We start from the raw sequence: 72,089 nt of genomic DNA, 5'->3' as shown, positions 1-72,089 counted from the left end.
GGAAAGACAGAAGTTGGGTTTAGATACCCATGGTGGCAGCAGCAGTATTCCCCATAGTCATCCTGCAAAAGAGCATGATTCCAGGAATCTGCACAAGATAGTTCCCCCTTATACGGAGGGGGATGACATTAACAAGTGGTTTGCTGCACTTGAGAGGGCCTGTGTTGTACAGGATGTCCCTCAAAGGCAGTGGGCTGCTATCCTATGGCTATCATTTAGTGGAAAAGGTAGGGATAGGCTCCTTACTGTGAAAGAAAATGATGCTAATAATTTCCAAGTTCTTAAGAATACACTCCTGGATGGTTATGGCTTAACCACTGAACAGTACAGGATAAAGTTCAGAGAGACCAAAAAGGAGTCTTCACAAGACTGGGTTGATTTCATTGACCATTCAGTGAAGGCCTTGGAGGGGTGGTTACATGGCAGTAAAGTTACTGATTATGAAAGCCTGTATAACGCAATCCTGAGAGAGCATATACTTAATAATTGTGTGTCTGATTTGTTGCACCAGTACCTGGTAGACTCTGATCTGACCTCGCCCCAAGAATTGGGAAAGAAGGCAGACAAATGGGTCAGAACAAGGGTGAACAGAAAAGTTCATACAGGGGGTGACAAAGATGGCAATAAGAAGAAAGATGGTGTAAAATCTCAAGATAAGCATGGGGATAAGGGTAAAACCAAAGATCCCACTTCAAATCTTAAACACTCTTCAGAGGGTGGGGATAAAACAAATTCTTCCTCTTCTTCCCAACCTGCACACATTAAAAAGCCTTGGTGCTTTGTGTGTAAAAATAGAGGCCATAGGCCAGGGGATAAGTCCTGTCCAGGTAAACCCCCTGAGCCTACCACCACTAATACATCAAGCTCTAGTGCCCCTAGCAGTAGTGGTACTAGTGGTGGGACTGCTGGCAACAGTCAAGCAAAGGGTGTAGTTGGGTTCACTTATGGGTCCATAGTAGAAACTGGGGTAGTCAGTCCCAAGACAGTTTCTGTCACACCTAGTGGCACTGGCCTTGCCACACTGGCTGCTTGTCCCCTTACAATGGATAAGTATAGGCAGACAGTTTCAATAAATGGTGTTGAGGCCTTGGCCTACAGGGACACAGGTGCCAGTTTCACTTTGGTGACTGAAAACCTAGTGCCTCCTGAACAACACATCATTGGACAACAGTATAAAATTATTGATGTCCATAACTCCACTAAGTTTCTTCCCTTAGCTATAATTCAGTTTAGTTGGGGTGGAGTTACTGGCCCTAAGCAGGTGGTGGTATCACCTATCTTACCTGTAGACTGTCTCTTAGGTAATGACCTAGAGGCCTCAGGTTGGGCTGATGTAGAGTTTTATGCCCATGCAGCCATGCTGGGCATCCCTGAGGAATTGTTCCCTCTCATTTCAAGTGAAATGAAAAAGCAAAGGAGAGAAGACCTGAAAACTCAGGATCCCTCTCCATCAACAGGTAAAAAGGGTATCACAGTATCCCCTAACCACCCTACCATTCAGGATACTATTCCTATGGTGGGAGAAACCTCTCCTGGGGTGGCACCTGTTCCAAGGGAATCATCAGCTGGCAAAGCTGGACTCCCTGAGGTGGAAGTACCTCTCTGTGGGATAACTAACATTGGTGAGAAAAACAGCACCATTTTAGTTAACATGGAGCATCCCTCCAACCCTCCCAGAGAAACTTTAGTGCAGAAACCCTGCACTACCTCACAACACTTAGGACAGCATCCCTGCCCTAGTGTGGAGCTCATAGGACAGCATCCCTGCCCTGCTCCAACTCAAGAGAAACAGCATCCCTGTTCTCTCTTCCAGCCAGATGGACAAAGTTTTTGCCCAGCTATGGCTTTTCTGAGACAGCATCCCTGTCTGGCATTTCCATCACTACAAATAGGTTCAGTGGACAATTCCCACTGCTCTAAACTAAAACTTACTGATAGAAACTCTGAAAATACATCTTCACATTGTTGCTTAGCTAAAAAACTTCAAACAGGGTGGTTTACATCCCCACAGGGAAGTAACCATATAGTGGATGATAAAGGGAGTAACCAGTCTATTGCAGAGCTACTCTCTACTTATCACCACTTAGACAATAAAGTCTCAACTGGCCAAGGTTAGCCTTATTGTCCTTCGTTTGGGGGGGGGGTTGTGTGAGAAGGTAGCCTCTTTCTAGCCTTGTTACCCCCACTTTTGGCCTGTTTGTGAGTGTATGTCAGGGTGTTTGTCACTGTTTTCACTGTCTCACTGGGATCCAGATAGCCAGGCCTCAGTGCTCATAGTGAAAACACTATGTTTTCAGTATGGTTGTTATGTGTCACTGGGATCCTGCTGGTCAGGACCCCAGTGCTCTTAGGTTTGTGGCCTATATGTATGTGTCACTGGGACCCTGTCACACAGGGCCCCAGTGCTCATAGGTGTGCATGTATATGTTCCCTGTGTAGTGCCTAACTGTCTCACTGAGGCTCTGCTAATCAGAACCTCAGTGGTTATGCTCTCTCATTTCTTTCCAAATTGTCACTGACAGGCTAGTGACCATTTTTACCAATTTACATTGGCTTACTGGAACACCCTCATAATTCTCTAGTATATGGTACTGAGGTACCCAGGGTATTGGGGTTCCAGGAGATCCCTATGGGCTGCAGCATTTCTTTTGCCACCCATAGGGAGCTCTGACAATTCTTACACAGGCCTGCCACTGCAGCCTGAGTGAAATAACGTCCACATTATTTCACAGCCATTTTACACTGCACTTAAGTAACTTATAAGTCACCTATATGTCTAACCTTTACCTGGTAAAGGTTAGGTGCAAAGTTACTTAGTGTGAGGGCACCCTGGCACTAGCCAAGGTGCCCCCACATTGTTCAGAGCCAATTCCCTGAACTTTGCGAGTGCGGGGACACCATTACACGCGTGCACTACATATAGGTCACTACCTATATGTAGCTTCACAATGGTAACTCCGAATATGGCCATGTAACATGTCTATGATCATGGAATTGCCCCCTCTATGCCATCCTGGCATAGTTGGCACAATCCCATGATCCCAGTGGTCTGTAGCACAGACCCTGGTACTGCCAAACTGCCCTTCCTGGGGTTTCACTGCAGCTGCTGCTGCCAACCCCTCAGACAGGCAGCTGCCCTCCTGGGGTCCAGCCAGGCCTGGCCCAGGATAGCAGAACAAAGAACTTCCTCTGAGAGAGGGTGTGACACCCTCTCCCTTTGGAAAATGGTGTGAAGGCAGGGGAGGAGTAGCCTCCCCCAGCCTCTGGAAATGCTTTGTTGGGCACAGATGTGCCCAATTCTGCATAAGCCAGTCTACACCGGTTCAGGGACCCCTTAGCCCCTGCTCTGGCGCGAAACTGGACAAAGGAAAGGGGAGTGACCACTCCCCTGACCTGCACCTCCACTGGGAGGTGTCCAGAGCTCCTCCAGTGTGCTCCTGACCTCTGCCATTTTGGAAACAGAGGTGCTGCTGGCACACTGGACTGCTCTGAGTGGCCAGTGCCACCAGGTGACGTCAGAGACTCCTTCTGATAGGCTCCTTCAGGTGTTAGTAGCCTATCCTCTCTCCTAGGTAGCCAAACCCTCTTTTCGTGCTATTTAGGGTCTCTGTGGAAACATAACGAATGCATGAGCTCAGCCGATTTCCTCTGCATCTCTCTCTTCACCTTCTGATAAGGAATCGACTGCTGACCGCGCTGGAAGCCTGCAAACCTGCAACATAGTAGCAAAGACGACTACTGCAACTCTGTAACGCTGATCCTGCTGCCTTCTCGACTGTTTTCCTGCTTGTGCATGCTGTGGGGGTAGTCTGCCTCCTCTCTGCACCAGAAGCTCCGAAGAAATCTCCCGTGGGTCGACGGAATCTTCCCCCTGCAACCGCAGGCACCAAAAAGCTGCATTACCGGTCCCTTGGGTCTCCTCTCAGCACGACGAGCGAGGTCCCTCGAATCCAGGCTGCAGTGTGAAGGCCTGTGTAAGAATTGTCAGAGCTCCCTATGGGTGGCAAAAGAAATGCTGCAGCCCATAGGGATCTCCTGGAACCCCAATACCCTGGGTACCTCAGTACCATATACTAGGGAATTATAAGGGTGTTCCAGTAAGCCAATGTAAATTGGTCACTAGCCTGTTAGTGACAATTTGGAAAGAAATGAGAGAGCATAACCACTGAGGTTCTGATTAGCCGAGCCTCAGTGAGACAGTCACTACACAGGTAACACATTCAGGCACACTTATGAGCACTGGGGCCCTGGGTTACCAGGGTCCCAGTGACACATACAACTAAAACAACATATATACAGTGAAAAATGGGGGTAACATGCCAGGCAAGATGGTACTTTCCTACACAACCCCCCCCAAACGAAGGACAATAAGACTAGCCATGACCTGATGAGTCTTCATTGTCTAAGTGGAAATATCTGGAGAGTCCATCTGCATTGGAGTGGCTACTCCCAGGTCTATGTTCCACTGTATAGTCCATTCCCTGTAGGGATATGGACCACCTCAACAATTTAGGATTTTCACCTTTCATTTGTTTTAGCCAAAGTAGAGGTTTGTGGTCTGTGTGAACAATGAAATGAGTGCCAAACAGGTATGGCCTCAACTTCTTCAGTGCCCAGACCACAGCAAAGGCCTCCCTCTCAATGGCAGACCAACGCTTTTCTCTAGGGGTCAACCTCCTACTAATAAAAGCAACAGGTTGATCCTGGCCCTCAGAATTAAGTTGTGATAGGACTGCCCCTACTCCTAATTCAGATGCATCAGTTTGGACATAGAATTTTTTAGAGTAACAAGGGCTTTTCAGGACAGGTGCAGAGCACATGGCCTGCTTCAGCTCCTCAAAAGCTTTCTGACAGTTTGCTGTCCATAATACCTTTTTAGGCATTTTCTTGGATGTGAGGTCATTAAGAGGGGCTGCAATGGAGCCATAGTTCTTAATGAACCTCCTGTAATACCCAGTGAGGCCTAGGAAGGCTCTCACTTGAGTCTGAGTGGTAGGGGGAATCCAATCAATAATTGTTTGGATTTTCCCCTAAAGTGGTGCAATCTGTTCCCCACCAACAAGGTGTCCCAGATAAACCACCTTACCCTGCCCTATCTGGCACTTTGAAGCCTTGATAGTGAGGCCTGCCTTTTGCAGAGCCTCCAAAACTTTCCATAGGTGGACCAGGTGATCATCCCAGCTGGAGCTAAAGACAGCTATATCGTCCAAATATGCTGCACTGAAAGCTTCCAGCCCTTGCAGGACTGTGTTCACCAACCTCTGAAAAGTGGCAGGTGCATTTTTCAAACCAAAAGGCATTACAGTAAACTGGTAATGTCCTCCAATGGTAGAAAATGCAGTCTTAGGTTTAGCATCTTCTGACAATTTGATCTGACAATACCCTGCAGTCAAATCAAAAGTGCTTAGATACTTGGCAGATGCCAGTGTATCTATGAGCTCATCTGCCCTGGGTATAGGGTGAGCATCAGTTTTGGTTACCAAGTTGAGACCTCTATAGTCTACACAAAACCGCATTTCCTTCTTTCCATCTTTGGAATGGGGTTTTGGTACCAGTACCACAGGAGAAGCCCATGGACTGTCAGAGTGCTCAACCACTCCTAGTTCTAACATTTTCTGGACCTCTTGCTTTATGCAGTCCCTGACATGGTCAGGCTGCCTATAGATCTTACTTTTGACAGGTAAACTGTCTCCAGTATCTATAGTGTGCTCACACCAAGAAGTGGTACCTGGCACAGTAAAGAAGAGTTCAGAGAATTGATCTAGGAGATTTATGCAATTATCTTTCTGCTCAGCAGTAAGACAATCAGCCAAAACTACACCTTCCACAAGAGCATCTTGTTCTGTGGAAGAGAAGAGATCAGGTAGAGGATCACTGTCTTCTTCCTGTCCCTCATCAGTTGCCATGAGCAGGGTGAGATCAGCCCTGTCATAGTAGGGTTTCAGGCGGTTGACATGGAGCACCCTAAGGGGACTCCTGGCAGTGCCTAAGTCAACTAAATAGGTGACTTCTCCCTTCTTTTCAACAATTGTGTGGGGACCACTCCATTTGTCTTGGAGTGCTCTTGGGGCCACAGGCTCCAAGACCCACACTTTCTGCCCTAGTTGGTACTGAACCAAAACAGCCTTCTGATCATGCCATTGCTTCTGGAGCTCTTGGCCGGCCTGAAGGTTTTTACTGGCCTTTTTCATGTACTCAGCCATCCTTGATCTGAGGCCAAGTACATAATCCACAATATCCTGCTTAGGAGCTTTTAAAGGTTGTTCCCAACCCTCCTTTACAAGTGTGAGTGGACCCCTAACAGGGTGTCCAAAAAGAAGTTCAAAGGGGCTGAAGCCCACTCCTTTCTGGGGTACCTCCCTGTAGGCAAAAAGGAGGCATGGTAGAAGGATATCCCATCTCCTGCGGAGTTTTTCAGGGAGACCCATAATCATGCCTTTGAGAGTTTTATTAAATCTCTCCACCAGTCCATTTGTTTGTGGATGATAGGGTGTTGTGAACTTGTACGTTACACCACACTCCTTCCACATGGCCTTTAAGTATGCAGACATGAAATTGCTTCCCCTGTCTGATACCACTTCCTTTGGGAAGCCCACCCTGGAAAATATTCCCAGGAGGGCCTTTGCCACTGCAGGTGCTGTAGTGGTCCTTAAAGGAATAGCTTCAGGATATCTTGTGGCATGGTCCACTACCACCAAGATAAATCTATTGCCTGAAGCAGTAGGAGGGTCAAGGGGGCCAACTATGTCAACCCCTACCCTTTCAAAGGGAACCCCAACCACAGGCAGTGGAATAAGGGGTGCCTTTGGGGTGCCACCTGTCTTGCCACTGGCTTGACAGGTTTCACAGGACTTACAAAATTCCTTTGTGTCCTCAGACATCCTAGGCCAATGAAACAATGGAACCAATCTGTCCCAAGTTTTCATTTGACCTAGATGGCCAGCTAGGGGAATGTCATGTGCCAGGGTTAGGAGGAACTTTCTGTACTCCTGAGGAATCACTAATCTCCTGGCAGCTCCAGGTTTAGGATCCCTATTCTCAGTGTACAAGAGGTTGTCCTCCCAGTAAACTCTGTGAGAGTCACTGACATCCCCATTAGCCTGTTTGACAGCTTGCTGTCTGAGACCCTCTAATGTGGGACAGGTTTGCTGTGCCACACTCAGCTCCTCTCTGGCAGGCCCCCCTTCACCCAAAAGCTCAGCAGTGTCTGCTTCCAGCTCCTCTGGTGTAGGTTCTGCACAGGGAGGGAATTCTTCTTCCTCAGAAGTTGAATCCACTGTAGAGGGAGGGATAGTAGGAAGTGGTTTGCTTCTACTAGCCCTAGCTTTAGGGAGCACTTGGTCCATTGTTCCAGGATCCAAGCTTCCCTGTCCTTTTTGCTTTTTGGCCTGAGCCCTTGTCAAAGCAAAAATATGCCCTGGGATGCCCAGCATTGCTGCATGGGCCTCCAACTCCACATCTGACCAAGCTGATGTCTCCAAATCATTCCCTAATAGACAGTCTACAGGTAAATCTGAAGCTACCACAACTTTCTTTGGACCAGTAACCCCCCCCCCAGTTGAGATTAACAACAGCCATGGGGTGGCTAAGTGTGTTGTTGTGAGCATCGGTTACTTGGTACTGGTGACCAAGTAGGTGTTGTTCAGGGTGGACCAGTTTCTCTATGACCATAGTCACACTGGCACCAGTGTCCCTGTAGGCCTGAACCTCAACACCATTTATTTGGGGTAGCTGCTTGTACTTATCCATATTAAGGGGACAAGCAACTAAGGTGGCTAAATCAATAGCCCCCTCAGAGACTAACACAGCCTCTGTGGCCTCCCTAACAAGGCCAACCCCAACTAAGTTACCAATAGTGAGCCCAGCTACTCCCTTGGATTGGCTATTAGTAGGTTTGCTCCCACCACCACTGCTATTAGTAGGGACACTAGGTGTAGCAGTAGGGGTTGTAGTGGTAGGAGGCTTGGTGCCTTTCTTTGGACAACTGGGATCTGTTGTCCAATGGCCTTTTATTTTACATAAATAGCACCATGGTTTCTTTTCCTTGTTCTGATTAAAAGAGGATTTGGGCCCACCACCCCCACCAGAGTGTTTTTGTGGGCCTGATGAAGACTCATTTTTAGATTTGTCCCCACCCTTGTCAGAAGACTTACCATCCTTCTTTTTGTTGCCATCTTTGTCACCCCCTGTATGAACTTTTCTGTTCACTCTTGTTCTGACCCATTTGTCTGCCTTCTTTCCCAATTCTTGGGGAGAGGTCAGATCAGAGTCCACCAAGTACTGGTGCAACAAATCAGACACACAATTATTAAGAATATGCTCTCTCAGGATCAAGTTATACAGGCTTTCAAAGTCAGTAACCTTACTGCCATGTAACCACCCCTCCAAGGACTTCACTGAATGGTCAATGAAATCAAACCAGTCTTGTGAAGACTCCTTTTTGGTCTCTCTGAACTTTATCCTGTACTGTTCAGTGGTTAAGCCATAACCATCCAGGAGTGCATTCTTAAGAACTTGGAAATTATTAGCATCATTTTCTTTCACAGTAAGGATCCTATCCCTACCCTTTCCACTAAATGATAGCCATAGGATAGCAGCCCACTGCCTTTGAGGGACATCCTGTACAACACAGGCCCTATCAAGTGCAGCAAACCACTTGTTAATGTCATCCCCCTCCTTGTAAGGGGGAACTATCTTGTGCAGATTCCTGGAATCATGCTCTTTTACAGGATGACTATGGGGAATACTGCTGCTTCCACCATGGGTTTCTAAACCCAGTTTCTGTCTCTCCTTCTCTACTTCTAAAGTCTTTCTATCCAAATCCAGCTGTTGCTTCTTGAGCTTTAGTCTGGTTTGTTCCACTCTCAATCTATTGAGCTCCCTTTCTAACAATCTGTCATCAGGGTGGGTGGGAGGGACATGGCGAGAGAATGGACAGAAGGAGACCTGTCCCTTACAGAAGCCACCCTAACAGCTTGGCTAACAGAAACATCACTACCAGTATGGTGAGAATAAATGCTTTTGCTATGATGTGAGACAACACTATTTATATGGTGTGGCTCATCATCATTACCAACTATGCTAGACTGTCTAGTAATGGGCAGGCTAGGAAGTTTCTTTCCTGAATCTTTTCCTGGGGGAGTCCCTGGATCTGATTGAGGACCATTAGCTACTTTTTCTACAGATTGGGCACTTATGGCCTTATCCTGTACTCTAAGCATGTTAATTAACAGTTCTAAGGAAGGATTCTTCCCTACACTCAAACCTCTCTCTATGCAGAGACTCCTTGCTCCTTTCCAGCTAAGGTGATCATATGCAAGTTTGGACAGATCAACATTTTGGCCTGTGCCAGACATTTTTAGAGAGAGTTAAAGTGATAGTAAAAGAAAAAAAGTTTGTCAGAGCTTTTAGAAAGACAGAGAAAAAACCTTTTTAGAACTTTTTAGAAAGTTAGAAGTACTTTTCAGCACTTAGAAAAGAGTGAAAAGAGGAAATGCAAAACTTTTTGGCTATGTGTATATACACTGACCTTGTTTTGTATATTTTTCTCTTATGAAAAGTACAATGACAAGAGTGGTAAGTAGTCTCAAAGCACTTATCCCACCGCTGCACAACCAATGTAGGAGGCTGGACTGGCTTGTAGTGAGTACCAAGGGGTACTTGCACCTTGCACCAGGCCCAGTTATCCCTTATTAGTGTATAGGGTGTCTAGCAGCTTAGGCTGATAGATAATGGTAGCTTAGCAGAGCAGCTTAGGCTGAACTAGGAGACGTGTGAAGCTACTACAGTACCACTTAGTGTCATATGCACAATATCATAAGAAAACACAATACACAGTTATACTAAAAATAAAGGTACTTTGTTTTTATGACAATATGCCAAAGTATCTTAGAGTGTACCCCCAGTGAGAGGATAGGAAATATACACAAGATATATATACACAATAGCAAAAATATGCAGTATAGTCTTAGAAAACAGTGCAAACAATGTATAGTTACAATAGGATACAATGGGGAAACATAGGGATAGGGGCAACACAAACCATATACTCCAAAAGTGGAATGCGAACCACGAATGGACCCCAAACCTATGTGACCTTGTAGAGGGTCGCTGGGACTATTAGATAATAGTGAGAGTTAGCAAAATAACCCTCCCCAAGACCCTGGAAAGTGAGTGCAAAGTGCACTAAAGTTCCCCTAAGGACAAAGAAGTCGTGTTAGAGGAATAATGCAGGAAAGACACAAACCAACAGTGCAACAACTGTGGATTTCCAATCTAGGGTACCTGTGGAACAAGGGGACCAAGTCCAAAAGTCACAAGCAAGTCGGAGATGGGCAGATGCCCAGGAAATGCCAGCTGCGGGTGCAAAGAAGCTTCTACAGGACAGAAGAAGCTGAGGTTTCTGCAGGAACGAAAAGGTCTAGAGACTTCCCCTTTGGTGGACGGATCCCTATTGCCGTGGAAAGTCGTGCAGAAGTATTTTCCTGCCGAAAGAACGCCAACAAGCCTTGCTAGCTGCAAATCATGCGGTTAGCGTTTTTGGACGCTGCTGAGGCCCAGGAGGGACCAGGAGGTCGCAAATTGGACCAGCAGAGAGAGGGGACGTCGAGCAAGACAAAGAGCCCTCTCTGAAGCCGGTAGCACCCGGAGAAGTGCCAGAAACAGGCACTACGAGGATGCGTGAAATGGTGCTCGCCGAAGTTGCACAAAGGAGTCCCACGTCGCCGGAGACCAACTTAGAAAGTCGTGCAATGCAGGTTAGAGTGCCGTGGATCCAGGCTTGGCTGGGCACAAAGGATTTCCGCCGGAAGTGCACAGGGGCCGGAGTAGCTGCAAAGTCACGGTTCCCAGCAATGCAGCCCAGCGAGGTGAGGCACGGACTTACCTCCACCAAACTTGGACTGAAGAGTCACTGGACTGTTGGGGTCACTTGGACAGAGTTGCTGGATTCGAGGGACCTCGCTCGTCGTGCTGAGAGGAGACCCAAGGGACCGGTAATGCAGCTTTTTGGTGCCTGCGGTTGCAGGGGGAAGATTCCGTCGACCCACGGGAGATTTCTTCGGAGCTTCTGGTGCAGAGAGGAGGCAGACTACCCCCACAGCATGCACAAGCAGGAAAACAGTCGAGAAGGCGGCAGGATCAGCGTTACAGAGTTGCAGTAGTCGTCTTTGCTACTATGTTGCAGGTTTGCAGGCTTCCAGCGCGGTCAGCAGTCGATTCCTTATCAGAAGGTGAAGAGAGAGATGCAGAGGAACTCGGCTGAGCTCATGCATTCGTTATCTAAAGTTTCCCCAGAGACAGAGACCCTAAATAGCCAGAAAAGAGAGTTTGGCTACCTAGGAGAGAGGATAGGCTACTAACACCTGAAGGAGCCTATCAGAAGGAGTCTCTGACGTCACCTGGTGGCACTGGCCACTCAGAGCAGTCCAGTGTGCCAGCAGCACCTCTGTTTCCAAGATGGCAGAGGTCTGGAGCACACTGGAGGAGCTCTGGACACCTCCCAGGGGAGGTGCAGGTCAGGGGAGTGGTCACTCCCCTTTCCTTTGTCCAGTTTCGCACCAGAGCAGGGCTAAGGGGTCCCCTGAACTGGTGTAGACTGGCTTATGCAGAATTGGGCACATCTGTGCCCAACAAAGCATTTCCAGAGGCTGGGGGAGGCTACTCCTCCCCTGCCTTCACACCATTTTCCAAAGGGAGAGGGTGTAACACCCTCTCTCAGAGGAAGTTCTTTGTTCTGCCATCCTGGGCCAGGCCTGGCTGGACCCCAGGAGGGCAGATGCCTGTCTGAGGGGTTGGCAGCAGCAGCAGCTGCAGTGAAACCCCAGGAAGGGCAGTTTGGCAGTACCAGGGTCTGGGCTACAGACCACTGGGATCATGGGATTGTGCCAACTATGCCAGGATGGCATAGAGGGGGCAATTCCATGATCATAGACATGTTACATGGCCATATTCGGAGTTACCATTGTGAAGCTACATATAGGTAGTGACCTATATGTAGTGCACGCGTGTAATGGTGTCCCTGCACTCACAAAGTTCAGGGAATTGGTTCTGAACAATGTGGGTGCACCTTGGCTAGTGCCAGGGTGCCCTCACACTGAGTAACTTTGCACCTAACCTTTACCAGGTAAAGGTTAGACATATAGGTGACTTATAAGTTACTTAAGTGCAGTGTAAAATGGCTGTGAAATAACGTGGACGTTATTTCACTCAGGCTGCAGTGGCAGGCCTTTGTAAGAACTGTCAGAGCTCCCTATGGGTGGCAAAAGAAATGCTGCAGCCCATAGGGATCTCCTGGAACCCCAATACCCTGGGTACCTCAGTACCATATACTAGGGAATTATAAGGGTGTTCCAGTAAGCCAATGTAAATTGGTAAAAATGGTCACTAGCCTGTTAGTGACAATTTGGAAAGAAATGAGAGAGCATAACCACTGAGGTTCTGATTAGCCGAGCCTCAGTGAGACAGTTAGTCACTACACAGGTAACACATTCAGGCACACTTATGAGCACTGGGGCCCTGGGTTACCAGGGTCCCAGTGACACATACAACTAAAACAACGTATATACAGTGAAAAATGGGGGTAACATGCCAGGCAAGATGGTACTTTCCTACACTCTGTCTCTGGGAAAACTGTAGATAACGAATGCAAGAGCTCATCAGAGTTCCTCTGCATCTCTCTCTTCACCTTCTGCCAAGGAATCGACTGCTGACCGCGCTGAAAGCCTGCAAAACTGCAACAAAGTAGCTAAGACGACTACTGCAACTCTGTAACGCTGATCCTGCCGCCTTCTCGACTGTTTTCCTGGTGGTGCATGCTGTGGGGGTAGACTGCATTGTTGGAAACCGCGTCTTTTGCAACTACTCCAGCTTCCGTGCACTTCCGGCGGAAATCCTTTGTGCACAGCCAAGCCTGGGTCCACAGCACTCTAACCTGCATTGCACGACTTTCTAAGTTGGTCCCCGGCGACGTGGGACTTCTTTGTGTAACTTCGGGTGAGCACCGTTTCACGCATCCTCATAGTGCCTGTTTCTGGCACTTCTCCGGGTGCTACCTGCTGCTGAGAGGGCTCCTTGTCTTGCTCTATGTCCCTTCTCTTCCCTGACGCAATTTGCAACATCCTGGTCCCTCCTGGGCCACAGCAGCATCCAAAATTGCTTACCGCACGATTTGCAGCTAGCAAGGCTTTTTGGCAGTCTTTCGGCGGGAAAACACTTCTGCACAACTCTCCACGGCGAGTGGGATCTGTCCTCCAAAGGGGAAGTCTCTAGCCCTTTTCGTTCCTGCAGAATCCTCAGCTTCTTCTGTCCAGTAGAAGCTTCTTTGCACCCACAGCTGGCATTTCCTGGGCATCTGCCCATCTCCGACTTGCTTGTGACTTTTGGACTTGGTCCCCTTGTTCCACAGGTACCCTCGACTGGAAATCCATCGTTGTTGCATTGCTGGTTTGTGTCTTTCCTGCAGTATTCCCCTATCACGACTTCTATGTCCTTTGGGGAACTTTAGTGCACTTTGCACTCACTTTGCAGGGTCTTGGGGTGGGCTATTTTTCTAACCCTCACTATTTTCTAATAGTCCCAGCGACCCTCTACAAGGTCACATAGGTTTGGGGTCCATTCGTGGTTCGCATTCCACTTTTGGAGTATATGGTTTGTGTTGCCCCTATCCCTATGTGTCCCCATTGCATCCTATTGTAACTATACATTGTTTGCACTGTTTTCTAAGACTATACTGCATATTTTTGGTATTGTTGTACATATAACTTGTGTATATTTGCTATCCTCATACTGAGGGTACACTCTGAGATACTTTGGCATATTGTCATAAAAATAAAGTACCTTTTTAGTATATCTGTGTATTGTGTTCTTTTATGATATTGTGCAAGTGACACTAGTGGTACTGTAGGAGCTTCACTCGTCTCCTAGTTCAGCCTAAGCTGCTCTGCTAAGCTACCATTATCTATCAGCCTATACTGCTAGACACCCTATACACTAATAAGGGATAACTGGGCCTGGTGCAAGGTGCAAGTACCCCTTGGTACTCACTACAAGCCAGTCCAGCCTCCTACACCCTCCCACTGTTTGAAGACAAGCCTACAAATGAATCCTAGGTTCTCTTGCTTAATCCTTGCCCTGCAGTACAGAACGGTAAAGCTATAAAAAATCTTATTTTATTACAAGAGAGCCCTCTCATGCATTATTTTCTTGCCTTCACTCAGATAGCAGCCAAGATGCAACAAACTACACTTCCAGCAAAACACTGGGAAACTAGCACAAAATGACATGGTAATGCATGACAACCAATGAAAAACCACCCATCCCATCACCACTCCTGACTGGGACAGCAAGCTTAGGCTGAGCTAGGAGACATGCAAAGCTCCTGCAATACCACTATAATCACACAGTACTTATACACAATCAAAGACAATACTCTGTAATACCAAAATAAAGGTACTTTACTTTAGTGACAAAGGCCCAAAAAAATCTTAGAGGCAATACTCCTTCTGGAGGTAATTATTATACACAATATGTACAGTAGAGACCAAAATCAGGTAAATAAATAGTCACAAAATGGCGCAAACAGTAGAAAATACAATAGAAGGCAATAGGCCTAGGGGCAACACAAACCATATACTAAGAAAGTGGATGCAAATCACAAATTCCCCCCTAGGCAAGTGTAGTGTGTAGAGGGGTGCTGGGAGTGTAAGGAAACACTAAAAGTAAGTAAAGTACCCCACCCCAGAGCCCAGGAAAGTAGGAGTAAAGTACTGCAAGTTTCATCATGTCACACTACAAGTCATGATTAGAGTTATTGCAATAACCAAGCAAGACTTCAAGCAACAAACATTGGATTCCTGGACCTAAAGACTTGTGAAGAGAGGAGACCAAGTCCAGAAGTCGCAGAAGATTACAGGAAGGACAGGAGCCACTGTCAACATAGAAGATGGAGCAAAAGAGGATTATCCAGTTGGAAGACGTCTGCAGAAGAGCACCAAAGAAGATGGCTGCGGGTTCCTACATGATGCAGGAGATGTCCCACATAGTGAAGTTGGATGCAGGCAGTTTGCGTTGCTGAATTCATCCAACAAGCCTTTGTTACGGCAAGGTCGCGGTTTGCAACAAAATGGCGCTGCCTGGACCCAGGAGGCACCTGGGGGCCTCAAATCAGACTGAGGAGTCAGAGGAGACTTCCAACACTAGAGAGAGCCCACAGATGACCAGGCAGCACCCACAGGAAAACCAGGACACGGGGACAAAGAAGATGCTAAATGCAGTTGGTACTGCACAACAAAAGAAGGTCTCACCTCACCAGAGAACAACTTAGCGAGTTGAGCGTTGCAGGATGGAGTACTGGGGATCTGGGCCACACTGTGCACAATGGATTCTTGCAAATAGTGCAAAGAGGCCTCAGGAGCTACAGATGATGCAATGCACAGGGGTACTGTCACAAACCGGGAAGGCAAGCTCTGACCTCCGCCAAATTTGGACAGCTGGGCCTTGGGACAGTCTGGGTCAAAGGGGTCTACCACCTGTGTTCCAGGGAGCAAGCTCGTTGTCAGGAGAGGATTCCAAGAGAAGCGGTCGTCGTCTTGGAAGGTGCCTGCTGGAGCAGGGAAGTGACTCTGTCACTCCACCAGTGATTTCTTCGGTCCTTCTGGTGCAGGGTGAAGACAGGGAGTCCTCAGAGCATGCACACCATGGAAACTGTTGCAGTTGCTGGCTGGAGCTGAAGTTGCAGAGTCACAGTAGACATCTTGAATACTTTGTTGCAGTTACAGCGGTTCCTTGAGCAGTCAGCGGTTGGTCTATCGGTCAAAGGATGAAGCAGGAGTTGCAGAGGATTCCTGGTGGAAACTTGCAAGCCAAATCTGAAGAGGAACCCGCAGGAGAGACCCTAATTTGCCCTGAGAGAGGGATTGGCTACCTAACTAGGTATGCACCTATCAGGAGGGGTCTCTGATGTCACCTGCTGGCACTGGCCACTCAGAGGTCTCCAGAGTGACACTCTGGAGGAGCTCTGGGTACCACCCCTGGGGTGGTGATGGACAGAGGAGCGGTCACTCCCCTTTCCTTTGTCCAGTTTCCCGCCAGGGCAGGAAATGGGAGTCCCTGAAACGGTGTAAACTATCTTATGCAAGGAGGGCACCATCTGTGCCCTTCAAAGCATTTCCAGAGACTTTGGGAGGCTACCCCTCCCAAGCCTGTAACACCTATTTCCAAAGGGAGAGGGTGTAACACCCTCCTCCCAAAGAAAATGCTTTGTTATGCTCAGACCCCCGGAGGGCAGAACCCTGTCTGTGAGGTGACAGTAGCTGTAGCTGCAGTGCAAGTCTCAGAGAGCTGGTTTGGCAGTACCCGGGGTCCATGGTGGAGCCCCCAGGGTGTATGGGATTGCACCCCCAATACCAGATTTGGAATGAGGGGACAATTCCATGATCTTAGACACCTTACATGGCCATATTCGGAGTTACCATTGTGAAGCTATATATAGGTATTGACCTATATGTAGTACACATGTGCAATGGTGTCCCCACACTCACGAACTCTTGGGAATTAGCCCTAAACAACGTGGGGTCACCTTTGCTAGTGCAAGGGTGGCTCACACTTAGTAACTTTGCACCTAGCCTTCAGTAAATGAAGGATAGACACATAGGTGAATTATAAGTTACTTAAGTGCAGTGAAAATGGCTGTGAAATAGTGTGTGCACTATTTCACGCAGGCTGCTGTGGCAGGCCTGTGGAAGGGTTTGTCTGAGCTCCTTATGGGTGGCAAAAAAAATGCTGCAGCTTATAGGGATCTCCTGGAACCCCAATGCCCTGGGTACCTAGGTACCATATACTAGGGACTTATAAGGGGGTCCAGTGTGCCAATTGAAATTGGTAAATTAAGTCACTAGCCTATAGTGACAAATTTAAAGGCAGAGAGAGCATAAACACTGAGGTTCTGGTTAGCAGAGCCTCAGTGACACAGTCAAGCACACTGACAACACATTAGACCACAAACTATGAGCACTGGGGTCCTGTCTAGCAGGATCCCAGTGAGACGGTAAAGACACACTGACAGACACTCACAAACAGGCCAAAAGTGGGGGTAACAAGGCTAGAAAGAGGCTACTTTTTCTAAAGAAGCCAGAAAAATAAACCTCCAAGGACCATATTTCAAGGCCCATGGTACAGGACTGCTCAGCAAGTACCTTGCTGCACTGCCCGGAGCCATCAGGAAAGGGCTGAAATGCACCTATCTACAAAATACTGTGCATTTCTGTCCTCTACACCTGCACTGGTGCACAAATTGCTGCCATGCACCAATGCAGGCACCCTTGAATCATGGTCCAGCGGTGCCTTCGTTGTGGGGCGGTGAATGTTTTTGTGCAGGAAGGTACAACTCAGGAGATGCGGTTTCCTCCTTCTTTGTGTGCTGCAGAATGCAGCACATATAGAAAGAGTGAAAAATGGAGAGAAATAAGGATATTTCTTCCATTTTTTGTCACTATTACACCAGCCCTGGGGAGGCGTAGACTTGTGACGCATTCCCAAGTTTACAAAACCCTGTAAATCTGGGAATGCTTCAAAATCCATAGATGTTGCGTGGGAACACCCATGCAACCCCCATGGAAACACCACCTTGACACAAAGTAAGATGACGCAGCGACTTGCAGTGCGTTGCCTTACTCCATATCTACAAGGCCAAAGTGGCTTTGCATGTGTTATATAGATGTAGATATGGGTGTGCAGACTGCACTGCCGGTGCGTCACCAAAAGTAATGCACTAGCGGCACAGGCCACATGTAAATATGGGACTAAAAGTTCCCACCGAGGAGTTAAATATAAAACACTCCCAATAAAGGTGTAACCAAAGTGCCCACAAAAATCACAAATTGAGCAAAAACTGCATTACAACCAGCAGACATACACATTTAAATTATACATTTAAAACTAAATAGTCCACTCAGTTTAAGAGCTGCTTGTTGAAAGTCCCACCACAAAGCAGCAGTGTGCCACTGATAGCAGTATCAGGTAACAGTGACTAACAAAGGAAGTCAGACTGTAAGGAACCCGTACTTTGTGCCTTAGAAATGGCCAGCTTCATTTCCAGGTTGTGGGGGGTGGGTGCTGGGTTTAAATCATATTGTCCTTCACAAGATCCCGAGAATCAACAGGACAGCAAGAGCTTTACAGGCCTATTGTTTAATGGACAATCCATTCTGTTTTTACTTTCCCAATGTTTTTTAACATAACAAGGGTTGTATTTAATGAATGGAATGCCCACCTCCCCATAAAAAAACTGAACATGGTGCAACATGCTTATCCCTTTTAAATGGCGTGGCATGTTTTCTTTAGGACAAAAGGGCATTTCAGTTATTTTCCACGTTTCATTGTGAGCATCTTCAAGTTTGGGTTCAAATGCGACAGAAGCAAGATGGCGGCCTCTTGGAAGATCTATTCATTTTTGTTTGCTTTGTTAATCCGCCATGCTAGTTTCTGGTCAAAGCAATCAGGAAAATTAAATTTTGCTTTTTTTAAACAAAAAACTACCTGATCTTGGCAAATTAGTGTGACATAGCAAAATGTGACTTACACATTGTTGGAACTGGGGTCTCTAGTTGGCAGAGGTATAACCCTTTGTCCAAGTAGGGATCATAATCCTAGTCAGGGTAAATCACACACAATCCAAATTATCCTGTGCCCACCCTCTGTAAGCTTGGTAATGAGCAGTTAGGCTTAACTTAGAAGGCAATGTTTAAAGTATTTGTGCAATGAATCATACAGTAACACAGTGAAAACACCACAAAAATACACCACATAGGTTTACAAAAATATAAGATATTTATCTGGTTAAATTAAGGTAAAAATTATACAGATTCAATAAGCACAAGTTGAGATGTCAATTTTGCAAGATTAAAAAAGAGTCAGACGAGGCATCGTTTCTTTCCACTTTGCAAGGGGCTTTGAGTCAATTTCCAGCACGCAGGCTTGATTCCTCACTGCGATGTAGGTGTCTTTTGACACCCAGGAACGATGCGGGGAAAATTCTGGTAGTGCGGGACGAAGTTACAGGCGTTGCATCGATACGGTGGGCAATGCGTAAAAGTTTCTGCCGCACGCCAGGCGCTGCTCCGATTCTTCACTCAGGAAGTCGGGCTGCATCATTCGGATTCGGCTGTGCATTTATCTGGTAGGGCCGTGTGTCGGATTTCTGGTCGCAATGCAGGCACTGCGGCAATCTTCTCTCGGGAAGTTGGGCTGCATCATTCCGGTTCAGCTGTGCGGCGATTTTCTTGACGCCAGGACGGCTGGGCGGTGTTTCCAGCAGGCTGTGCGCCAATTTTCAGTGCACAAGGAGTATCTTTGAAGAGATGACGTTTTTTTGGCCCTGAGACTTCAGAAACTGGAGGCAAGCTCAATCCAAGCCCTTGGAGAGCACTTCTCAGCAAAGTCAGAGGCCAGCAAGGCAGCAAGGCAGCAGGGCAACAGCAAGGCAGCAGTCCTTCACAGCAAAGTAGTCCAGGTGAGTCCTTTGGGCAGCTAGGCAGTTCCTCTTGACAGGTTGCAGGTTCAGGTCTAGAAGTGTCTGAGTTGGTGGGGTTAGAGTCCCCATTTATATACCCCAAAATGCTTTTGAAGTGGGGGAGGCTTCAAAGAGGGGTTTTGAAGTGCACAAGTTCTCCTTTCAGTATAATCCTGTTTGCCAGTGTCCCAGTAGGGGGTTTGGCAGTCCTTTGTGTGACGGCAGGCCATTAGCATTTGAAATGTAAGTGTCAGGCCCCTCCAACCTCCCAGCCCAGGAAGACCCATTCAGTATGCAGATGAGTGCAGGTGTGACTGAGTATCCTGTGTTTGTGGTTGTCTGAGGAAATGCACAAGAGAGCTGTCAACCAACCCAGCCCAGACGTGGATTGGAGACAGGCTGTAAGGCACAGATGGATTTTGAGTGAAGAGAAATGCTCACTTTCCAAAAGTGTCATTTCTAGAATAGTAATATTAATCTAACCTCACCAATAAGCAGGATTTTATATTACCATTCTGGCCATACTAAATATGACCTGCTTAACCCCTTCTGATCAGAATCTACCACTCAAACAGTATATGAGGGTGGCCCTAATGCTATCCTAAGAAAGAACAGGCCTCACAGTAGTGGAAAATTAATTTAGGAGTTTTCCACTACCAGGACACGTACACCACACATGTACATGCCCTGCCTTTCACCTACAAAGCACCCTGCCCTATGGCTTACCTACGACCTACCTTAGAGGTGACTTATATGTAGAAAAAGGGGAGTTTAAGGTTTGGCAGGTACTTTTAAATGCCAAGTCGAAGTTGCAGTGAAAGTGCACACACAGGCCTTGCAATGGCAAGCCTGGGACATGGTGAAGGGGCTACCTCTGTAGGTGGCACAATCAGTGCTGCAGGCCCACTGGTAGAATTTAATTTACAGGCCCTGGGCACATGTGGTGTACTTTACCAGAGACTTATCGGCAAACTAAATGTGCCAATTGTGTATGAGCCAATGTTACCATGTTTTAAGGAGAGAGCACATGCACTTTAGCATTGGTTAGCAGTGGTAAAGTATGCAGAGTCCTAAAAAAACAGCAAAAACAGTGTCAGGAAAGTGAAGGGAGGCAGGCAAAAGGTTGGGGGATGACCACTCTAAGGCTGTCAGGTCTAACACACATGTGCACTGGACAGCTATTTTTTTTAATACTTTTCTAATAAACATTTTGATAAAATTTCAACTAACGTACAAAAGGCACAAAAAGGCCAAGCCAGTGCCGTTAATCATTAAATGCCAGATTTGACATTTTGGGGGTCATTTTGAGACTCATTGACACCACTTGACTGCCAGTGCGATGAAGTCCCCGCCGGACCGATTATGATTTTCCTGCTGGGCCAGCGGGCAGAAACAGTGAAACAGGGTCTTTACATTGACGCCCGCTCCGGCGGATGCAGCAGCACCCATCGCGCATTTCACTGCCCGTAATTTCGGCACAACTGAGCTGTGCATGGGGTCCCCTGCACTGTCCATAGCAAGTGCATGGGCAGTGCAGGGGTGCCCAGGGGGGCACCGAGTCACCAATTCTACCAGTCTTTTCCTGCCGGTGCAAAGGTGGAAGGGGAATCATAATCCCCAGGCTGCATGCAGGACCACCCTGGAGGATTACAAATACTGAGACCGCCAGGCTGCTGGGGCGGTGGCGGCGTTTCGAACATGGCAGCTCCGCCATGTTCATAATATGGCAGGCGGACCGCCAGGACCACAGCGGTCCGCCCACCACCGTGAGTCTAGCGGTCCCAGGACCGCCAGACTCATAATGAGGGCCACAGTGACTAAGTGTGCACTACTGTTTCAGTGTAGACCATTGCGTAACCACATACCACTTGGGTTTTTGCTCTTTCTCTTTTTGGGACTTCCTCTGCTTCCATTTTTTGTGATTTTTTTAACTTCTCATTGGGAACTCTCCGGACTGCTTTGGAACTTTGCACTTTTAAGTATTTGCCAACATATACCAATCTGGGGATGCACCACCTGTGGTTATAAAGGCTGTTTTGGAGTTAGAGAAACTGGAGGAGTACACAGTGACTCAACTGAAGCAGTTTTCTAAGGATCTTGTCTGCCCAATCAAGAGCTCCTCCAGGAAGGAGGAGCTGCAACAGGCACTGAGGGCCTGGGCGGCAGCCAAGGAGGCTCGGGGTCACACAGAAGAGGAGGATGAGGGTGAGGAGGTGCAGAGTAATTCAGGTGGTGTAGTGGATGTACCTGTTCTGCCTGGTAGGAGGGTCTCCAGGACAGGAGGCCATGTATCATCTAAGGGTCTGACTCCTGAGAAGTTGCAGGACAGACAGGCAGAGAATTTGCACCTGTTCGAGTTAGGAAAGCTTGAGCTGCAGAGGAAAATGGAAGAGAGGAGGCTGGCTATTTCAGAGAAAAATATGCTCTCCGCTCATGAGTTTAGTTTAAGGGAGCTGGATCAGAGGAGCCAGTCTAGCAAAGATGGTGGCAGCAAAACCTCAGTGCACCCTGAGAAGAGGGTACTGTAGGAGGCTGGCCTGGCTTATAGTGGGTACCTTGTGGTACTTACACCTTATGCCAGGTCCAGTTATCCCTTATTAGTAGAATAGAGGTGTTTCTAGCAGCTTAGGCTGATAGAAGGTAGCTATGGCAAAGCAGCTTAGGCTGAACTAGGAGACATGCAAAGCTCCTACCATACCACTTATATCATATAGCACAATATCATAAGAAAACACAATACTCAGAGTTACTAAAAATAAAGGTACTTTATTTTAGTGACAATATGCCAAAAGTATCTCAGAGGATATACTCCCTTAGGAGGTAAGTAATATACACAAAATATACACACACAGCCAAAATCAGGTAAGTAAACAGTTGGAAAAGTAGTGCAAAAACTGTAGAACACAATGGAACGCAATAGGGAAAAATAGGCCTAGGGGCAACACAAACCATATACTCAAAAAGTGGCATGAGAACCACAAATGGACCCCAGGCCTAGTGTAGTGCATAGAGGGTCGCTGGAGTTTAAGAAAACACTAAGGGTGTCCAAGATACCCCACCCCAAGACCCTGAAAAGTAGGAGTAAAGTTACGCTACTACCCCAGAAAGACAGTAAAGTCGAGATAGGGGATTCTGCAAGGACAACAACTGACTGCAAAGCACTGAAGACGGATTTCTGGACCTGAGCACCTGTAAAGGAAAAGAACCAGTCCCAAGAGTCACGCAAGTGTCCGGGGGGGGGGGGGCAGGAGCCCACTAAACCCCGGATGAATGTGTAAAAGGGCTGCCTCCGGGTGGAAGAAGCTGAAGATTTTGCAACAACGGAAGGTGCCAGGAACTTCTCCTTCACTCAGAAGATGTCCCAGGGCGTGCTGGAAGATGCAGAGTTGTTTGCACGCAGAAAAACTAAAACAAGCCTTGCTAGCTGCAAGAGTATCGGTTGAAGGTTTTTTGGGTGCTGCCAGGGCCCAAGAAGGACCAGGAGTCACCCCTTGGAGGAGGAGACAGAGGGAGCACTCAGCAACAAAGAGAGCCCACGTAGAAGCAGGCAGCACCCGCAGAAGCACCTGAACAGGCGTTCAGAAAATCTGAGCACAACGGTCGACTCAGCAAAACAAAAGGGAGTCCCACAAAGTCGGAGTCCAACTCAGTGAGTTGGGCAATGCAGGATAGAGTGCTGGAGAGCTGTGGTAGGTTGTACACGAAGGAAGTCTTGCAAAAGTGCACAAAAGCCCTAGCAGCTGCAGTTCACACAGTACAAAGGATTACAGTCTGGCGTGGGGAAGCAAGGACTTACCTCCACCAAATTTGGACAGAAGGGCCATTGGACTGTCGGGGACACTTGGACGCAGCTCCTGTGTTCCAGGGACCATGCTCGTGAGGATGAGAGGGGACCCAGAGGACCAGTGATACAGAAGTTTGGTGCCTGCCTTGCCAGGGGGAAGATTCTGTCGACCCACAGGAGATTTCTTCTTGGCTTCTAGTGCATGGTGAAGGCAGACACCACTAGGAAACAGTTGAGAAAGCCGGCAGGATGAGGCGCTACACTGTTGCTGGTAGTCTTCTTGCTACTTTGTTGCGGTTTTGCAGGCGTCCTGGTGCAGTCAGCGGTCAATCCTTGGCAGAAGTCGAAGAGGGAAGTACAGAGGAATTCTGGTGAGCTCTTGCATTCGTTATCTGGGACACACTGGAGGAGCTCTGGGTACCTCCCCTGGGAGGTGCTGGTCAGGGGAGTGGTCACTCCCCTTTCCTTTGTCCATTTTCACGCCAGACCAGGGCTGGGGGGGATCTCTGAACCGGTGTAGACTGGCTTATGCAAGGATGGCACCATCTGTGCCCTTCAAAGCATTTCCAGAGGCCAGGAGAGGCTACTCCTCCCCACACCTACTTCCAAAGGGAGAGGGTGTAACACCCTATCTCAGAGGACATCCTTTGTTCTGCCTTCCTGGGACTGGGCTGCCCAGGCCCCAGGGGGGCAGAAACCTGTTGAGGGTTGGCAGCAGTGGTAGCTGTAGAGAAAACTTCGGAAAGTTAGTTTGGCAGTACCCGGGCTCTATGCTGGAGACCTGGGGATGCAGCCATTGTCCCCCCAATACCAGAATGGTATTGGGGTGACAATTCCAGGATCCTAGACATGTTACATGGCCATGTTCGGAGTTACCATTGTGGCACTACATATAGGTATTGACCTATATGTAGTGCCAATGTGTAATGGTGTCCCCGCACTCACAAAGTCCAGGGAATTTGCCCTGAACAATGTGGGGGCACCTTGGCTTGTGCCAGGGTGTCCACACACTGAGTAACTTTGCACCTTACCTTCACTAAGTGAGGGTTAGACATATAGGTGACTTATAAGTTACTTAAGTGCAGTGAAAAATGGCTGTGTAATAATGTGGACGTTATTTCACTCAAGCTGCAGTGGCAGTCCTGGGAAAGAATTGTCTGAGCTCCCTATGGGTAGCAAAAGAAATGCTGCAGCCCATAGGGATCTTATGGAACCCCAGTACCCTGGGTACCTAGCTACCATATACTAGGTAATTATAAGGGTGTTCCAGTTTGCCAATCAGAATTTGTAAAATTAGTCACTATCCTGCAGTGACAATTTTAAAAGCAGAGAGAGCATAAACAATGTTCTGGTTAGCAGAGCCTCAGTGATACACTTAGGCACTACACAGGGAACACATACAGGGCACACTTTATGAGCACTGGGGTCCGGGCTCGCAGGATTCCAGTGACACAGGCAAAAACAAACATACATACAGTAAAAATGGGGGTAACATGCCAGGCAAGATGGTACTTTCCCACACAACCCCACCCCCCCAAACGAGGGGCAATAAGGCTAACCTTGCCCAGATGAGTCTTCATTGTCTAAGTGGAAATATCTGGAGAGTCCATCTGCATTGGAGCGGGTACTCCCAGGTCTATGTTCCACTGTATAGTCCATTCCCTGTAGGGATATGGACCACCTCAACAATTTAGGGTTTTCACCTTTCATTTATTTTAGCCAAAGTAGAGGTTTGTGGTCTGTCTGAACAATAAAATGAGTACCAAACAGGTATGGTCTCAACTTTTTCAGTGCCCAGACCACAGCAAAGGCCTCCCTCTCTATTGCAGACCAACGCTTTTCTCTAGGGGTCAACCTTCTGCTGATAAAACCTCAGGTTGATCATGGCCCTCAGTATTAAGCTGTGATAGCACTGCCCCAACCCCCAATTCAGAAGCATCAGTCTGGACTATGAACTTTTTGGAGTAGCAATGGCTTTTTAGGACAGGTGCTGAGCACATGACCTGTTTGAGCTTATCAAAAGATTTTTGACAGCTAGCTGTCCACAATACCTTTTTAGGCATCTTTTTACTAGTGAGGTCATTAAGAGGAGCTGCAATGGAGCCATAATTCTTAATAAACCTCCTATAGCACCTTGTGAGGCCTAAAAAGGCTCTCACCTGGATTTGAGTTGTAGGGGGAGCCCATTCCATAATGGTCTGGATCTTTCCCTGCAGTGGTGCAATCTGTTTCCCACCTACCAGGTGGCCCAGATAAACCACTTTCCCCTGCCCTATTTGGCACTTTGAGGCCTTGATAGTGAGGCCTGCCTTCTGCAGGGCATCCAAACCTTTCCACAGGTGGACCAGGTGATCATCCTAGGTGGAGCTAAAGACAGCTATATCATCCAGACATGATGCACTAAAAGCTTCCAATTCTTGCAGGACTGTGTTCACCAACATTTGAAAAGTGGCAGGTGCATTCTTCAGAACAAAGGGCATCACAGTAAATTGATAGTGCCCTCCAATGGATGAGAATACAGTTTTAGGTTTTGCATCTTCTGATAACTTAATCTGCCAATACCCTGCAGTTAAGTCAAAAGTGCTCAGATACTTGGCAGAAGCCAATCAGCTCATCTGCCCTGGATATAGGGTGAACATCTGTTTTGGTTACTTGGTTGAGCCCTCTATATTCAACACAAAACCTCATCTCTCTTTTTCCATCTTTACTGTGAGGTTTTGGAACCACCACCACTGGGCTAGCCCATGGGCTTTCTGAAGGCCCAATCACTCCTAAGTCTAACATTTTCTGAACCTCTTGTTTAATACAGTCCCTGACAAGGTCAGACTGCCTATAAATCTTACTCTTGACAGGTAAACTGTCTCCAGTTTTGACTGTATGCTCACACCAAGTAATGGTACCTGGTATCATTGAGAAAAGTTCAGAAAATTGACTTAAAAGATTTACACAGTTATGTTTCTGCTAAACAGTAAGACAATCTGCCAGTACTACTCCCTCCACTAAGCCATCAACTTCAGTGGTGGAGAAGAGATAAGGGAGAGGGTCACTCTCTTCTTCCTGTCCTTCATCAGTTGCCATGAGCAGGGTGAGATCAGCCATGTCATAGTAGGGTTTCAGGCGGTTGACATGGAGCACCCTAAGGCGACTCCTGGCAGTGCCAAGGTCTACCAAGTAGGTAACCTCACCCTTTTTCTCAACAATGAGATGGGATCCACTCCATTTGTCCTGGAGTGCAATACCCACACCTTCTGTCCTGGGTAGTATTGAGTCAGGACAGCCTACTGCTCATGCCATTGCGTTTGTAGCTCCTGGGTGGCCTGGAGATTTTTACTGGCCTTTTTCATGTACTCACCCTTTCTGGATCTTAGGCCAAGTACATAGACCACAGTGTCCTGTTTAGGAGCTTTTAAAGGTTGTTCCCAACCCTCCTTAACAAGTGCAAGGGGACCGCTCACAGGGTGCCCAAAGAGCAGTTCAAAGGGGCTAAAGCCCACTCCTTTTTGGGGTACCTCCCAGTGAGCAAAAAGGAGGCAAGGTAACAGGACATTCCATCTCCTTCTGAGTTTTTCAGGGACTCCCATTACCATACCTTTGAGAGTTTTCTTAAACCTCTCAACCAGACCATTTGTTTGTGGATGATAAGGAGTAGTTGTAGGAGGCTGGACTGGTTTGTAGTGAGTACCAAGGGGTACTTGCACCTTGCACCAGGCCCAGTTATCCCTTATTAGTGTATAGGGTGTCTAGCAGCTTAGGCTGATAGATAATGGTAGCTTAGCAGAGCAGCTTAGGCTGAACTAGGAGACGTGTGAAGCTACTACAGTACCACTTAGTGTCATATGCACAATATCATAAGAAAACACAATACACAGTTATACTAAAAATAAAGGTACTTTATTTTTATGACAATATGCCAAAGTATCTTAGAGTGTACCCTCAGTGAGAGGATAGGAAATATACACAAGATATATATACACAATAGCAAAAATATGCAGTATAGTCTTAGAAAACAGTGCAAACAATGTATAGTTACAATAGGATGCAATGGGGAAACATAGGGATAGGGGCAACACAAACCATATACTCCAGAAGTGGAATGCGAACCACGAATGGACCCCAAACCTATGTGACCTTGTAGAGGGTCGCTGGGACTATTAGAAAATAGTGAGAGTTAGCAAAATAACCCTCCCCAAGACCCTGAAAAGTGAGTGCAAAGTGCACTAAAGTTCCCCTAAGGACAAAAGAGTTGTGTTAGAGGAATAATGCAGGAAAGACACAAACCAGCAATGCAACAACTGTGGATTTCCAATCTAGGGTACCTGTGGAACAAGGGGACCAAGTCCAAAAGTCACAAGCAAGTCGGAGATGGGCAGATGCCCAGGAAATGCCAGCTGCGGGTGCAAAGAAGCTTTGACTGGACAGAAGAAGCTGAGGTTTCTGCAGGAACGAAAAGGGCTAGAGACTTCCCCTTTGGTGGACGGATCCCTTTCGCCTTAGAGAGTCGTGCAGAAGTGTTTTCCTGCCGGAAGGACGCCAACAAGCCTTGCTACACGCAAATCGTGCGTTTAACGTTTTTGGAAGCTGCTGGAGCCCAGGAGGGACCAGGAGGTCGCAAATTAGACCTGCAGAGAGAGGGGACGTCGAGCAAGACAAAGAGCTCTCACTGAAGCAGGTAGCACCCAGAAAAGTGCCAGAAACAGGCACTACGAGGATGCGTGAAACGGTGCTCACCGAAGTTGCACAAAGGAGTCCCACGTCGCCGGAGACCAACTTAGAAAGTCGTGCAATGCAGGTTAGAGTGCCGTGGACCCAGGCTTGGATGTGCACGAAGGATTTCCGCCGGAAGTGCACAGGGGCCGGAGTAGCTGCAAAGTCGCGGTTCCCAGCAATGCAGCCCAGCGAGGTGAGGCAAGGACTTACCTCCACCAAACTTGGGCTGAAGAGTCACTGGACTGTGGGGGTCACTTGGACAGAGTCGCTGGATTCGAGGGACCTCGCTCGTCGTGCTGAGAGGAGACCCAAGGGACCGGTGATGCAGCTTTTTGGTGCCTGCGGTTGCAGGGGGAAGATTCCGTCGACCCACGGGAGATTTCTTCGGAGCTTCTGGTGCAGAGAGGAGGCAGGCTACCCCCACAGCATGCACAAGCAGGAAAACAGTCGAGAAGGCGGCAGCATCAGCGTTACAGAGTTGCAGTAGTCGTCTTTGCTACTATGTTGCAGGTTTGCAGGCTTCCAGCGCGGTCAGCGGTCGTTTCCTTATCAGAAGGTGAAGAGAGAGATGCAGAGGAACTCGGCTGAGCTCATGCATTCGTTATCTAAAGTTTCCCCAGAGACAGAGACCCTAAATAGCCAGAAAAGAGGGTTTGGCTACCTAGGAGAGAGGAAAGGCTACTAACACCTGAAGGAGCCTATCAGCAGGAGTCTCTGACGTCACCTGGTGGCACTGGCCACTCAGAGCAGTCCAGTGTGCCAGCAGCACCTCTGTTTCCAAGATGGCAGAGGTCTGGAGCACACTGGAGGAGCTCTGGGCACCTCCCAGGGGAGGTGCAGGTCAGGGGAGTGGTCACTCCCCTTTCCTTTGTCCAGTTTCGCGCCAGAGCAGGGGCTAAGGGGTCCCTGAACCGGTGTAGACTGGCTTATGCAGAATTGGGCACATCTGTGCCCAACAAAGCATTTCCAGAGGCTGGGGGAGGCTACTCCTCCCCTGCCTTCACACCATTTTCCAAAGGGAGAGGGTGTCACACCCTCTCTCAGAGGAAGTTCTTTGTTCTGCCATCCTGGGCCAGGCCTGGCTGGACCCCAGGAGGGCAGCTGCCTGTCTGAGGGGTTGGCAGCAGCAGCAGCTGCAGTGAAACCCCAGGAAGGGCAGTCTGGCAGTACCAGGGTCTGTGCTACAGACCACTGGGATCATGGAATTGTACCAACAATGCCAGGATGGCATAGAGGGGGCAATTCCATGATCATAGACATGTTACATGGCCATATTCGGAGTTACCATGGTGAAGCTACATATAGGTAGTGACCTATATGTAGTGCACGCGTGTAATGGTGTCCCCGCACTCACAAAGTTCAGTGAATTGGCTCTGAACAATGTGGGGGCACCTTGGCTAGTGCCAGGGTGCCCTCACACTAAGTAACTTTGCACCTAACCTTTACCAGGTAAAGGTTAGACATATAGGTGACTTATAAGTTACTTAAGTGCAGTGTAAAATGGCTGTGAAATAACGTGGACATTATTTCACTCAGGCTGCAGTGGCAGGCCTGTGTAAGAATTGTCAGAGCTCCCTATGGGTGGCAAAAGAAATGCTGCAGCCCATAGGGATCTCCTGGAACCCAATACCCTGGGTACCTCAGTACCATATACTAGAGAATTATAAGGGTGTTCCAGTAAGCCAATGTAAATTGGTAAAAATGGTCACTAGCCTGTCAGTGACAATTTGGAAAGAAATGAGAGAGCATAACCACTGAGGTTCTGATTAGCAGAGCCTCAGTGAGACAGTTAGTCACTACACAGGTATCACATTCAGGCACACTTATGAGCACTGGGGCCCTGGGTTACCAGGGTCCCAGTGACACATACAACTAAAACAACATATATACAGTGAAAAATGGGGGTAACATGCCAGGCAAGATGGTACTTTCCTACACAACCCCCCCCCAAACGAAGGACAATAAGACTAGCCATTACCTGATGAGTCTTCATTGTCTAAGTGGAAATATCTGGAGAGTCCATCTGCATTGGAGTGGCTACTCCCAGGTCTATGTTCCACTGTATAGTCCATTCCCTGTAGGGATATGGACCACCTCAACAATTTAGGATTTTCACCTTTCATTTGTTTTAGCCAAAGTAGAGGTTTGTGGTCTGTCTGAACAATGAAGTGAGTGCCAAACAGGTATGGCCTCAACTTCTTCAGAGCCCAGACCACAGCAAAGGCCTCCCTCTCAATGGCAGACCAACGCTTTTCTCTAGGGGTCAACCTCCTACTAATAAAAGCAACAGGTTGATCCTGGCCCTCAGAATTAAGTTGTGATAGGACTGCCCCTACTCCTAATTCAGATGCATCAGTTTGGACATAGAATTTTTTAGAGTAACAAGGGCTTTTTAGGACAGGTGCAGAGCACATGGCCTGCTTCAGCTCCTCAAAAGCTTTCTGACAGCTTGCTGTCCATAATACCTTTTTAGGCATTTTCTTGGATGTGAGGTCATTAAGAGGGGCTGCAATGGAGCCATAGTTCTTAATGAACCTCCTGTAATACCCAGTGAGGCCTAGGAAGGCTCTCACCTGAGTCTGAGTGGTAGGGGGAACCCAATCAATAATAGTTTGGATTTTCCCCTGAAGTGGTGCAATCTGTTCCCCACCAACAAGGTGTCCCAGATAAACCACCTTACCCTGCCCTATCTGGCACTTTGAAGCCTTGATAGTGAGGCCTGCCTTTTGCAGAGCCTCCAAAACTTTCCATAGGTGGACCAGGTGATCATCCCAGCTGGAGCTAAAGACAGCTATATCGTCCAGATATGCTGCACTGAAAGCTTCCAGCCCTTGCAGGACTGTGTTCACCAACCTCTGAAAAGTGGCAGGTGCATTTTTCAAACCAAAAGGCATTACAGTAAACTGGTAATGTCCTCCAATGGTAGAAAATGCAGTCTTAGGTTTAGCATCTTCTGACAATTTGATCTGCCAATACCCTGCAGTCAAATCAAAAGTGCTTAGATACTTGGCAGATGCCAGTGTATCTATAAGCTCATCTGCCCTGGGTATAGGGTGAGCATCAGTTTTGGTTACCAAGTTGAGACCTCTATAGTCTACACAAAACCTCATTTCCTTCTTTCCATCTTTAGAATTGGGTTTTGGTACCAGTACCACAGGAGAAGCCCATGGACTGTCAGAGTGCTCAACCACTCCTAGTTCCAACATTTTCTGAACTTCTTGCTTTATGCAGTCCCTGACATGGACAGGCTGCCTATAGATCTTACTTTTGACAGGTAAACTGTCTCCAGTATCTACAGTGTGCTCACACCAAGAAGTGGTGCCTGGCACAGTAGAGAAGAGTTCTGAAAATTGTCCTAGGAGATTTATGCAACTATCTTTCTGCTCAGCAGTAAGACAATCAGCCAAAACGACACCTTCCACAAGAGCATCTTGTTCTGTGGAATAGAAGAGATCAGGTAGAGGATCACTGTCTTCTTCCTGTCCCTCATCTGTTGCCATGAGCAGGGTGAGATCAGCCCTGTCATAGTAGGGTTTCAGGCGGTTGACATGGAGCACCCTAAGGGGACTCCTGGCAGTGCCTAAGTCAACCAAGTAGGTGACTTCACCCTTCTTTTCAACAATTGTGTGGGGTCCACTCCATTTATCTTGGAGTGCTCTTGGGGCCACAGGCTCCAAGACCCACACTTTCTGCCCTGGTTGGTACTGAACCAAAACAGCCTTCTGATCATGCCATTGCTTCTGGAGCTCTTGGCTGGCCTGAAGGTTTTTACTGGCCTTTTTCATGTACTCAGCCATCCTTGATCTGAGGCCAAGTACATAATCCACAATATCCTGCTTAGGAGCTTTTAAAGGTTGTTCCCAACCCTCCTTTACAAGTGTGAGTGGACCCCTAACAGGGTGTCCAAAAAGAAGTTCAAAGGGGCTGAAGCCCACTCCTTTCTGGGGTACCTCCCTGTAGGCAAAAAGGAGGCATGGTAGAAGGATATCCCATCTCCTGCGGAGTTTTTCAGGGAGTCCCGTAATCATGCCTTTGAGAGTTTTATTAAATCTCTCCACCAGTCCATTTGTCTGTGGATGATAGGGTGTTGTGAACTTGTACGTTACACCACACTCCTTCCACATGGCCTTTAAGTATGCAGACATGAAATTGCTTCCCCTGTCTGATACCACTTCCTTTGGGAAGCCCACTCTGGAAAATATTCCCAGGAGGGCCTTTGCCACTGCAGGAGCTGTAGAGGTCCTTAAAGGAATAGCTTCAGGATATCTTGTGGCATGGTCCACTACCACCAAGATAAACCTATTGCCTGAAGCAGTAGGAGGGTCAAGGGGGCCAACTATGTCAACCCCTACCCTTTCAAAGGGAACCCCAACCACAGGTAGTGGGATAAGGGGTGCCTTTGGGGTGCCACCTGTCTTGCCACTGGCTTGACAGGTTTCACAGGACTTGCAAAATTCTTTTGTGTCCTCAGACATCCTGGGCCAATGAAACAGGGGAACAAGCCTGTCCCAAGTTTTCATTTGTCCTAGATGCCCAGCTAAGGGAATGTCATGTGCCAGTGTTAGGAGGAACTTTCTGTACTCCTGAGGGATCACTAATCTCCTGGCAGCTCCAGGTTTAGGATCCCTATGCTCAGTGTACAAGAGGTTGTCCTCCCAGTAAACTCTGTGAGAGTCACTGACATCCCCATTAGCCTGTTTGACAGCTTGCTGTCTGAGACCCTCTAATGTGGGACAGGTTTGCTGTGCCACACTCAGCTCCTCCCTGGCAGGCCCCCCTTCACCCAAAAGCTCAGCAGTGTCTGCTTCCAGCTCCTCTGGTGTAGGTTCTGCACAGGGAGGGAATTCTTCTTCCTCAGAAGTAGAATCCACTGTAGAGGGAGGGATAGTAGGAAGTGGTTTGCTTCTACTAGCCCTAGCTTTAGGGAGCACTTGGTCCATTGTTCCAGGATCCAAGCTTCCCTGTCCTTTTTGCTTTTTGGCCTGAGCCCTTGTCAAAGCAAAAATATGCCCTGGGATGCCCAGCATTGCTGCATGGGCCTCCAACTCCACATCTGACCAAGCTGATGTCTCCAAATCATTCCCTAATAGACATTCTACAGGTAAATCTGAAGCTACCACAACTTTCTTTGGACCAGTTACCCCCCCCCCCCAGTTGAGATTTACAACAGCCAAGGGGTGGCTTTGTGTTATGTTGTGAGCATCGGTTACTTGGTACTGGTGTCCAAGTATGTGTTGTTCAGGGTGCACCAGTTTCTCAATCACCATTGTGACACTGGCACCTGTGTCCCTGTAGGCCTGGACCTCAACACCATTTATTAGGGTTAGTTGCTTGTACTTCTCCAAGTTATGGGGGCAAGCAACCAAAGTGGATAAATCAATAGCCCCTTCAGAGACTAAAGTAGCCTCGGTGGTCTCCCTAATCAGACCAACCCCAACTAAATTACCAAAAGTGAGCCCAGCTACTCCCTTGGATTGGCTATTAGTAGGTTTGCTCCCACCACCACTGCTATTAGTAGGGACACTAGGTGTAGCAGTAGGGGTTGTAGTGGTAGGAGCTGTGGTGCCTTTCTTTGGACAACTGGGATCTGTTGTCCAATGGCCTTTTATTTTACATAAATAGCACCATGGTTTCTTTTCCTTGTTCTGATTAAAGGAGGATTTGGACCCACCACCCCCACCAGAGTGTTTTTGTGGGCCTGATGAAGACTCATTTTTAGATTTGTCCCCACCCTTGTCAGAAGACTTACCATCCTTCTTTTTGTTGCCATCTTTGTCACCCCCTGTATGAACTTTTCTGTTCACTCTTGTTCTGACCCATTTGTCTGCCTTCTTTCCCAATTCTTGGGGAGAGGTCAGATCAGAGTCCACCAAGTACTGGTGCAACAAATCAGACACACAATTATTAAGAATATGCTCTCTCAGGATCAAGATATACAGGCTGTCATAATCAGTAACTTTACTGCCATGTAACCACCCCTCCAAGGCCTTCACTGCCTGGTCAATGAAATCAACCCAGTCTTGTGAAGACTCCTTTTTGGTCTCTCTGAACTTTATCCTGTACTGTTCAGTGGTTAAGCCATAACCATCCAGGAGTGCATTCTTAAGAACTTTGTAATCATTAGCTTCATTTTCTTTCACAGTAAGGGGCCTATCCCTACCTTTTCCACTAAATGATAGCCATAGGATAGCAGCCCACTGCTTTTGAGGGACATCCTGTACAGCACAGGCCCTCTCAAGTGCAGCAAACCACTTGTTAATGTCATCCCCCTCCTTATAAGGGGGAACTATCTTGTGCAGATTCCTGGAATCATGCTCTTTTGCAGGATGACTATGGGGAATACTGCTGCTGCCACCATGGGTATCTAAACCCAACTTCTGTCTTTCCTTCTCTAATTCTAAAGACTGTCTATCCAAATCCAGCTGTTGCTTCTTGAGCTTCAGTCTGGTTTGTTCCACTCTCAATCTATTGAGCTCCCTTTCTAACAATCTGTCATCAGGGTGGGTGGGAGGGACATTTCTAGATACAGAGGTATGATGGGAATGAACAGAAGGAGACCTGTCCCTTACAGAGGGCACCCTAACAGCTTGGCTACCAGTATAATGTGAGAGCACACCATCAGTATGGTGTGATTCAACCTCTGTACCAACTATGCTAGACTGTCTAGTAATGGGCAGGCTGAGAAGTTTCTTTTCTGAACCTTTTCCTGGGGGAGTCCCTGGATCAGATAGAGAACCATTAGCTACTTTTTCACCAGATTGGGCACTTATGGCCTTATCCTGTACTCTAAGCATATTAATTAACAGTTCTAAGGAAGGATTCTTCCCTACACTCAAACCTCTCTCTATGCAGAGACTCCTTGCTCCTTTCCAGCTAAGGTGATCATATGCAAGTTTGGACAGTTCAACATTTTTGCCTGTGCCAGACATTTTTTAGAGAGAGTTAAAGTGATAGAAAAAGAGAAAAAAAAAGTTTTCAGAACTGTTTGGAAAGACAGAAAAAACTTTTTAAACTTTTAAGAACTTTTTGAAAGTTTTAGAAGTACTTTTCAGCACTTAAAAAAGAGTGAAAAGAGGAAATGCAAAACTTTTTGGCTATGTGTATATACACTGACCTTGTTTTGTATATTTTTCTCTTATGAAAAGTACAATGACAAGAGTGGTAAGTAGTCTCAAGCACTTATCCCACCACTGCACAACCAATGTAGGAGGCTGGACTGGTTTGTAGTGAGTACCAAGGGGTACTTGCACCTTGCACCAGGCCCAGTTATCCCTTATTAGTGTATAGGGTGTCTAGCAGCTTAGGCTGATAGATAATGGTAGCTTAGCAGAGCAGCTTAGGCTGAACTAGGAGACGTGTGAAGCTACTACAGTACCACTTAGTGTCATATGCACAATATCATAAGAAAACACAATACACAGTTATACTAAAAATAAAGGTACTTTATTTTTATGACAATATGCCAAAGTATCTTAGAGTGTACCCTCAGTGAGAGGATAGGAAATATACACAAGATATATATACACAATAGCAAAAATATGCAGTATAGTCTTAGAAAACAGTGCAAACAATGTATAGTTACAATAGGATGCAATGGGGAAACATAGGGATAGGGGCAACACAAACCATATACTCCAGAAGTGGAATGCGAACCACGAATGGACCCCAAACCTATGTGACCTTGTAGAGGGTCGCTGGGACTATTAGAAAATAGTGAGAGTTAGCAAAATAACCCTCCCCAAGACCCTGAAAAGTGAGTGCAAAGTGCACTAAAGTTCCCCTAAGGACAAAAGAGTTGTGTTAGAGGAATAATGCAGGAAAGACACAAACCAGCAATGCAACAACTGTGGATTTCCAATCTAGGGTACCTGTGGAACAAGGGGACCAAGTCCAAAAGTCACAAGCAAGTCGGAGATGGGCAGATGCCCAGGAAATGCCAGCTGCGGGTGCAAAGAAGCTTCGACTGGACAGAAGAAGCTGAGGTTTCTGCAGGAACGAAAAAGGCTAGAGACTTCCCCTTTGGTGGACGGATCCCTCTCGCCTTGGAGAGTCGTGCAGAAGTGTTTTCCCGCCGGAAGGACGCCAACAAGCCTTGCTACACGCAAATCGTGCGTTTGGCGTTTTTGGACGCTGCTGGGGCCCAGGAGGGACCAGGAGGTCGCAAATTGGACCTGCAGAGAGAGGGGACGTCGAGCAAGACAAAAAGCCCTCACTGAAGCAGGTAGCACCCGTAGAAGTGCCAGAAACAGGCACTACAAGGATGCGTGAAACGGTGCTCGCCGAAGTTGCACAAAGGAGTCCCATGTCGCCGGAGACCAACTTAGAAAGTCGTGCAATGCAGGTTAGAGTGCCGTGGACCCAGGCTTGGCTGTGCACGAAGGATTTCCATTAATTAACATGACAACAGAAAACCTTGCTATATGGCCTCACATTCCCATTAGTGTAGAGTATAGTATTGGTGCTCAATACATTCTGAACATGCCTGTTGTCAAACATGTATTCTGGGACAAGAGAACTTGTACCAACAACTTATAGCTCAAATTAGGAATGGAGCACACCTAAACAAGTGAAAGGGATTACAATTTCTAGTTCAATACATGGAATCCATAATACTGTTGAGAAATTTGATAAATAGTCGTACTGTGATTTAAGAGAGAAAAAAAAAAAAAAATAGACCTACGCTGTAAGACAATGGTGTATGATGTATCCGAGACTGTACTGTTACAATACTTTTAATACCAAGCATATCTATAAAATGTGCATGTGTACAACAAAAGATTCGTGAAAGACCAACAAGAAATATATAATAAAGCCAAGTCAAAAATAAGCAAGAACACCACACATTTGTCCCAAGACCTATGACTTAGTCACAGCCTCGTATTTTGTGTTTTGGCAATGTCCAAGCCTCATGCTGCAATAAGTTCATCAGTAGCCGAGTAATGTCCAATTCATTGGTTTGTTGCACTGAAAGTTCTTGTCATCCAATGTGGAAGATCGACATGTAATTTAATAATCCATTTCAGACCGATGTAGAAAATAAATTTGTAGATCAACAATCCAATTCAGCCATAATCCAATTCAGCTGACACGTGTTTCGTCCCAAGCGGGACTTTATCAAGGCTGATAAAACAAATCATATCGTTTCTTAATATCACTTGTTTATTCATAAATACTTTGACCAATCTACCATCTTGCACCAAAAAGTGAATTTTAAAATCCAATGTGATACCACACACCAACTACGTGTGAACACATCTAAGCACCTAAAAGTGTGATAAGAAAAGGACCTCTACATCAAAACACCAGTCAACATGCCAACAAAATTCTATGTATTCAAAGTAGTATCAGACTTACACAATATATCTAAAAAAGTAGCATTTGTATTAATTGAAATGCCAGAAAGAAGACAATAATTATCAGGTAGAAAGAGGGAAGAAAGAAGTGCATGCTATGTTCATGCAAGTTAATGTTAGTTGTTGCACCAAGTAAATCAGCAACACGATATCCTGTCACCATATGTTCAAGTGAAAGGAAATATCTATTCTGACCATGAGTAAGTGGCTCTAATAAAGAGCTGAGTGGTGTAAAATGAAAATTTAGATGTTTATATCCTGTACCTTATTTTTCTGTATTCTTTGTAAATAGAATGTCCTGTTTCAGATTGGGTGAATCAATTTAGATGCAGCAGCACTGTAGAGCTACAAAAGGACAAGGTCAGTAAACCATGTCAAATGAAGATAGCAACAAAGGTGTCCCGAAGTCAGTAAGCCCAAGAGTATCACTAACCTGTAGTTGTTTATACAATAAAATCCAAATGTGCAGTTCACAGGTATGGGTGATTTATACACTGCGTAACCTGTAATAAGTTGTACAAACAGAAAACTTAACGGATGTTCATCACGCAAAGTCTTGTAGCAAGTAATAGAAAAGAACCAGAAAACGCTACTGCCAAAGTAATTCTCAGCATCCAAACAATTTAAGATTGTTAAGTACATGTGTATGCTAATTGCTATACAGTGCATACACGCAATAAGTCCTCACACACAGAACCCTTAATGCCGTCTCCTACCTAGTTTGTAGTCCGTTCGGACTGTGTCGAAAGTCCTTCCGTGTATGTAACGCGAACCGGAATGTCTCCTGACTGCGTCTTTAGTAGTAGTTAGAAACTGAAATAGGACTACCCGCGGCCGCCATCTTAGAGTGTGCAACGAGTATTTCGTTAGCACACACGGCCCATTACAGGGAAACGCAAATGTCTAGTATCGACCTAAAGGTTACGGGGACTCCAAAAGGCAATATTAGATTATTATACGACTACGAGGATTTTGACGCACTTGTCACATTATGTCTCTCAATGTAGATAATGGCTATTTGCAGTGCTGTTAGTCTATATTGTGAAGTGAATTAGAAGTATCAATGGTTAGTGGAGATTATAGAGTGTCATGCAAACCATATTTTAACCATATTAAGATACATATTAGTTTTTCACAGTTCATATGCATAACGGAGTAAGAGTCACGACATATGTAGTTAGAAAACATGAGAGGCATACATAAGTACATGTTATTAATCTGGCCATGTAGCTTCATAGGAAATGGTACATTTCATGATCCACGTTCATACCTAGTAGTATGCTCTTTAGCCTGATTATCCATCTAACTTCATTTTTTCTGAGTTCTAACTCCCGATTGCCTCCTCTGGGATGTGCTCGTGTTTGACTAATACCCATGTACTTAAAAACAGGAGTCTCCATAAGGGAATGTTCCTTAGTCACATGGCGTACTACTGGAGAGGCTGTATCATTATTCCTCAAAGCCCGTACATGTTCCTGAATCCTCTCCTTGAGAGGTCGAATAGTACTCCCTACATATATCTTCATGCATTCACATACCAAGACATACACAACATATCTTGTATTGCAATTTATAAAATCTTGGATCTTGTATGATTTACTACCGTTGAAATTAAAGGTATGTGTCTTGTGTAGAGCAAGGTGATATATGTTACATCTGCTACAATTGAAAAAACCTTTAGGTTTTCCAGGTAGCCAAGTTGATGATTTCTCCTTAAAAGGTGGTAGAAAGCTCTTACATATCAGATCCCTGATTGTGATGCCTTTTTTGTGAATCATGTGGGGCTTCCTAGATAGAATGTGTTTTAAGGTGTTATCGGTGTGAAGAACATTCCAGTGTTTAAGCAGGATTCTATATATATCCTGGCTGTTTTGGCTGAACGAGGTACAGAACGATATTGTCTTTTCTGATTTAACATCCTTTATTTTCCTATTTCTCAACAGCACTGATCTAGGTAGCTTGTTGCAACAAACCAATGAATTGGACATTACTCGGCTACTGATGAACTTATTGCAGCATGAGGCTTGGACATTGCCAAAACACAAAATACGAGGCTGTGACTAAGTCATAGGTCTTGGGACAAATGTGTGGTGTTCTTGCTTATTTTTGACTTGGCTTTATTATATATTTCTTGTTGGTCTTTCACGAATCTTTTGTTGTACACATGCACATTTTATAGATATGCTTGGTATTAAAAGTATTGTAACAGTACAGTCTCAGATACATCATACACCATTGTCTTACAGCGTAGGTCTATTTTTTTTTTTTTTCTCTCTTAAATCACAGTACGACTATTTATCAAATTTCTCAACAGTATTATGGATTCCATGTATTGAACTAGAAATTGTAATCCCTTTCACTTGTTTAGGTGTGCTCCATTCCTAATTTGAGCTACACGAAGGATTTCCGCCGGAAGTGCACAGGGGCCGGAGTAGCTGCAAAGACGCGGTTCCCAGCAATGCAGCCCAGCGAGGTGAGGCAAGGACTTACCTCCACCAAACTTGGGCTAAAGAGTCACTGGACTGTGGGGGTCACTTGGACAGAGTCGCTGGATTCGAGGGACCTCGCTCGTCGTGCTGAGAGGAGACCCAAGGGACCGGTGATGCAGCTTTTTGGTGCCTGCGGTTGCAGGGGGAAGATTCTGTCGACCCACGGGAGATTTCTTCGGAGCTTCTGGTGCAGAGAGGAGGCAGGCTACCCCCACAGCATGCACAAGCAGGAAAACAGTCGAGAAGGCGGCAGGATCAGCGTTACAGAGTTGCAGTAGTCGTCTTTGCTACTATGTTGCAGGTTTGCAGGCTTCCAGCGCGGTCAGCGGTCGTTTCCTTATCAGAAGGTGAAGAGAGAGATGCAGAGGAACTCGGCTGAGCTCATGCATTCGTTATCTAAAGTTTCCCCAGAGACAGAGACCCTAAATAGCCAGAAAAGAGGGTTTGGCTACCTAGGAGAGAGGAAAGGCTACTAACACCTGAAGGAGCCTATCAGCAGGAGTCTCTGACGTCACCTGGTGGCACTGGCCACTCAGAGCAGTCCAGTGTGCCAGCAGCACCTCTGTTTCCAAGATGGCAGAGGTCTGGAGCACACTGGAGGAGCTCTGGGCAGCTCCCAGGGGAGGTGCAGGTCAGGGGAATGGTCACTCCCCTTTCCTTTGTCCAGTTTCGCGCCAGAGCAGGGGCTAAGGGGTCCCTGAACCGGTGTAGACTGGCTTATGCAGAATTGGGCACATCTGTGCCCAACAAAGCATTTCCAGAGGCTGGGGGAGGCTACTCCTCCCCTGCCTTCACACCATTTTCCAAAGGGAGAGGGTGTCACACCCTCTCTCAGAGGAAGTTCTTTGTTCTGCCATCCTGGGCCAGGCCTGGCTGGACCCCAGGAGGGCAGCTGCCTGTCTGAGGGGTTGGCAGCAGCAGCAGCTGCAGTGAAACCCCAAGAAGGGCAGTCTGGCAGTACCAGGGTCTGTGCTACAGACCACTGGGATCATGGAATTGTACCAACAATGCCAGGATGGCATAGAGGGGGCAATTCCATGATCATCGACATGTTACATGGCCATATTCGGAGTTACCATGGTGAAGCTACATATAGGTAGTGACCTATATGTAGTGCACGCGTGTAATGGTGTCCCCGCACTCACAAAGTTCAGTGAATTGGCTCTGAACAATGTGGGGGCACCTTGGCTAGTGCCAGGGTGCCCTCACACTAAGTAACTTTGCACCTAACCTTTACCAGGTAAAGGTTAGACATATAGGTGACTTATAAGTTACTTAAGTGCAGTGTAAAATGGCTGTGAAATAACGTGGACGTTATTTCACTCAGGCTGCAGTGGCAGGCCTGTGTAAGAATTGTCAGAGCTCCCTAGGGGTGGCAAAAGAAATGCTGCAGCCCATAGGGATCTCCTGGAACCCAATACCCTGGGTACCTCAGTACCATATACTAGGGAATTATAAGGGTGTTCCAGTAAGCCAATGTAAATTGGTAAAAATGGTCACTAGCCTGTCAGTGACAATTTGGAAAGAAATGAGAGAGCATAACCACTGAGGTTCTGATTAGCAGAGCCTCAGTGAGACAGTTAGTCACTACACAGGTAACACATTCAGGCACACTTATGAGCACTGGGGCCCTGGGTTACCAGGGTCCCAGTGACACATACAACTAAAACAACATATATACAGTGAAAAATGGGGGTAACATGCCAGGCAAGATGGTACTTTCCTACAGTAGTGAACTTGTATATTACACCACACTCCTTCCACATTGCTTTGGGGTATGCAGACATGAAGTTACTACCTCTGTCTGACACCACTTCCTTAGGGAGGCCCACTCTGGAGAAGATTCCCAGGATGGACTTTGCCACTGTAGGAGCTGTAGTGGTCCTTAAGGGGATGGCTTCAGGATACCTAGTGGCATGGTCAACTACCACAAAGATGAACCTATTGCCTAAAGCTGTTGAAGGGTCAAGGGGGCCAACTATGTCAACCCCTACCCTTTCAAAGGGCACCCCAACCACTGGGAGTGGAATTATGGGGGCCTTTGGAGTACCAGCAGTCTTGCCACTGGCTTGGCAGGTCACACAAGAGCGACAAAACTATTTAGTGTCCTCTGACATATGAGGCCAGTAAAACAGGAGAACAAGCCTGTCCCAAGTTTTACTTTGGCCCAAATGCCCAGCCAAGGGAATGTCGTGTGCAAAAGGTAAGAAGAAATTCTCTGTATTGCAAAGGGATGACCAATCTCCTGGCAGCTCCAGGTTTAGGGTCCCTTGATTCAGTATACAGGCGGTTGTCTTCCCAATACACATTATGTCTATCACTGACATCCCCCTTTTGCTGCTTGACAGCTTGCTGTCTCAAACTCACTAGTGTGGGACAGGTCTGTTGTGCCACACTCAGCTCTTCCCTAGCAGGCCCCCTGCACCAAAAAGCTCAGCAGTGTCTGCTGCCAGCTCCTCTGGTGTAGGTTCTGCACAGGGAGAGGATTCCTCTTCCTCAAAAGGGGAATCTTGAGGGAGGGATAGTGGGCAAGGATTTACCCTTCCTACCCCTAGCTTTTGGGAGCACTTTGTCCTTTGTTCCAGGATCCAAGTTTCCCTGTCCTTTTTGCTTTTTGGCCTGAGCCCTTGTCAAAGCATAAATATGCCCAGGAATGCCCAGCATTGCTGTATGAGCCTCCAACTCCACTTCAGCCCAAGCTGATGTCTCCAACTCATTGCCTAGGAAGCAATCTACAGGTAATTCAGTGGCTACCACAACTTTCTTTGGACCAGTAACCCCCCCAGTTGAGATTCACAACAGCCATGGGGTGGCTAAGTGTTTTATTGTGAGCATCAGTCACTTGGTACTGCTGACTAAGTAGGTGTTGATCAGGGTGAACCAGCTTCTCTATAACCATAGTTTCACTGGCTCCTGTGTCCCTGTAGGCCTCAAATCAACACCGTTAATTAGGGGTAGTTGCTTGTACTTACCCATATTAATGGGACAAGCAACCAAGGTGGCAAAGTCAATGCGACCATCAGAGACTAAAACATCCTCTGTGGTGTCCCTAACAAGATCAACCCCAACTACACTGCCAATAGTGAGCCCAGCTACACCCTTGGATTGTCTATTTGTAACAGATTTTCCACCACCACTGCTATTACTAGGGGCACAAGAGGTTGCAGCTAGGATTGTGGTGGAGGGAGGTTTGGTGTTTTTCTTTGGACAAGTGGCATCACTTGCCCAATGGCCTTTTACTTTACACAAATAACTGTAAGGCTTTTTCTGATTGTGAGACGAGGATTTGGACCCACCACCCCCAGAGGATTTTTGTGGGCCTGATGAAGACTCAGAATGTTTTTTTATCTTTGTCCCCACCCTTGTCAGAAGACTTGCCATCCTTCTTCTTGCCATTCTTGTCACCCCCTGTATGAACTTTTCTGTTCACTCTTGTTCTGACCCATTTGTCTGCCTTCTTTCCCAATTCTTGGGGAGAGGTCAGATATGAGTCTACCAAGTACTGGTGCAACAAATCAGACACAATTGTTCAAAATGTGCTCTCTCAGGATTAGATTATACTGGCTTTCATAGTCAGTCACCTTACTGCCATGTAACCAACCCTCCAAGGCCTTCACTGAACAGTCTACAAAGTCTGTCCAGTCTTGAGAGGACTCTTTTCTGGTGTCTCTGAACTCAATCCTGTATTGTTCAGTTGTTAAGCCAAATCCATCCAAGAGTGCATCCTTCAAAACTTTATAGTTATTAGCATCACTTTCTCTGACAGTAATGAGCCTATTCCTACCCTTACAAGTGAAAGAAAGCCACAAGATAGCAGCCCACTGCCTTTGAGGGACCAACTGTACCATACAGGCCCTCTCAAGTGCAGCAAACCACTTGTTAATGTAATTCCCCTCCTTGTAAGGGGGGACTATCTTATGCAGGTTTCTGGAATCTTGCTCTCTAAGAAGATTGCTATCAAAAACACTGCTGCTGCCACCATGAGGAACTAACCCCAACCTCTGCCTTTCCCTTTCCACATTCAGAGATTCCCTGTCTAATGCCAGCTGCTGCTGTTTAAGCTTCAGCCTGGCCTCTTCCAACCTCAGCTTTCTGAGTTCCCTTTCCATTAAGTTATCCTCAGGGTGGGAGGCTTGGGAATTATGAGACACAGAAGAAATGTGGGAATTGGCAGAGAGAGACCTGTCCCTAACTGCCTGGACTCTAGTAAGCTGGCCATTAGGAGTGAAAGGTGCCCTACTAATGTGAGACCCCCTCCCACTACCAGTGTCACTAGGTGGCCTGCTAGCTGACAGGTCCTTGGAAGAACCCTCCCCAGCAACCTCAGGGGACTTCTCTGAGTCTGACCGGGTACCCCCCTCCTCTACCTCCTGCTCCTGGGATGGGCCAGACTGGTTCTGGTCACTTTCTAGGAGAAGGCTGAGGAGATGATCTTTTGTAGGATTCTTTCCAATTGCTAAACTTCTTTCAATGCAGAGACCCCTCAAACTTTTAAAGTTTAGATTCCCATATGTTGCCTGGACAACTGTGGGAGTAAGTTCTACTGCAGACATGATAGAAAAGGTTTAGGACAGAGAAATACATTTTTTTTTTACTTTTGAAAGAACAGAGAAAAACCTTTAAAAACTTTTAAAGTTTTCAGAATCTTTTCAGATACTTTGTCGAAAGTTTTAGAGAAGGAAAGTTAAACTGTTTATGTCAGTGTGTATATTCTGAAGTATTTGGTATATGTTTTTCCTATGAAAAGCACCAATGACAAAGTGGTAAAGCAGTTACAAGTACTTATCCCGCCGCTGCACCACCAATGTAGGAGGCTGGCCTGGCTTATAGTGGGTACCTTTGGTACTTACACCTTGTGCCAGGTCCAGTTATCCCTTATTAGTAGATTAGAGGTGTTCTAGCAGCTTAGGCTGATAAAGGTAGCTATAGCAGAGCAGCTTAGGTTGAACTAGGAGACATGCAAAGCTCCTACTATACCACTTATATCACTTAGCACTATATCATAAGAAAACACAATACTCAGAGTTACTCAAAATAAAGGTACTTTACAATATGCCAAAAGTATCTCAGAGGATTTACTCCCTTAGGAGGTAAGTAATATACACAAAATATACACACACAGCCAAAATCAGGTAAGTAAACACTTAGAAAAGTAGTGCAAACATTGTAGAACACAATAGAATGCAATAGGGAAAAGTAGGCCTAGGGGCAACACAAACCATATACTCCAAAAGTGGAATGCGAACCACAAATGGACCCGGAGCCTAGTGTAGTGTGTAGAGGGTTGCTGGGAGTGTAAGAAATCACTAAGGGTGTCCAAGATACCCCACCCCAAGACCCTGAAGAGTAGGAGTAAAATTACCCTACTACCCCAGAAAGACAGTAAAGTCGAGATAAGGGATCCTGCAAGGACAACAACTGACTGCAAAGCACTGAAGACGGATTCCTGGACCTGAGGACCAGTAAAGGAAGGGGACCAAGTCCAAGAGTCACGCAAGTGTCCAGGGGGGGCAGGAGCCCACTAACCCCTGGATGAAGATGTAAAAAGCCAAAGATTCTGCAACAAAATAAGGTCAGAAGATGTCCCACGGCGTGCTGGAGGATGCAGAGTTGTTTTCACTCAGAAAGACAGCAAACAAGCCTTGCTAGCTGCAAGAGTCATGGTTGAAGGTTTTGGGTGCTGTCAGGGCCCAGGAAGGACCAGGAGGTCACCCCTTGGAGGAGGAGACAGAGGGGGCGCTCAGCAATATAGAGAGCCCTGAACAGGCATTCAGAAGATCTGAGCACGACGGTCGACTCAGCACGACAAAAGGGAGTCCCATGAAATCGAAGTCCAACTCAGCGAGTTGGGCAATGCAGGAAGGAGTGCTGGGGACATGGGCTGTGCACGAAGGAAGTCTTGGAAAAGTGCACTGAAGCCCTAGCAGCTGCAGTTCACGCAGTACACAGGATGTCTGTCTTGCGTGGGGAGGCAAGGATTTACCTCCACCAAATTTGGGCAGAAGGGCCACTGGACTGTCGGGGACACTTGGTCCCAGCTCCTGTGTTCCAGGGACCAGGCTCTTCAGGATGAGAGGGGACCCAGAGGACGGGTGATGCAGACGTTTGGTGCCTACGTTGGCAGGGGGAAGATTCCATCGACCCACAAGAGATTTCTTCTTGCTTCTAGTGTAGGGAGAATGCAGGTAGCCCTCAGAGCATGCACCACCAGGAAACAGTCAAGAAAGCCGGCAGGATGAGGCGCTACAATGTTGCAGGTAGTCTTCTTGCTACTTTGTTGTGGTTTTGCAGGTGTCCTGGAGCAGTAAGCGGTCGATCCTTGGCAGAAGTAGAAGAGGGAAGTACAGAGAAACTCTGGTGAGCTCTTGCATTCATTATCTGGTGACATACCCAGAGGAGAGACCCTAAATAGCCCTCAGAGGAGGATTGGCTACAGAGAAAGGTAAGCACCTATCAGGAGGGGTCTCTGACATCACCTGCTGGCACTGGCCACTCAGAGGTGTCCATTAGAGGTCTGGGACACACTGGAGGAGCTCTGGTCACCTCCCCCGGGAGGTGCTGGTCAGGGGAGTGGCCACTCCCCTTTGCTTTGTCCAGTTTCGCACCAGAGAAGGGCTGGGGGTGATCCCTGAACCAATGTAGACTGGCTTGTGCAAGGAGGGCACCATCTGTGCCCTTCAAAGCATTTCCAGAGGCCAGGAGAGGCTACTCCTCCCTGGCCCTTCACACCTATTTCCAAAGTAAGAGAGTGTAACACCCTCTCTCAGAGGAAATGCTTTGTTCTGCCTTCCTGGGACTGGCTGCCCAGGCCCCAGGGGGCCAGAAACCTATCTGAAGGTTGGCAGCAGCGGTAGCTGCAGAGAAAACCCTGGAAAGTTAGTTTGTCAGTACCCGGGCTCTATACTGGAGACCCGGGGATGCATGAAATTGTCCCCCCAATACCAGAATGGTATTGGGTGACAATTCCATGATCCTAGACATGTTACATGGCCATGTTCGGAGTTACTATTGTGACGCTACATATAGGTATTGACCTATATGTAGTGCACGCATGTAATGGTGTCCTCACACTCACAAAGTCCGGGGAATTTGCCCTGAACAATGTGGGGGCAGCTTGGCTGGTGCCAGGATGCCCACACACTAAGGGGGTGATTCTAACTCTGGCGGGCGGCGGAGGCCGCCCGCCAGAGTTCCCCCCTCCAGAATACCGCACCGCGGTCATTAGACTGCTGCGGGTATTCTGTGTTTTACACTGGGCTGGCGGGCGACCGCCAAAAGGCCGCCCGCCAGCCCAGTGTAAAACAACCTTCCCACGAGGACGCTGGCTCAGAATTGAGCCGGCGGAGTGGGAAGGTGCGACGGGTGCAGTGGCACCCGTCGCGAACTTCACTGTCTGCAATGCAGACAGTGAAATTCTTTGTGGGGCCCTCTTACGGGGGCCCCACGACACCCCATACCGCCATCCTGTTCCTGGCGGGCGAACCGCCAGGAACAGGATGGCAGTATGGGGTGTCTGAATCCCCATGGCGGCGCAGCGAGCTGCGCCGCCATGGAGGATTCAGAAGGGCAGCGGAAAACCGGCGGGAGACCGCCGGTTTTCCTCTTCTGACCGCGGCCGTTCAGAATGCCCTGCGGGGCACCGCCAGCCTGTTGGCGGTGCTCCCGCCGACCCTGGCCGCCGGGGTCAGAATGACCCCCTAAGTAACTTTGCACCTAACCTTCACTAAGTGAGGGTTAGACATATAGGTGACTTAGAAGTTACTTAAGTGCAGTGCAAAATGGCTGTGAAATAACCTGGACGTTATTTCACTCAGGCTGCAGTGGCAGTCCTGTGTAAGAATTGTCTGATCAATCAATCAATCAACATAGTTATAGAGCGCACTACCTACCCGTTAGGGTTTCAAGGTGCTGAGGGGGGGGGGGTTAGCTGCTACTGGTCAAAGAGCCATGTCTTGAGGTGTCTTCTGAAGGTGAGTAGGTCCTGGGTCTGTCGTAGGTTGGTTGGGAGAGTGTTCCATGTCTTGGCGGTGAGGTAGGAGAAGGATCTGCCGCTGGATGTCTTTGGATGGATGCGGGGGACGTTGGCGAGGGCGAGGTCTGCGGAGCGGAGCTGTCGGGTGGGGGTGTAGAAGCTGAGTCTGAGCTCCCTATGGGTGGCAAAAGAAATGCTGCACCCCATAGGGATCTTCTGGAACCCCATTACCCGATAAACCTAGGTACCATATACTAGGGAATTATAAGGGTGTTCCAATGTGCCAATCAGAATTGGTAAAATCAGTCACTAGCCTGCAGTGACAATTTTAAAAGCAGAGAGAGCATAAACACTGAGGTTCTGGTTAGCAGAGCCTCAGTGATACAGTTAGGCACCACACAGGGGACACATACAGGGCACACTTTATGAGCACTGGGGTCCTGGCTATCAGGATCCCAGTGACACATAGGCAAAAACAAACATATATACAGTAAAAATGGGGTAACATGGCAGGCAAGATGGTACTTTCCTACACGTACAAATTCCTAAAGATCTGGTGAAAGATTACAAGAGGGAGGATGACATATATCTGTGGTTTAAGGGGTATGAGTCTGCTCTCCAAATGTACATGGTCCCTGAAGCACATTGGGGGGCAGGTCTGTGGAAGCACTTTGAGGTAGAGGGGAGGGATATTCTGACATCCTTAGGGAATTCTCAGGGGATCACTTACTCTATCATGAAGGACGCCCTACTCACAAGGCATGGTCTCACCCTGAGCAGTACAAGGACAGTTTAGGTCCTACAAGCCAAACATGATTAGAATGTGTTGACTCTTTCTGCAGGTCACTGGATGGTTGGGTGAAGGGCAGTAAGGTAACAATTTATGAGGGTCTTTACAACTTAATTGCTTGGGAGCACTTGTAGAGTCATTGTTTTCCTGAGCTGCACCAGCACCTAATTGACAGCAAGCTGACTGATCCCAGAAAGGCAGCTCGTCAGGGTGATCAGGAGGCCCTGGAGCCTTTAAGAGTGGCCCTGGTGTCTGCCAGAAGAACGAAGGACATGGGGCACGGGAAACCCAACCCTGAAGTTCCCACGGTCTGGGAGAAACCTGAACCTGAGGGGGATGCCCCCGAGCCTACAGAGGAACAGGTGGCTGAACTGGGAAGGTCCCCGAGCTGACTCAGTGACAGCAGGAAAGGGGACCCACCAGGGAAGCATTCTGTGAGGCACAGAAGACATGCCCTACTCTTGAGGGGTTGCGGCAGCAGGATGCAGGCCAATCGTCTGGCAAGGAGTCACATCTGTTTTATTGGGAGGATGGCCTCCTATTTAGTGAGCCTAAGGTTGCTGAGCCTTGGTCAACCTGTGTGCTGGTGGTGCCCCAGTGCTTCTGAGCCTTCTTACTGGGTCTGGCTCATGGTGTCCCTTTAGATGGGCATTTGGGGCTGGACACGACCCTTGAACGGTTTGTCACCCAATATTACTGGCCCCAAATGTGCAGGCACTAGTATGCACACTGTAGGTCTTGCCAAACTTGTCAGGCCAGTGGCAAGAGTGGGGGGAAGTGTAAGGCTCCCCTCTAACCTTTTCCTGGGGTCAGCACCCCCTTTAAACGGGTTGATATTGACATTGTGGGGCCTCTGGATCCCAAGACAGCCATGGACAACAGGTTTATCCTGGTCTTGGTGGACCATTCCACCCGGTACCCAGAAGACATTCCATTAAAATCAATCACTGCCTTGTGGTGGGACGTGCATTGATGGTTTTTTTACCCACATGGGGTTCCCCAAGGAAGTGGTCTCTGATAGAGGACAAATGTCATATCTACTCATATGAAGTCTCTGTGGAAGGAGTGTCGGGTGACATATAGCCCTTGTGGCATAAGAGGGACGTCCTCTTGCCAGGCCTTCTGTTTGCCTACAGGGAGGTGCCTCAAAAGGGTGTTGAATTTAGCGATTTTGAGTTACTGTATGGCCACCCTGTCAGGGGACCTTTGAGTCTGGCTGGGGAAGGCTTGGAGAAAGCCCCCAGAAAGCCCACCCAGGATGTATTCAATTACATGCTGGCGTTTAGAAACCAGACAGTCTGCTTCAGGAAGCTCACTCAAGAGAACCTGGAAGTAAGCCAGGAAGATATTAAGTGCTGGTTTGACCAGAATTCCACTCTTATTGAGCTTCATCCTGGCCGAAAAGTGTAGGTGATGGCTCCAGTGGATTCTAGGGCTCTCCAGGATAAGTGGACTGGGCCTTTTGAGGTGATGGAGCGCATGAGTGATATCACCTATCTGGTGAACTTGCAGACTCCCAGGAACCCCTTGAGGGTCCTGCATGTGAACAGCCTCAAGCCTCATTTTGAGAGGACAGAGGTGACCATGCTCCTAGGACCAGATGATGGGATGAACGAAAAGAGTGAGCCTCTTCCTGACCTTCTGTCTGCTAAGGAGAAACATTGGTCTGTGGAGGATGTGAACCTCTCCCCCTCACTGACTCCAGAGCAACAGAAGGACTGTCACCTTGTGTTAGGACAGTTTGCCTCATTATTTTCCTTGATCCCTGGGGTGACTCATTTGTGCACACATGATGTGGACACTAGGGACAGTCCCCTTGTGGAGGAAGCTGGCCTAGTGAGTGGTGGGTACCTAAGGTACTTACACCTTATACCAGGTCCAGGTATCCCCTATTAGTGTAGTGTAGGCAGTGACTAGAAGGCTGCCTCTCTTGAGGTAGCTGTGGATGAGCAGCCGATCAGCCACTTCACTTCTCTCCAGCGGACCTTCCAGGAACTCTACAAACTGCAACAAAGAAGCAAGACGCAGATTGTCAGGTCCTGGAAAGTCCAGATGCAGTTTCTTTGGTAAGACGTCGAAGTATAGGATGCAGAGGAATCATGCTGGAATCTTGCAAGCTGAATCTGAGGAGCCACCCAAAAGAGAGACCCTAAATAGCCCTGAGAGGGGGAATGGTCACCTAGCTGGATGACTTCCTATCAGGAGGGGGCTCTTACGTCACCTCCCTGACATGGCCACTCAGATGCTCCCAGAGCTCCCTGACAACCTTGGATTCAAGATCCAGGGACCCTCTGGACAAGCTCTGGGCACCATCCCAGGAGTGGTGATGGACAGGGGAGTGGTCACTCCGCCTTCCGATTGTTCTGTTTCCAGAGCAGGGACTGGAGGTCCCTGAACCGGTGAAGCCTGGTTTATGCACTAAGGGCACCAAATGTGCCCTTTAAAGCATAGCAGTGGCTTGGGGAGTCTACCCCTCCAAGCCCAGTAATACCTATTTCCAAAGGGAGAGGGTGCAACACCCCTCTTCCACAGAAAATCTTTTGTTCTGCCTTCCTGGGCTTGAGCTCCTCAAGCAACAGGAGGGTAGAAACCTATCTGTGAGGTGGCAGCAGCTTGGGCTGCCTGGAAAACCTCAGAAGGCTGTAGGAGCAGTGCTGGGGGTCCTCTAAGGAGCCCTCAGAGTGCATGGAATCATACAACCATTTACTTACAGAAGTATTGGGGTATGATTCCAACATGCTTGGTACCAAACATGCCTATATTCGGAGTTACCCTTATGTAGTTGGACATAGGTATTGATCTATGTCCAGTACATGCATAAAATGGCGTCCCGCACTCACAAAGTCCAGGAAAATAGAGCTGGAGTTTGTGGGGGCACCTCTGCTATTGCAGGGGTGCTCTCACACACCGGTTCTTGCACCCTGCCCCGTGGGCTAGGAAGGCCTGCCCTAGGCTGACTTATAGTGACCTGGTGCAGTGAACTGGCAGTGAAAGGGTGCATGCACCTTTTCACATAGGCTGCAGTGGCAGGCCTGCAGAACACTTTGTATGGGCTCCCTATGGGTGGCATAATATATGCTGCAGCCCATAGGGATCCCTTGGTACCCCAAAGCCCTAGGTACCTGGGTACCATATACTAGGGACTTATATAGGGGCACCAGTGTGCCAAATGTGCGATGAAATACAGAGTTTTGGGGGAGAGAGCATAATCACCGGGTTAGCAGGATCCCAGTGAACACAGTCAAACACACTGACCTCAGGCAGAAAAGGGGATAACAATGCCAAGAAAGATGGTATTTTCCTACACCCAGTGGAACATAAAGTTTACAGAGTGACTGACAAGGTTAGGGCCAACATAAAGGATGAGGTATCCATTCATTAATTCATTCAAGCTTTATTTAAGTAAAATACCATGAAAGCATATCATACACAATAATAAATCGTCGGAAATAATTAAAAGAGCCATTAAATTCATCCTCATGTACTATGCTCAATTTGAAAAATTTGTTAAAAAAACTATAAAAGTTAAGAACTTCATAAAGCACTTCACACACAGTAATAGATCCTCAGTAGGAGTTAAGTCGAACTCATCCACAACAATGTTATACAACATACACAAAATCTGAGATATGAGATTAGTTAGAATTATAATAAATATAAAATACAAAAGTTCGATTTTTGAACATACATAACAAGCTGATGATCAAGGAACAGTTATAAGCTTTTAAAAGTTATACATTAATACTCAACGATTTGTTTCTAAAATGCCAAAATTCCTGTACGAACTTTGCCAGTGCACAGGCCATAGTCCCATGCGCACTTGATCTGCAAATCCTAACGGCCGAATGCTGATCCCTAATACACAGAATTTTTCAGAGTGGTCGTGTCTAATGTGCCCTCTGGTTTTTATACGCTGGACAGAAGAATAGAACATGGGCAATGTTCTCTTTGGTCTTACAACTCACAGGGCATAAATCAAGTTGAATTTCAGTCTGCTTCTATCTAGAAGTAAGGGCGCGTAAATCTAAATCTAATATAAAGTGCTTGTGCTATGGGAGATGTAATGATATCCAAATAGTGTTTAAATTCATAATGGCACTCAGCTGATAAAAAACTGTCTGTCACACTGGCAGCCGGAACCGATGCCAACTCTGCTACTTGCAGATTAGTCCAATCGACATCCTTCAAAGTCTGTATAGCATTCTTTGGGAGGCGAAGAGGATCAGACCAGTACAAACCCAACCCAAGTTTAAAAGAAGTGTTTTTCACGTATCTACACCTTGGTATGTTTTCAATTTGTGGAGCAGCTAGCATCGCCCTGAGCCCTTCGCTAAACGGATCTAAAGTTTCTATGGACCATAATCTAATCCAATACTGCAATGGCCTCATAGCTGCAATGAAATACACATTCAGATCCATTCGAATAGGCAATGTTGGAGAACCCAGGTGGATCTTTAGCAAGTTCTTTAAAAATACATTTTACACTCTCTTTAGATCCTGCAGTCTGCCATGACCCCATAACGCTGCACCATACTCGGCACCCCTCTGGCTTGACTTTTATATATTTCCATCGCTGGAGTAATAGAAAAACTAAAAGATCTACCCGCGAATCTCAAATACCCCCTGCATTTTGCTTCAGGGACATGGTACATTTTGACATTTGGGCTGACCATTTATGAGAATCCTCCAACCTAACTCCCAAATAATCAAATTAGAGACTCTTTCTGGAATTTTACAATCTAGGGATATTGTTTTCTTCACTTTATTTTTTATATCACCAAAAATCATTTATTTGTTCTTGGTAGCATTTATTTGTAAGCCGTTCTCCCTACAAAATCCGGAAAACTTATCAAGGAGCCTAGCTAATCCAGAGTCAGTTTATGATAGCAATAGAGTATCATCCGCAAACAATAGGCATGGGGTTTTTACCCCACCCAGCTTTGGGGCATCATTATCACAGTCATATAAATAGGGTATACAAGTGTTTATAAAAAGTAAAAAGAGCATGGGAGCCAACACATTCCCCATTTGGTCCCCACCTTACTCTAGCATAACTCTTGGAATATAATTCCTGATTAGTTTTAGCAAGGGACCCAGGACACCAGCCCTACCCAAAATCTCCCATAACTTGAGTTGGGGAACCAGGTCAAAAGCAGACCTAAGGTCCACAAAGGCAACAAAGAGTCTCCCAGCATCCAGTTCCACCGTCTTCCTTTTTATTGTAAGAAAGCGGAAGACCTGGTCTACTGTACTTGTTTTTCACCTGAAGCCCACCTGTAGGTGACTTAAGACATCATTGTCCTCTATCCATTCCTCAAGCATACCCAAAACCTGGTAGGAAAATATTTTCTGCAAACTGTGAAGCAAACTTATTGGTCTATAATTGCCCGGGACTGACCTATCTCTCTGTGTCTTTTAGAGTAAACGGTGTAAGCCCGCCTGCACGAGCGTTATCAATCACCCTTGCTCTCCCTGTGCCAATTAGAGGTACAGACTCCTGCCTATAGAGTCCAGTCATCAGGTGGTGTATGACAATCAGCTCTGGGATTCTCTTTTCACCCCCTTTGGGTTACCAACAACCAGAACTGCTTAGGGTTACTTTCCTTAGCTGCTACTAACAATTCCTGCCAAGTTGCCTCCTCCCATTTAGTCTCACTAGTCCTAATTGCAGTGGCATACTCTCTCCTCAACAAAATAATCATTGATCTATCTTTTTGTTTGATTGCCTCCAAGAGCCTGCACTTGGCCTTTTTACACGCTTTATTAAACCATCTATTGCATTTTACTATTTTCGGCTGTTTATTTCCTTTGCTGACTCTGAAAAATAGCTCTTTCAGAGAAGAAAAGAATTCTGCATGAGTGGCCATAATCTGATCCGGTGTGTGTACTAGAAGCAGCGGCTACATGATAAGTGAAGCCTGAGTTGTGCTTTTCAGCCACTGATTCATTTGAATTTGTAAAAGTCTCCCATTTTATGGCACGCTTGTTATTCGTCACCACTATGGGGAGCATATCACCATGCTTCTGCTGAATGTCTTTTTTAGCAGAAAACCACCAATCACACACGACCACAATAGGTGAGTGACCACTGCAGCGCTGTTCTCCCACCCTAAGGTCTTCGATTTCATGCCAGATCCTTACATCAATGAGCACGAAATCAATATGACTGCTATAGGACCCTCTAAGGAATGTTGGATTCGATGGGGTGTCTGAAGCAAAGCGCCCATTTCCTGACCGAAGTCCATGTGTTTTCATAAATTCAATGACCTGCAGCGCACTTGCACTGGATTTTGACTGTTTTTTTTTTTACATTGAAGGAGCTGGAATTCCCCATATACAGTCCTCTACCTGCGTAAGCTCAGAAAAGAGGGAGTTAGGCTCTAGGGACACATTAAAATCTCCGGCTACAATAACAAAATGTGAGGGAAGACATTTCGAGACAAGAACACTCAGCATACTAATAGAATTAGTGATTAGCCTTGGAGAACCTGGTCTATTATGTATATTGACACACAGAAGCAGGGGACCCCGATGCAGCTTAATTGAAACTGCCAATATATGGGCTGAGTCTTCATGTATTTCTTTCATTTCACCCACCTACGAGATTTTTACCCAGGTAATAAGGCCCCACCTCCTCTCCCAGCCGCGGATGGAGTAGCCTCCTTGCAAAATGAGGCAAACCTTTGCCTGTAAACCTTTGAAGTGGCCCACGTTTCCTGAAATAAGAAAATGTTAAAGCTATCGACAAACTGCCCCCACTCCACATCATCAGTCTTATTTCAGGTGCCAGCTATATTCCATTAAATTAACGCAGGGTTAGAGAACTCCATGTCCCACATGATCATTCTTTAGGAACTCGCAGCTAGGGATTATGTTTGTTTTCCTGTTGATTTCTACCCTGTTTGATTCTTTGGCTTGATAAAATCCCCTAGGAGTAGTCGATTCCAAGAGCACCATCGTTTCTATTTGGTGATTACTTATATCAACATGTAAATTGTTATTTGCAAAGGTGGATGATGAATGCAGTCAGTCTATATCTGAGAGATTATCTGCCTGCATTGTTCTTAATAAATTATCTTCTCCATTACAGTTCACGCACTCCCTCCTAGAAGCCATAGAATACACCCTAGCAGGTGGATTTGGATCCTCAATCCCGATATGGGATAGCTCTGTACTCATGGTAGTAGAGACACTGCTATCCCCAGTGCCTCGGTCAGACCAAGAACTTTTGAAAACAGTATTTGAACCATTTCTTAATGGAATACGCATCTCCAAGGATATCAAATTTTTTACCAACATAGGACTGACAAGCATTAATTCGATAGTATCCCCACAGCCTGATTTCTATGTATGACGCTTGCCAGAAATTATACCTGAATGTACAATAGAACCACATTGCCTAACATGTCTTATCCAATGAATGACTTTATTCTTTAGTGACAAGCTGTCTTCCCGTACATTAGGAGGTAAGGGGGGTACTCCACACAATTAAATCGGATAAGCTCAATTAAGGTTTTTAGTAGAGGGCTGCACAATGCTCAAATCCCATGCCATAGGCACACGCGGACGAATCAATGTTAACTAACTATTCTGACCAGATGCCCTTGGATGGTTTTTGGAACTTGCTAAGGGTACTCTTGTCCTTGCAGCTGGCTTAGGAGAGCCCTCGCTCATCATATTCCTCTGCTCTATGCTGTTATGTAGAGATGGCCCTTCTTTTTGAGTATTTTCACTATCCCTTTTCATTGCAATGGGTCGGAGGAGATTGAGTATCTTCATCATCATTTGTTTAAGCTCTGTTACCTCTTTTTTTAAGACATTAATAACCTTAACCACTTCTTCCTGGATGAAGACTCCATTAGGCTGGTGGCTAAATATTCCCGCAGTGGAGTCATGCTTACAGGATCCTGTTGATTGGTCAAGAGTCTCCAGTGGCAAAAAACGATTTTTGCAAGGAATTTGGTGGACAATTGCACTACATGTTGGGACGCCATCAGCATTACTGTGTGAGGGGCTACTTTTACTAGCCTCTGTGTTAGATTCACCAGATTCCCCTGTTACCAAACCAGTCAAGATGTCTTTCTTGAAGGCAATATCTCCCTTGTTTGGCAATCTAGGTTTAAAAAAGGGTGAGAGTGAGCCACTTTTCAACCCCTTAGAGGTTCGCTTCTCTTTCCCCTTCAATATAGACTCTACTTCTTCAATTAATGAGTCAATTTCATTTGTAACATAATTAGAGGGATTTTGAAGAATTTCGTGGATTTCTTGGATTTTGGATAAAGTTGCACCCGCTGCAGGACTCCCTTTTACCTTACACTGCCCCATAATGTAACTTGTATTTGAAAAGGTAGTAGTGTTTGGAAGAATTAGTGACCAATCCCTACCTTAAGACCAAGAGGGATGGCCCAGCCCGGCCTCAGGCGGTCTCTAATGGGCACAGACGGGCCCACCCTTGGCCCGTGCACGTTCTGCGCTGCAGGAAGGCAGAAGCGCTTTTATGTGCTGTTGGTCCTGCTGGAGCAGGATCCTATCGCTGCCCCCTTCTCCCAAGGGCTCCTGGGACATCGAGTCCCCTTAGAAATGTCCTGCGCTGCGGGAAGGCAGAAGCGCTTTTATGCGCTCTTGGTGGTGCTGGAGCAGGTCCCTTTTGCGCCCCCTTCTCCCAAGGGCTCCTGGGACACTGAGTCCCCTTGAAAACGTCTTGGATGACTTAATTGACAGTGTTCACCAGAGAGTATGGCCTATGTGGTGTTGGCAAGATAGTGGGAGTGGCGTGGGTCTGCTGGCCATGCTTGCACTGCCTGGAGTGACACGCCTTGGCTTCAGATAAACAGCATGGCGAAGTCTTGGTCCCTCCAGATATATTCGCCGAGGGTCCCCGGTTCAGCGCACTTAGAAAAACTTTATGGGTGCATCCACACAAAATGTGTTTGTTTTCATCGCAGAAGCACTGCACTCATCACGGTAGTCATATGCGTTGCTACATCGTATCCCCGGTAATGAGGTATCCAAAATGTTAGCCCTTGGGGTCATTGAGTTCTTCAGCTGCCCTTGGGCCGGCCCTGTAGTCTTTGTCCCAAAAGCTGATGCTCCTGGTGCCACTCCAGAAATACGGTTCTGTGTGGATTACAGGGTACTCATTGCAGTCATTAAGACTGACTCGTAAATCATTCCCCGAGCTGATGAGCTCATTGATCAGTTGGGGCTGCCAAATATCTAAGTACGTTTGGATATTGGCAGATTGCTCTGACTGAGGGGGTTAAGGAGAGGTCTGCATTTTGTACCCCAGATGGGCACTACCAGTTTAGGGTGATGCCCTTTGGGATGAAAAATGCCCCTGCCACATTTCAGAGGCTAGTTAACTATATGTTGGTTGGATTGGATGATTTCAGTGTAGCCTACCTGGATGACATTGCTGTGTTCAGCTCCACTTTGGAGGAACACTTGAAGCACCTCTGTAAAGTGCAGAGGCCGTGCAGAAGGCAGGCCTCACTGTTAAGGCCAGTAAGTGCCAAATAGGGCAGGGTTCTGTTGTGTACTTGGGACACCAGGTGGGGAGTGACCAGGTGACACTCCTACAGCCAAAAATGTATACCATTCTGGCTTGGGAGCCTCCCAAGACCCAGCCTGAGTTGAGAGCCTTTTTGGGTCTCACAGGATACTATAGTAGGTTTGTCAAGGGGTACGGCACTATTGTAGCTCCCTTGACTGTGTTAACCTCCAATAAACAACCAAAAAAGTGATCAGGACTAAGTCTCGCCTGACAGCTTTTGATGCCCTGAAGGCTGCCATGTGCACGGCATTCGTGGATACTGATGCTTCAGAGCATGGTGTAGGAGCAGTGTTGTCACAGCTAAATGGAGAGGGCCTAGATCAGCCTGTAGCCTTCATCAGTAGGTGGTTACTTCTCCGGGAACCTAGGTGGAGTGCAATAGAGTGTGAAGCATTTGCTGTGGTCTGGGCGCTGAAGAAGCTGAGACCCTACTTGTTTGGGACTTACTTCCGGGTTCAGACAGACCACAGACCCCTCAGATGGTTAATGCAGATGAGGGGTGAGAACCCAAAACAGTTGAGGTGGTCCATTTCCCTACAGCAAATGGACTTTAAGGTGGAACACCGCCCTGGAACAGAACACGCCAATGCCCGATGGTCTGTCCAGATTCTTCTGCCTGAGTGAAGAGAACTTCCATGAAGTTGGGTAGTTCTCTCCACTTTCAGCTGGGGGGGGCACATGTTAGACCTGGCATCCTTGGCGTGGTATCCCCTGTCTTTTTTGCCTCTGCTTCACATGTTTTGACTGTGTGCGTACTCTGTTTATACTGTTTTTGGTACTCTGGGCATTTTACCACTGCTGATCAGTGCTAAAGTGAAAGTGGAGCCTGTATAAATTGTATGTACAATTGGCTTTTCCATGATTGGCATATTTGATTTACTAGTAAGTCCCTAGGATCTGTAAATCAAATGCTACTAGTGGACCTGCAGCACTGATTGTGCCATCCACATGAGTAGCCCTGAAAACATGTCTCGGACCTGCCACTGCAGTGTCTGTGTGTGGAGTTTTAAACTGCCAATTCGACAAAGCAAGTGTACCCACTTGCCAGGTCTAAACTTTCACCTTTTATACATATAAGGCACCCCTAAGGTAGACCCTAGGTAGCTCCAGGGACAGGGTGCAGTGTATGTTAAAGGTGGGACATGTGTTTTACATGTCCTAACAGTGAAACACTGGCAAATTCTTTTTTCACTGTTGCAAGGCCTATCTCTCTCATAGGCTGCCATGGGGGCTTCCTTTAAATAACCTTAAAGTGTAGTTTCCCTTTGAGAGCAGATGGAGACCTGGAGCTTGGGGTCTCTTCACTCACAATTTAAAAATACATCTTTTAGTGAAGGTGTTTTTTTGATTGTTAGATTGAAAATGCCACTTTTAGAAAGTGGGCATTTTCTTGCTTAAACCATTCTGTGACTCTGCTTGCTTGTGTATTCCCTGTCTGGGTCAGACTGACAATTGGGCTGTTTGTGAATCCCCTCCAGACAATGACAAAGGGAGCTGGGGTGTAGCCTGCATATCCGGATGAGCCATCTGGGCTAGAGTGGAGGGAGGTGTGGCCACTTACACCTGAATGGGCTGTGCCTGCCCTCACACAATGCAGTCTCCAACCCCCTGGTGTGTGTCTGGGGCCAGGCCTGGGCAAGGCAGGATCTTGTGAACAACAGAGACTTCCCTTCGAAGTTGCCTACTTTGACGGCAGAAAGGGGCATACGTAGTGGACCCAAAACCCCAGACTTTAGATTACTGTAAGATTCACTTCTGGAACCAAGAGGAATCTCTGCCAAGGAGAAGAACTGAAGAGCTGAGAATAAGTGATGCTGCTGCCTGTGACTGTTGGGCTATCCTGCAGTTGCTGCTTCTGCCTGAGGAAGGGGAAAAAGACTGGACTTTGTGGTATATTCCTGCTGAGAAGAATCTCCAAAGGCTTAGACTGAACTTGCTCCCTGTTCTGAAATCTCAGGGCCATCAAAGACTTCCTTTGCTAGCACCCGGACTCTCTGTTGAGACCCCTTCCTTGCCAAGTGGTGCCTAATCCAATGCCTGGGCCATTGAAAGGAGAATCTGGTGGAAAATCAAGAAGATTCAAGGAAACCAACTTCAGATGACTCCAGACTGACGCTGCTGTTGAATCCTGTGACACTGTCTGCAACCGAAGCCATTGTCCTTGTTGGAGTGTGACGACCCCACAGGCCCGATGCTGCTTCAGACTTGCTGAAGTCTGCGGCTCCGTGGAAGTTGCGTCACCACGTCATGACTGCCGGATACCGACTCTGCCGGAAGTGCGCAGATCTAATGCTTCACACCAACACCTCCTCACCTCCGCCGCTCCACAGCAAGGACCCGACTTCCCTTGGTGACTGTAGGAAAGTACCATCTTGCCTGGCATGTTACCCCCGTTTGTAATGTATGTATGTTTGTTTTTGCCTGTGTCACTGGGATCCTGCTAGCCAGGACCCCAGTGCTCATAAAGTAATGCCCTGTATGTATTCCCTGTGTGGTACCTAACTGTATCACTGAGGCTCTGCTAACCAGAACCTCAGTGTTTATGCTCTCTCTGCTTTTAAAATTGTCACTACAGGCTAGTGACTAATTTTACCAATTCTCATTGGCACACTGGAACACCCTTATAATTCCCTAGTGTAGGAAAGTACCATCTTGCCTGGCATGTTACCCCCATTTTTCACTGTATATATGTTGTTTTAGTTGTATGTGTCACTGGGACCCTGGTAACCCAGGGCCCCAGTGCTCATAAGTGTGCCTGAATGTGTTACCTGTGTAGTGACTAACTGTCTCACTGAGGCTCTGCTAATCAGAACCTCAGTGGTTATGATCTCTCATTTCTTTCCAAATTGTCACTAACAGGCTAGTGACCATTTTTACCAATTTACATTGGCTTACTGGAACACCCTTATAATTCCCTAGTATATGGTACTGAGGTACCCAGGGTATTGGGGTTCCAGGAGATCCCTATGGGCTGCAGCATTTCTTTTGCCACCCATAGGGAGCTCTGACAATTCTTACACAGGCCTGCCACTGCAGCCTGAGTGAAATAACGTCCACGTTATTTCACAGCCATTTTACACTGCACTTAAGTAACTTATAAGTCACCTATATGTCTAACCTTTACCTGGTAAAGGTTAGGTGCAAAGTTACTTAGTGTGAGGGCACCCTGGCACTAGCCAAGGTGCCCCCACATTGTTCAGAGCCAATTCCCTGAACTTTGTGAGTACGGGGACACCATTACACGCGTGCACTACATATAGGTCACTACCTATATGTAGCTTCACAATGGTAACTCCGAATATGGCCATGTAACATGTCTATGATCATGGAATTGCCCCCTCTATGCCATCCTGGCATAGTTGGCACAATCCCATGATCCCAGTGGTCTGTAGCACAGACCCTGGTACTGCCAAACTGCCCTTCCTGGGGTTTCACTGCAGCTGCTGCTGCTGCCAACCCCTCAGACAGGCATCTGCCCTCCTGGGGTCCAGCCAGGCCTGGCCCAGGATGGCAGAACAAAGAACTTCCTCTGAGAGAGGGTGTGACACCCTCTCCCTTTGGAAAATGGTGTGAAGGCAGGGGAGGAGTAGCCTCCCCAGCCTCTGGAAATGCTTTCTTGGGCACAGATGTGCCCAATTCTGCATAAGCCAGTCTACACCGGTTCAGGGACCCCTTAGCCCCTGCTCTGGCGCGAAACTGGACAAAGGAAAGGGGAGTGACCACTCCCCTGACCTGCACCTCCCCTGGGAGGTGTCCAGAGCTCCTCCAGTGTGCTCCAGACCTCTGCCATCTTGGAAACAGAGGTGCTGCTGGCACACTGGACTGCTCTGAGTGGCCAGTGCCACCAGGTGACGTCAGAGACTCCTGCTGATAGGCTCCTTCAGGTGTTAGTAGCCTATCCTCTCTCCTAGGTAGCCAAACCCTCTTTTCTGGCTATTTAGGGTCTCTGTCTCTGGGGAAACTTTAGATAACGAATGCAAGAGCTCATCCGAGTTCCTCTGCATCTCTCTCTTCACCTTCTGATAAGGAAACGACTGCTGACCGCGCTGGAAGCCTGCAAACCTGCAACATAGTAGCAAAGACGACTACTGCAACTCTGTAACGCTGATCCTGCCGCCTTCTCGACTGTTTTCCTGCTTGTGCATGCTGTGGGGGTAGTCTGCCTCCTCTCTGCACCAGAAGCTCCGAAGAAATCTCCCGTGGGTCGACGGAATCTTCCCCCTGCAACCGCAGGCACCAAAAAGCTGCATTACCGGTCCCTTGGGTCTCCTCTCAGCATGACGAGTGAGGTCCCTCGAATCCAGCGACTCTGTCCAAGTGACCCCCACAGTCCAGTGACTCTTCAGCCCAAGTTTGGTGGAGGTAAGTCCTTGCCTCACCTCGCTGGGCTGCATTGCTGGGAACCGCGACTTTGCAGCTACTCCGGCCCCTGTGCCCTTCCGGTGGAAATCCTTTGTGCACAGCCAAGCCTGGGTCCACGGCACTCTAACCTGCATTGCACGACTTTCTAAGTTGGTCTCCGGCGACGTGGGACTCCTTTGTGCAACTTCGGCAAGCACCGTTTCATGCATCCTCGTAGTGCCTGTTTCTGGCACTTCTCCGGGAGCTACCTGCTTCAGTGAGGGCTCTTTGTCTTGCTCGACGTCCCCCCTCTCTTCAGGTCCAATTTGCCATCTCCTGGTCCCTTCTGGGCCCCAGCAGCGTCCAAAAACGCCAAACGCACGATTTGCATCTAGCAAGGCTTGTTGGCATCCTTCTGGCGGGAAAACACTTCTGCACGACTCTCCAAGGCAAGTGGGATCCGTCCACTAAAGGGGAAGTCTCTAGCCCTTTTCGTTCCTGCAGAAACCTCAGCTTCTTCTGTCCAGTCGAAGCTTCTTTGCACCCGCAGCTGGCATTTCCTGGGCATCTGCCCATCTCCGACTTGCTTGTGACTTTTGGACTTGGTCCCCTTGTTCCACAGGTACCCTAGATTGGAAATCCACAGTTGTTGCATTGCTGGTTTGTGTCTTTCCTGCATTATTCCTCTAACACGACTACTTTGTCCTTAGGGGAACTTTAGTGCACTTTGCACTCACTTTTCAGGGTCTTGGGGAGGGTTATTTTTCTAACTCTCACTATTTTCTAATAGTCCCAGCGACCCTCTACAAGGTCACATAGGTTTGGGGTCCATTCGTGGTTCGTATTCCACTTTTGGAGTATATGGTTTGTGTTGCCCCTATCCCTATGTTTCCCCATTGCATCCTATTGTAACTATACATTGTTTGCACTGTTTTCTAAGACTATACTGCATATTTTTGCTATTGTGTATATATATCTTGTGTATATTTCCTATCCTCTCACTGAGGGTACACTCTAAGATACTTTGGCATATTGTCATAAAAATAAAGTACCTTTATTTTTAGTATAACTGTGTATTGTGTTTTCTTATGATATTGTGCATATGACACTAAGTGGTACTGTAGTAGCTTCACACGTCTCCTAGTTCAGCCTAAGCTGCTCTGCTAAGCTACCATTATCTATCAGCCTAAGCTGCTAGACACCCTATACACTAATAAGGGATAACTGGGCCTGGTGCAAGGTGCAAGTACCCCTTGGTACTCACTACAAGCCAGTCCAGCCTCCTACACCTAGTATATGGTACCTAGGTACCCAGGGAATTGGGGCTCCAGGAGATCCCTATGGGATGCAGCATTTATTTTGCCACCCATAGGGAGCTCAGACAATTCTTACACAGGACTGCCACTGCAGCCTGAAAGAAATAACGTCCACGTTATTTCACAGGCATTTTACACTGCACTTAAGTAACTTATAAGTCACCTATATGTCTAACCCTCACTTAGTGAAGGTTAGGTGCAAAGTTACTTAGTGTGAGGGCACCCTGGCACTAGCCAAGGTGCCCCCATTTTGTTCAGGGTAAATTCCCCGGACTTTGTGAGTGCGGGGACACCATTACACGTGTGAACTACATATAGGTCAATACCTATATGTAACGTCACAATGGTAACTCCGAACATAGCCATGTAACATGTCTAAGATCATGGAATTGTCACCCCAATACCATTCTGGTATTGGGGGACAATTCCATGCATCCACCAGGGCTCCAGCATAGAGCCCGGGTAACGCCAAACTAACTCTCTGGGGTTTTCTCTGCAGCTGCCGCTGCTGCCAAACCTCAGACAGGTTTCTGCCCCCTGGGGCCTGGGCAGCCCAGTCCCAGGAAGACAGAACAAAGGATTTCCTCTGAGAGAGGGTGTTAAGGACCTGAGAGAAGTAGCCTCTCATGGCCTCTGGAAATGCTTTGAAGGGCACAGATGGTGCCCTCCTTGCATAAGCCAGTCTACACCAGTTCAGGGATCCCCGAGCCCTGCTCTAGCGCAAAACTGGACAAAGGAAAGGGGAGTGACCACTCCCCTGACCAGCACCTCCCAAGGGGAGGTGCCCAGAGCTCCTCCAGTGTGTCCCAGACCTCTGCCATTTTGGATGCAGAGGTGTGAGGGCACAATGGAGACCACAGGAGCTGGATCCAAGTGTCCCCTACAGTCCAGTGGCCCTTCTGTCCAAATTTGGTGGAGGTAATTCCTTGTCTCGCCACACCAGACTGTAATCCTGTGCACTGCGTTAAATGCAGCTGCTAGGGCTTCTGTGCACTTTTGCAAAACTTCCTTTGTGCACAGCACAGCCCAGGACCCCAGCACTCCGTCCTGCATTGCCCAACTCGCTGAGTTGGACTCCTACTTCGTGGGACCCTCTTTTGTTGTGCTGAGATGACCACCATGCTCAGATCTTCTGAACGCCTGTGGGCTCTCTCTATTGCTGAGCGCCCCCTCTGTCTCCTTCTCCAAGGGGCGACCTCCTGGTCCTTCCTGGGCCCTGGCAGCACCCAAAACCTTTAACCACGACTCTTGCAGCTAACAAGGCTTGTTTGCAGTCTTTCTGCATGGACACAACTCTGCATCCTCCAGCACGCCGTGGGACATCTTCTGACCAAAGGAGAAGTTCCTGGCATCTTCCGTTGTTGCAGAATCTTTGGCTTCTTCCACCCGGAGGCAGCCCTTTTGCACCTTCATCCGGGGTTTAGCGGGCTCCTGCCCCCTCCGGACACTTGCGTGACTCTTGGACTTGGTCCCCTTCCTTTACAGGTCCTCAGGTCCAGGAATCTGTCTTCAGTGCTTTGCAGTCAGTTTTTGTCTTTGCAGAATCCCCTAGCTCGACTTTACTGTCTTTCTGGGGTAGCGGGGTAAATTTACTCCTACTTTTCAGGGTCTTGGGGTGGGGTATCTTGAACACCCTTAGTGTTTTATTACACTTCCAGCGACCCTCTACACACTACACTAGGCTTGGGGTCCATTCGTGGTTCGCATTCCACTTTTGGAGTATATGGTTTGTGTTGCCCCTAAGCCTATTTTTCCCTATTGCACTCTATTGTGTTCTACAGTGTTTGCACTACTTTTCTAAGTGTTTTACTTACCTGATTTTGGTTTGTGTGTATATTTTGTGTATTTTACTTACCTCCTAAGGGAGTATATCCTCTGAGATACTTTTGGCATATTGCCACTAAAATAAAGTACCTTTATTTTTGGTAACTCTGAGTATTGTGTTTCCTATGATATAGTGCTATATGATATAAGTGTTATGGTAGGAGTTTTGCATGTCTCCTAGTTCAGCCTAAGTTGCTCTGCTATAGCTACCTCTATCAGCCTAAGCTGCTAGAATACTACTAATCTACTAATAAGGGATAACTGTTCCTGGAACAAGGTGTAAGTACCACAAGGTACCCACTATAAGCCAGGCCAGCCTCCTACATTGGTGGTGCAGCGGTGGGATAAGTACTTGTAACTGCTTTACCATTTTGTCATTGGTGCTTTTCATAAGAAAAACATATATCAGATACTTCAGAATATACACAGTAACATAAACAATTTAACTTTCCTTCTCTAAAACTTTCTAAAAAGTTTCTGAAACGTTTCTGAAAACTTTAAAAAGTTTTCAAAAGTTTGAAAAAAAGTTTTTCTCTGTTCTTTTAAAAGTTCTAAAAACTTTTTTCTCTCTCTGTCCTAAACCTTTTCTATCATGTCTGCTGTAGAGCTTACTCCCACAGTTGTCCAGGCAACATATGGAAATCTAAAGATTAAAGGTTTGAGGGGTCTCTGCATAGAAAGAGGTTTAGCAATTAGTAAGCATCCTACCAAAGATCTTCTCCTTAGCCTTCTCCTAGAAAGTGAACAGAACCAGTCTGGCCAATCCCAGGATCAGGAGGTAGAGGAGGGGGGTACCTAGCAATAATCAGGGGAGGGCCCTGAGGTTCCTGGGGAAGGTTCATCCAAAGACCTGCCAGCTAATAGACCATCTAGTAACACTGCTAGTAGGAGGGGGTCACACATTAGTAGGGCACCTTTCACTCCTAAAGGCCAGGTTACTTATTGGCACACTGGAATACCCTTGTAATTCCCTAGTATATGGTACATAGGTACCCAGGGTATTGGGGTTCCAGGAGATCCCTATGAGCTGCTGCATTTCTTTGGCCACCCATAGGGAGCTCAGACAATTCTTACACAGGACTGCCACTGCAGCCTGAGTGAAATAACATCCAAGTTATTTCACAGCCATTTTACACTGCACTTAAGTAACTTATAAGTCACCTATATGTCTAACAGTCACTTAGTGAAGGTTAGGTGCAAAGTTACTTAGTGTGAGGGCACCCTGGCACTAGCCAAGGTGCCCCCACATTGTTCAGGGTAAATTCCCCAGACTTTGTGAGAGCGGGGACACCATTGCATGCGTGCACTACATATAGGTGAATACCTATATGTAACGTCACCATGGTAACTCCGAACATGGCCATGTAACATGTCTAGGATCATTAAATTGTCACCCCAATACCATTCTGGTATTGGGGGTACAATTCCATGCATCCCCGGGTCTCCAGCATAGAGCCCGACAACTGCCAAACTAGCTTTCTCAGGTTTTCCGGGCAGCTGCTGCTGCTGCCAACCCTCAGGCAGGTTTCTGCCCTCCTGGGGTCTGGGCAGCTCAGTCCCAGGAAGGCAGAACAAAGGATTTCCTCTGCGAGAGGGTGTTACACCCTCTCCCTTTAGAAATAAGTGTGAAGGGATGCAGAGGAGTGGCCTCCCCCAGCCTCTGGAAATGCTTTGAAGGGCACAGATGGTGCCCTCCTTTGTAGGAGGCTGGACTGGCTTGTAGTGAGTACCAAGGGGTACTTACACCTTGCACCAGGCCCAGTTATCCCTTATTAGTGTATAGGGTGTCTAGCAGCATAGGCTGATAGATAATGGTAGCTTAGCAGAGCAGCTTAGGCTGAACTAGAAGACGAGTGAAGCCCCTACAGTACCACTAGTGCCATATGCACAATATCATAAGAAAACACAATACACAGATATACTAAAAATAAAGGTACTTTATTTTTATGACAATATGCCAAAGTATCTCAGAGTGTACCCTCAGTATGAGGATAGCAAATATACACAAGATATATGTACACAATACCAAAATATGCAGTAATAGTATTAGAAAACAGTGCAAACAATGCATAGTTACAATAGGATGCAAAGGGGACACATAGGAATAGGGGCAACACAAACCATATACTCCAAAAGTGGAATGCGAACCACGAATGGACCCCAAACCTATGTGACCTTGTAGAGGGTCGCTGGGACTATTAGAAAATAGTAAGGGTTAGAAAAATAGCCCACCCCAAGACCCTGAAAAGTGAGTGCAAAGTGCACTAAAGTTCCCCAAAGGACATAGAAGTCGTGATAGGGGAATTCTGCAGGAAAGACACAAACCAGCAATGCAACAACGATGGATTTCCAGTCGAGGGTACCTGTGGAACAAGGGTACCAAGTCCAAAAGTCACAAGCAAGTCGGAGATGGGCAGATGCCCAGGAAATGCCAGCTGTGGGTGCAAAGAAGCTGCTACTGGACAGTAGAAGCTGAAGGTTCTGCAGGAACGACAAGGGCTAGAGACTTCCTCTTTGGAGGATGGATCCCACACGCCGTGGAGAGTTGTGCAGAAGTGTTTTCCTGAACAAAGATCGCCAACAAGCCTTGCTAGCTGCAAATCGTGTGGATAGGGTTTTTGGATGCTGCTGTGGCCCAGGAGGGACCAGGGTGTCGTCAATTTCGTCTGGGGACAGAGGGGGCGTCGTGCAAGACAAAGGGCCCTCTCAGAAGCAGGCAGCACCCGCAGAAGTGCCAGAAAAGGCACTACAAAGATGCATGAAACGGTGCTCACCCGAAGTCGCACAAAGGAGTCCCACGTCGCCGGAGGACAACTTAGGAAGTCGTGCAATGCAGGTTAGAGTGCCATGGACCCAGGCTGGACTGTGCACAAAGGATTTCTGCCGGAAGTGCACGGAGGCCCGAGTAGCTGCAAAAGTCGTGTTTTCCAGCAATGCAGTCTGGCGTGGGGAGGCAAGGACTTACCTCCACCAAACTTGGACTGAAGAGTCACTGGACTGTGGGAGTCACTTGGACACAGTTGCTGGATTCAAGGGACCTCGCTCGTCGTGCTGAGAGGAGACCCAGGGTACCGGTGATGCAGTTCTTTGGTGCCTGCGGTTGCAGGGGGACGATTCCGTTGACCCACAGGAGATTTCTTCGGAGCTTCTAGTGCAGAGAGGAGGCAGACTACCCCCACAGCATGCACCACCAGGAAAACAGTCGAGAAGGCGGCAGGATCAGCGTTATAGAGTTGCAGTATTCGTCTTTGCTACTTTGTTGCAGTTTTGCAGGCTTTCAGCGCGGTCAGCAGTCGATTCCTTGGCAGAAGGTGAAGAGAGAGATGCAGAGGAACTCGGGTGAGCTCTTGCATTCGTTATCTAAGGAATCCCCAGAGACAGAGACCCTAAATAGCCAGAAAAGAGGGTTTGGCTACTTAGGAGAGAGGATAGGCTAGCAACACCTGAAGGAGCCTATCAGAAGGAGTCTCTGACGTCACCTGGTGGCACTGGCCACTCAGAGCAGTCCAGTGTGCCAGCAGCACCTCTGTTTCCAAGATGGCAGAGGTCTGGAGCACACTGGAGGAGGTCTGGACACCTCCCAGGGGAGGTGCAGGTCAGGGGAGTGGTCACTCCCCTTTCCTTTGTCCAGTTTCGCGCCAGAGCAGGGCTAAGGGGTCCCAGAACCGGTGTAGACTGGCTTATGCAGAAATGGGCACCATGTGTGCCCATGAAAGCATTTCCAGAGGCTGGGGGAGGCTACTCCTCCCCTGCCTTCACACCATTTTCCAAAGGGAGAGGGTGTAACACCCTCTCTCAGAGGAAGTCCTTTGTTATGCCATCCTGGGCCAAGCCTGGCTGGACCCCAGGAGGGCAGAAACCTGTCTGAGGGGTTGGCAGCAGCAGCAGCTGCAGTGAAACCCCAGGAAAGGCAGTTTGGCAGTACCAGGGTCTGTGCTACAGACCACTGGGATCATGGGATTGTGCTAACTATGCCAGGATGGCATAGAGGGGGCAATTCCATGATCATAGACATGTTACATGGCCATATTCGGAGTTACCATTGTGAAGCTTCATATAGGTAGTGACCTATATGTAGTGCACGCGTGTAATGGTGTCCCGCACTCACAAAGTCCGGGGAATTGGCCCTGAACAATGTGGGGGCACCTTGGCTAGTGCCAGGGTGCCCTCACACTAAGTAACTTTGCATCCAACCTTTACCAGGTAAAGGTTAGACATATAGGTGACTTATAAGTTACTTAAGTGCAGTGAAAAATGCCTGTGAAATAACGTGGACATTATTTCACTCATGCTGCAGTGGCAGGCCTGTGTAAGAATTGTCAGAGCTCCCTATGGGTGGCAAAAGAAATGCTGCAGCCCATAGGGATCTCCTGGAACCCCAATACCCTGGGTACCTCAGTACCACACTCTAGGGAATTATAAGGGTGTTCCAGTATGCCAATGTAAATTGGTAAAATTGGTCACTAGCCTGTTGTTGACAATTTGTAAAGAGAGAGCATAACCACTGAGGTTCTGGTTAGCAGAGCCTCAGTGAGACAGTTAGGCATCACACAGGGAACACATACCTATAGGTCACAAACTTATGAGCACTGGGGTCCTGACTAGCAGGGTCCCAGTGACACATAACAAACATACTGAAAACATAGGGTTTTCACTATGAGCACTGGGTCCTGGCTAGCAGGATCCCAGTGAGACAGTGAAAACACCCTGACATACACTCACAAACAGGCCAAAAGTGGGGGTAACAAGGCTAGAAAGAGGCTACTTTCTCACATCCTTGCATAAGCCAGTCTTCACGGGTTCATGGATCCCACCAGCCCTGCTCTGGCGCGCAACTGGACATAGGAAAAGGGAGTGACCACTCCCCTGACCAGCACCTCCCCAGGTGAGGTGCCCAGAACTCCTCCAGTGTGTCGGAGACCTCTGCCATCTTGGATGCAGAGGTGTGAGGGCACAATGGACAGCTCTGAGTGGCCAGTGCCAGCAGGTGACGTCAGAGACCCCTCCTGATAGGTGCTTACCTCTCTCTGTAGCCAATCCTCCTCTGAGGGCTATTTAGGGTCTCTCCTGTGGGTTTCTCTTCAGATAACGAATGCAAGAGCTCACCAGAGTTCCTCTGCACTTTCCTCTTCGACTTCTGCCAATGATCGACCGCTGACTGCTCCAGGATGCCTGCATAACCGCAACAAAGTAGCAAGAAGACTACCAGCAACATTGTAGCACCTCATCCTGCCTGCTTTCTCGACTGTTTCCTGGTAGTGGATGCTCTAAGGGCTGTCTGCCTTCACCCTGCACTGGAAGCCAAGAAGAAATCTCCCATGGGTCGACGAAATCTTCCCCCTGCCAACGCAGGCACCTAATTTCTGCATCACCGGTCTTCTGGGTCCCCTCTCATCCTGATGAGCGTGGTCTCTGGAACACAGGAGCTGGATCCAAGTGTCCCGGACAGACCAGTGGCCCTACTGTCCAAATTTGGTGGAGGTAAGTCCTTCCTTTCCCACAACAGACAGTAATCCTGTGTACTGCGTGAACTGCAGCTGCTCGGGCTTCTGTGTACTTTTGCAAATCTTCCTTCATGCACAGCCTAGCCCAGGTCCCCAGCACTCTGTCCTGCATTGCCCAACTCACTGAGTTTGACTCCGACGTTGTGGGACCCTCCTTTGTGACTCTGAGTCAACTGCTGTCTTCAGATCTTCTAAGTGCCTGTTCAGGTACTTCTGAAGGTGTTGTCTGCTTCTGCTTGGTCTCCCTGAGTTGCTGAGCGCCCCCTCTGTCTCCTCCTCCAAGGGGCGACCTCCAGGTCCTTCCTGGGCCTTAGCAGCACCCAAAATCCTTAACCTCAACTCTTGCAGCTAGCAAGGCTTGTTTACTTTCTTTCTGTGTGGAAACAACTCAGCATCCTCCAGCACGCCGGGGACATCTTCTGACCAAAGGAGAAGTTCCTGGCACCTTCCGTTGTTACACAATCTTTGGCTTCTTCCACCCAGAGGCAGCCCTTTTGCACCTTCATCCGGGGTTTAGGGGGCTCCTGCCCCCCTGCATTCTTGCGTGACTCTTGTACTGGGTCTCCTTCCTTTACAGGTCCTCAGGTCCAGGAATCCGTCTTCAGTGTTTTGCTGCCAGTTGTGCTTTCAGAATCCCCTATCTCGACTTTACTGTCTTTCTGGGGTAGTAGGGTAACTTTACTCCTACTTTTCAGGGTCTTGGGGTGGGGTATCTTGGATACCCTTAGGGGCATATTTATACTCTGTTTGGGCCGGATTTGCATCATTTTTTTTATGCAAATCTGACGCAAAGCTAACTCCATATTAATACTTTGACGCTAGACCCGTCTAGCGTCAAAAATCATGGAGTCTGCGTCATTGTATAGCGTGGACACCTACCTTGTGTTAATGAGATGCAGGGTAGGCGTTTCCATGCATAAAATGGCACTAAGGCATTTGCACCTTATTT

Source organism: Pleurodeles waltl, chromosome 2_1 (genome assembly GCF_031143425.1).
Source record: "Pleurodeles waltl isolate 20211129_DDA chromosome 2_1, aPleWal1.hap1.20221129, whole genome shotgun sequence".
In the NCBI taxonomy this organism is placed as follows: Eukaryota; Metazoa; Chordata; class Amphibia; order Caudata; family Salamandridae; genus Pleurodeles; species Pleurodeles waltl.
The sequence above is the reverse complement of the archived record's forward strand: the minus strand, read 5'-3'. Positions refer to the sequence as shown.